This window comes from Adiantum capillus-veneris, chromosome 26 (genome assembly GCF_014529385.1).
Source record: "Adiantum capillus-veneris isolate H3 chromosome 26, ASM1452938v2, whole genome shotgun sequence".
NCBI classification, from domain to species: Eukaryota; Viridiplantae; Streptophyta; class Polypodiopsida; order Polypodiales; family Pteridaceae; genus Adiantum; species Adiantum capillus-veneris.
In genome coordinates this window covers 27,328,286-27,400,374 of record NC_140956.1, presented here as the reverse complement: position 1 = coordinate 27,400,374, position 72,089 = coordinate 27,328,286, and the positions used below count along the sequence as shown (strand labels likewise).

General features: G+C 44.0%; 1 protein-coding gene across 1 annotated transcript; it reads right to left on the bottom strand.

Moving 5' to 3' along the window:
* Window positions 1-14,727: 14,727 nt before the first annotated feature.
* Window positions 14,728-53,337, bottom strand: LOC147423168 (putative receptor-like serine/threonine-protein kinase At5g57670). Its single transcript, XM_086501035.1, has 11 exons — window positions 52,887-53,337; window positions 52,569-52,669; window positions 52,373-52,491; window positions 52,102-52,244; window positions 51,303-51,881; window positions 50,880-51,134; window positions 50,423-50,580; window positions 50,277-50,356; window positions 15,772-15,907; window positions 15,425-15,574; window positions 14,728-15,307 (listed from the first exon to the last, which is right to left on the bottom strand). Exons 1-11 carry the CDS (start codon window positions 53,095-53,097, stop codon window positions 15,158-15,160), a joined length of 2,082 nt encoding a protein of 693 aa, XP_086357161.1. The 5' UTR covers window positions 53,098-53,337; the 3' UTR covers window positions 14,728-15,157.
* Window positions 53,338-72,089: the final 18,752 nt, after the last annotated feature.

Below are 72,089 nucleotides of genomic sequence, written 5' to 3'. Positions count from 1 at the left end.
CTTTTGATGCAATGGAACACATAGATTTGGGGTTTGCTATATGAAATAGACCATAACTGTATGTAAGGAACTTCTGTTTCTCTTATTAATGTATTGAATGAATCCATGGTGTTTTTTGTTTGAATGTAAGTTGGTTGTGAAACGACAATCAAATTTTAGTTGAAAAGAGAGAGAGAGAGAGAGAGAGAGAGAGAGAGATGGGTAGATTGTCCCTTATTTTGGGAATCTGCTCGCCCAATTCTTAAAAAGCGCTCACCAAAAATTGCTCACCCAAAAATTGCGCCCGTAGACACCCATGATATCAGGGAGAGTTGTGTCACACTCACACCGGAGGAGATGGCATTGATAGTTGAAGGGGCCGACATACAATTAAAAAAGGAGAAAGATATTTTAACAACACAACTAACAGAGAAAGATGCAAAAATAACATGGCTATCAGTAGCAACCCAAACACCTCAAGCGTTCCAGGTCGGAATGGAAAAAAGTATTCATCGTAGCCAGCAATTTTGATGTGATGAAATATATTTTCAGTGCAAAACATATACACTAATCTTTATGCTCTACCTGCCAATAATCTGTTCCGAATAGTGTTATGAGCATACTCGTACATACTCCAATTTCTCTTCAACTTGAGTTTATTGCACATTGCGCTAGAACTTTCATTGCAAGGGGACGTAAGGTCGAGTAATTCTCTCCACCATTCATGATTTACAACTTTCATGCATTTATGAGCATACTTGTACATACTCCAATTTCTATCCGAACTTGAGTTTGTTGCACATTGCACTAGAACTTTCATTGCAAGGGGACGTAAGGTCGAGTAATGCTCTCCACCATTCATCATTTACCACTTTCATGTATGTTTCTCTTTTACCATTGACTATACAAATCATTTGCAAAAGGACCTTCTTTTAGTCTAAATGCTCTCATTTCTTTGATACAATTAATTCGGTCATGTACATTGGAGTAGAACGTATTGACTACATGATAGAAATCGTTGACTACCTCTGTATTGGACATCAGATCTAAATTCCAATACTCTGGATCTAGCATGTAAGCCACACTATGGAGTGCACTATGAGCACTCTTCCATCTTTCATGAAAATACTTGGCCAAAATTCTTTGTTGTTTTGCAGAGAATGGTAGTCGTCACTCATTCTCTACTACAGACTCTTTTAACTCCTCTGATTTTCAATTTGTTGGACTGACCACCATGTCATCCACACTTTGCTTATACTTGATGTCTTCTGATCAAGATTGCAAATCGCAAACATAATTGGTATCATTATATGGTATGCATTCATTACACTCCTCCACCAAGCAAGCTTGTTTATGTACCCATCTATACATGTAATTTACTGTTGTACTTTTTCAGTCTGCTCAAGCTGCCATTTCTCAAAGTCCGTGTAGTTGAAAAAGTCAATCTTAACGCACTTATTATGTAGGAGAGATTCCAATGTACAAAAGTGCGTACAAAATCGAGTTTCAACAAGTAGTTTTAATATAATTGACATACGTAATCTGTACAAATCAAGCACTATTTGTCGTTTCAAGATGAACTTCACAACTTGTCGTGCTATGTCAATTATTTTGGCGAACCATGTGGTTTTTTCACTAGTATATCAATCCTTTAGCACCAAATTTAAATTGTGCATATTGTAATCATTGGTAAAAATGTGTAAAAAGCACTTTTTTATTAACTTGCTAGCATTTTTATAGTTCTTTGCATTGTCCATGACTACTTGAACGACATGTTTAGCACAATTTTTTTTAATTATAATAATCAAGACCTCAGTGATATATTTGCCACTTTTAATTGCACCAAAACTATCAACCGCCTTCATGAATGTTTCTCCCCTTGGGCAAACCAGCATTAAATTGATCAGTGATCCTCTTTGAATATTAGACCAACCATGACTCACAATTGTGCATCCCGAAAGCGATATATTCTCAAGTATTATTTTGAAACACGCTCTTTGACTTCGATGTAACATTTGTCCAAGAGATCATTTCGTATCGTGTGTTACGAAGGGGCTGAAAATCCAGGGCCAAACTCATCAATTTTTCTTTCATAATGTTTCCAATGATTGCTGACTTCCATGACTAGAGCATTCCCAGTGAAAAAAATTGCTTTGGCAAGTGCAGTTTGTGCTTCTTCTAGCAACTGCATTTGAAAGCTTTGATGCAATGATTTTTGACGCATTTTCCCAAGTCCACCTTCATCGTGGCGCTTAAAAGGAACACTGCTTGGCATTTTCTCTCCCTGCGCAGGCTGTTCTGCAAGATTAGTTCATGTTACCACAGGATTAGGAGAGTTGATATTTGACTATTTCTGCTCTTGTATCCATAACAGATCTATGTACCCGCTGTCTCTTGCCACTCTTTTTGGTGAGCTCTTCTCTCAAACGCTCTGTAACTGCAGGTGCTTGAGGATGATCACATTTCTTACAATTCTTTGTAAGGCTACCCAAAAAATGGTCCCTAATACGTGGTGCATAGCTTAATTTTGTGGTAAAGCGAAATTTACATTGCCACTCCATGTATATTGACCGCATATGTTGTGAGCATAATCCCACGCTTTTTCAAAGGTTTTTTTATTCTTTGCCTTCTTCGTAACACTTGTGCCAATATTTTGCTCCATTGCTTTCAATTTAATAATGAAAGCATAAGAATTAAATGTTCAGTTTTAAAAATATTTTTCTTCTTTTCAATATATATAAAAAAAATCACTAAGAAAGCAATCAAAACTGCACAGTATGAGACTTGCAATGCACTATAGTCAATCCACATATCAGCCACATATGTTGTGTCTAATTGTTTGCGATTAGCAAACAACTAGACACATCTATTTTCACATGCTACAAAGAATAATCAACTTTTACATTGAAACGATGATAATATTTATAAAACATACAGGAAAGCAATAATATCTATGATTGGCCATCTCATGCACTAACAATCTTTCATAATATATAATGCACTCCCTATATAAATCAATGCATAAAACAAGGCAATGAAATCTTCAATACAATTACAAAATTGAAAACTACTTGCACCCAATCAAGGATTGTAGCCCCTTTATGCATCTAATTCAATACATAAAAGCTATTTTCACCCAATTAAAGATTATAGCTCTCATATTGTGCAATGAAAATGTATATCAATTCAAATCTATGATGGTGTAAAATGCAAGACTTCAAGGATCTTTATATACCCAGTACACTAGTACAAAGCATCCGACCCTTGACTATCAACTCGTTATTTAAATATATTCATCTTCTAAACCAACTTCGCCCATTTTATGGACCAATGGCTTCGTTGCAATGAGCACAACTCTCCAAGGCTTCAATTGTTTTGGCTTCATACCTTTGTTTTCGGTGAAAGACTTAAATATTTTTAGAAGTAGTTACCATATTAAGAATCACGCTCGGTCCAAAAAAAGGACCTATGACTCTGTAACCTTAGGTCAATTCATAAGGAGATAATTGCATCCGGCGCTTGGATACACTCCCTAGGGATTTTCCTAGTCAAAATGCCAAAGTTAGAAGAAGTTTACTATATACAATTAGGTCCAGCAAACTTTTTCATTTTTTCGACGAGCCCGTCGCGAAAACTATAAAGCTCGGTGGGCCAGTAGGGAAAAAGCCTGTCGGAAAAACTATAAAACCTAATGGGCTCGGTCTATTGGTTTTGCAGGTCATCATCAAGATCACGTTAATAATTAACGTGATTACGTCTTTTTTATGAATAATTACTTGCGTTATTAACGTGATCACACGATCATGATCACGTCAGTGAAATCCTTGGACTGGCAAATGGAGAGGTCTTACCACTTAAAGACTCTTCAAGGCCAATGTCTATCTCCTAACACAAGCACTATGTCATCTCCGTACATGAAATTTTGGGCATACATTGCAAAAGTTGTGCCTTGATACAAAATTTTAGCTTTGAATTACAAGAATTAAGAGAGGAAAAAAAAATCCTTGAAGGTTTCTTTGGATATACCTTGATGGCTTTAAACATCGTTGTTGAAAGATCGATTGTTCTTTTCAAGACTTTTGCTTCAATAGATATTCAAAACCTTTAATTTTTCCTTAATGCTTGTTGCTATGCTTGAAAATACCTTGATGCTCAAGAGAAGTCTCTTCTTGAATGCTTGATGTCGAGTTGCAAAGCTGTTGGGGAATCTTTTGAAGCCTTTGGTTTAAAATCTTCTCCAAAATCGAGCATCCCCCAACCATCTGCACCTATTCATAAGGAGATAATTGCATCCGGCGCTTGGATACACTCCCTAGGGATTTTCCTAGTCAAAATGCCAAAGTTAGAAGAAGTTTACTATATACAATTAGGTCCAGCAAGCTTTTTCATTTTTTCGGCGAGCCCGTCGCGAAAACTATAAAGCTCGGTGGGCCAGTAGGGAAAAAGCCTGTCGAAAAAACTATAAAACCTAATGGGCTCGGTCTATTGGTTTTGCAGGTCATCATCAAGATCACGTTAATAATTAACATGATTACGTCTTTTTTATGAATAATTACTTGCGTTATTAACGTGATCACACGATCATGATCACGTCAGTGAAATCCTTGGACTGGCAAATGGAGAGGTCTTACCACTTAAAGACTCTTCAAGGCCAATGTCTATCTCCTAACACAAGCACTATGTCATCTCCGTACATGAAATTTTGGGCATACATTGCAAAAGTTGTGCCTTGATACAAAATTTTAGCTTTGAATTACAAGAATTAAGAGAGGAAAAAAAAATCCTTGAAGGTTTCTTTGGATATACCTTGATGGCTTTAAACATCGTTGTTGAAAGATCGATTGTTCTTTTCAAGACTTTTGCTTCAATAGATATTCAAAACCTTTAATTTTTCCTTAATGCTTGTTGCTATGCTTGAAAATGCCTTGATGCTCAAGAGAAGTCTCTTCTTGAATGCTTGATGTCGAGTTGCAAAGCTGTCGGGGAATCTTTTGAAGCCTTTGGTTTAAAATCTTCTCCAAAATCGAGCATCCCCCAACCATCTGCACCTATTCATAAGGAGATAATTGCATCCGGCGCTTGGATACACTCCCTAGGGATTTTCTTAGTCAAAATGCCAAAGTTAGAAGAAGTTTACTATATACAATTAGGTCCAGCAAGCTTTTTCATTTTTTCGGCGAGCCCGTCGCGAAAACTATAAAGCTCGGTGGGCCAGTAGGGAAAAAGCCTGTCGGAAAAACTATAAAACCTAATGGGCTCGGTCTATTGGTTTTGCAGGTCATCATCAAGATCACGTTAATAATTAACGTGATTACGTCTTTTTTATGAATAATTACTTGTGTTATTAACGTGATCACACGATCATGATCACGTCAGTGAAATCCTTGGACTGGCAAATGGAGAGGTCTTACCACTTAAAGACTCTTCAAGGCCAATGTCTATCTCCTAACACAAGCACTATGTCATCTCCGTACATGAAATTTTGGGCATACATTGCAAAAGTTGTGCCTTGATACAAAATTTTAGCTTTGAATTACAAGAATTAAGAGAGGAAAAAAAAATCCTTGAAGGTTTCTTTGGATATACCTTGATGGCTTTAAACATCGTTGTTGAAAGATCGATTGTTCTTTTCAAGACTTTTGCTTCAATAGATATTCAAAACCTTTAATTTTTCCTTAATGCTTGTTGCTATGCTTGAAAATGCCTTGATGCTCAAGAGAAGTCTCTTCTTGAATGCTTGATGTCGAGTTGCAAAGCTGTTGGGGAATCTTTTGAAGCCTTTGGTTTAAAATCTTCTCCAAAATCGAGCATCCCCCAACCATCTGCACCTATTCATAAGGAGATAATTGCATCCGGCGCTTGGATACACTCCCTAGGGATTTTCCTAGTCAAAATGCCAAAGTTAAAAGTAGTTTACTATATACAATTAGGTCCAGCAAGCTTTTTCATTTTTTCGGCGAGCCCGTCGCGAAAACTATAAAGCTCGATGGGCCAGTAGGGAAAAAGCCTGTCGGAAAAACTATAAAACCTAATGGGCTCGGTCTATTGGTTTTGCAGGTCATCATCAAGATCACGTTAATAATTAACGTGATTACGTCTTCTTTATGAATAATTACTTGCGTTATTAACGTGATCACACGATCATGATCACGTCAGTGAAATCCTTGGACTGGCAAATGGAGAGGTCTTACCACTTAAAGACTCTTCAAGGCCAATGTCTATCTCCTAACACAAGCACTATGTCATCTCCGCACATGAAATTTTGGGCATACATTGCAAAAGTTGTGCCTTGATACAAAATTTTAGCTTTGAATTACAAGAATTAAGAGAGGAAAAAAAAATCCTTGAAGGTTTCTTTGGATATACCTTGATGGCTTTAAACATCGTTGTTGAAAGATCGATTGTTCTTTTCAAGACTTTTGCTTCAATAGATATTCAAAACCTTTAATTTTTCCTTAATGCTTGTTGCTATGCTTGAAAATGCCTTGATGCTCAAGAGAAGTCTCTTCTTGAATGCTTGATGTCGAGTTGCAAAGCTGTTGGGGAATCTTTTGAAGCCTTTGGTTTAAAATCTTCTCCAAAATCGAGCATCTCCCAACCATCTGCACCTTCTTGCCTTTGTGTGCCTCGTCACTATATGGCACGACTTCAGCCAGAAGGATATATGGTGGGAAAGAGAAGCAAAAATCGCAATGCAATCTCAGTCATCTGTCGACTCGGTGAACTAAGGGGGTTAACTAGGAGTGAACTCGGGGCGCTTGCCTCGCGGGGTGTAGGTCAAACCCGAGACGTAACCAAGGATGTCTCGGTTGTCACACGAATGCCCTACCACCACGCTAGCGTGTGTCGTTGCCCATGTTGGCATGGCACATGATCACACCCTAGTTTTACCGGTCCCTAGTTCACCCTTAGTTCACCCCCAGTTCACCCACCCCTAGTTCACCCTTAGTTCACCCCCATTTCACCTACCCCTAGTTCACCCCCAGTTCACTGCATGATACGACGGCTGAGATTAAAGCCGCCTTGCCCCCGCAAATTTGGGCCCTAGATCCCCTCTGAGCCAGAGCCGTGCCATATAGTGACGAGGCTTTGTGTGTGCACCATCATCTACGCCTCTCTTCGCATGGTGTGTGCGCGCATTTATGTCATGCTTGCCCCATGGCTATGCACGCCATCTACACTTCCCTCCCTGCCTCACCTCTTGCATGCACCCATGCCCAGCTATTCGGTTATTCCTCCCCTCCTACCTACTCATCTCTCTACACAGAGAGAGATCTCCACAAAGACCTATCGACATCTTCTCGTCACTCTCTTGACTCCTTCAAAGACTTGTAGGCATCCCATCTCTCCCTCTCTTGTCTCTTTCTTGACCCCTTTAGATACATGTAGGCATCAACATCTCTCTCTCTCTCTCTCTTTGCCTACAGGTATTTGCATCTCTCCCTCTCTCTCTCTCTATGCCTATAGGTATGTGCATCTCTCCCTGTAGGCATAGAGAGAGAGAGAGAGAAGAGTCTCTCCCTGTAAGCATAGAGAGAGAGAGAACTCCCTCTCTCTCTCTCTCTATGCCTACAGGTATGTGCATCTCTCCTTGTAGGCATAGAGAGAGAGAGAGAAGAGCATCTCTCCCTATAGGCATAGAGAGAGAGGGAGAGAATAGAGAGAAGAGGGAGAGATGAAAATACCTGTAGGGAGAGAGAGAGAGAGAGAGAGAGAGAGAAGATCATCTCTCCCTATAGGCATAGAGAGAGAGGGAGAGAAGAGAGAGAAGAGGGAGAGATGCAAATACCTGTAGGGAGAGAGGGAGAGAGAGAGAGAGAGAGAAGAGGGACTTGTAAGAGAGGGAGAGATGCACATACCTGTAGGCATAGAGAGAGAGAGAGAGAGAGAGAGAAGTTACGAGAGGGAGCGATGCACATACATGTAGGCATATATATATATATATATATATATATATATATATATATAGAGAGAGAGAGAGAGAGAGAGAGAGAAGAGGGACTTGTAAGAGAGGGAGAGATGCACATACCTGTAGGCATAGAGAGAGAGAGAGAGAGAGAGAGAGAGAGAGAAGAGAGAGAGATGCAAATACTTGTAGAGAGAGAGAGAGAGGCAAGTTGGTGCCATCTCCTTCTTAAGCCTCTAGAGAGAGAGAGCACAAAGCATCTAGACTTTTCCTAACTCAGGAGTTAACACACAAGGGGAGAGACAAACAGAGAGAGAACGGTAGCATGCAAGACACAAAAAGGCCACGCACATGCCATCAACAAACGATGGCTTTTGGTGCAATCAATTGCACATTCAACATGCGCACATACTGTGTGAATACCTCTGAATCATATCCAATTGGAGAGGGCGGGAAGTCAATCCCACAAAGGCTGGGAGATGTGCGGTGGGCTGCAAAGCTTGGAAGACTTTAACAAAAACGGCAAGCAACGAGTGTAGAAAGGCTACTCCAAGGACATGAAGTTTGATGATGTTAATAGACAACGGACTTTCGCAGAGTCTTGGTGGTGGGCTTGATATGCTTTTACAACGCACAAGACGTGGAGTGTGAGCTCCATTTTTTTTCAAGAAAGAATCTCATTGAGATTCTTATAAATTGCCTTTTTCAACCGACATATATCTACTAACATAATATGGCGGAAGGGGGAGCCCTTTACATGTGTCACAATCTGCGACCTAAAGGCTAAAGTCCCAAATAAAAACAATCCCCTTTGCATGCAATAAAGAGGGAGAGAGAGGGGGAGAGAGAGGCCGCCGAAGGCGGCCGGCCGTACTAGTGTGTGTGTGTGTGTGTGTGTGTGTGTGTGTGTGTATATATATATATATATATATATATATATATATATATATATATATATATATATATATATATATATATATATATATATATATATATATATATATATATATATATAGAGAGAGAGAGAGAGAGAGAGAGAGAGAGAGAGAGAAAGAGAGAGAGAGAGAGAGAGAGAGAGAGAGAGAGAGATTCCATCTTACGATCGAGGAGTGGTGAGGCTACAGAGAGTGAGAGAGGGGGAGAGAGATGCTGCTACCATACTGCTCTTTTTCGTCAAAAGCCCACAACAGAGAGACTGAGAGAGAGTGGGAGAGATATTCTTAAAGAGAGAGAGAGGACGTGCGCCCACCATTCTAGAATCCACCAGCAAAGGAAAACTTTCCCAACATAGAAAGTTAGAAACCCTGTTTACCTCAACACCTTTGGCACCTAGGGTACTTGGGAGCTTTGGTGATGGCATTCTCAGAACATATCTGATGATGGCAACATCCCATTGACCAGTACAATCATGACTTTGCGTCTCGATCAAAATCATCGTTCTCAATTTGGCGATTCACGGCGTGACTCTTTTCCACTCCTCTACCTCATTTTACAACCCCCTCTTGAGTGGACAGGGGACAGGTGGCGCACATGAGGGAGGCCTCGGTCAGGGCACCCGTGTATGGTTGGAGATACCCCAGCTAGCCCTCAAGACTAAGTAGCACGTAGTATTGAAGGATGTGGGAGCCGTGGGATCGACGCGCGAGAAGTGAAACACGAATATCAAAAAGGCGCTCAGCCGTTCGATGTTTTCGAGTTTACTTTTTATGTCTTAGCTTACTTTTCAACATTTTTGTTTACTTTATATATTTTTGTTTCTCCACCTATACACATGTGTCCGTGGTTAGGGCACCAGCCTCTCACGATGGCCGCTTGGGTTCAAGACCCACTATGTGCACTCGGCGCTTAATTTTTGCCTGCCGTCCGTCGCCCTCGAGATTCCCCCCTTCAACGCCATCCGTTGATCCCACTGCTCGGGGGTCATTAAAGACCCCATGCAACTTAGACATGTGGCCGGCCCTCTCCCCTTATGTTCGCACACATGCAAGCCCAAGTTGAACCTCCCTGAAGTCTCCGATATTCTGAGAGTTCAGCAGCAACATGTCAATCATGTATGCCCTCATGCATACTACTTGCTATTGTGGTAAGAAGTATGAGTGTGAATATGAGAAGACAGCTTTGATTTTAATGATCTGTGGCACTCGTCTCCCATAGAAATTTTGAGGTCGTAGTTTAGCTGTCTCAGGGCATAGATGTTCAGCCCGTCCAAGTTCTCCCCAAAAATTTCTATAACGTCCTTCTTAGAGATGAATCCATGGCCATAAAAGCTCAAGGAGTTGGCCAATGGATGTTTAAATATGCATCTCTTTGTCTATTTTGATGGACTAGTTCTTTCTTGCTTGGAAGGTAATAACCTGGCACTCTATCTGATGTGGATGGAACTTCCCCACCTCTCCTTTCAATACTACAACTTCCTTCGTATGATAGTATGATAGCTTTCTTCGTAGGCAAAGTTCTTGGCATCCGTCCACGCAGGGATTTCAATCCTCTCTAACATCCTCAAATCTTAGTTGAAATGGATCTTAGTAAGCCTCTGCTTGAGTATATTAACATTAACCTCGATAATGGCGAATCGTTTATCCAACCTTTGTCTTCAAACATCTCCCCGGACCTCCATCCACTATGGACTTATGTCTCACAAAATCAAAGATTTCCAGCTTAGAAACCTAGACCCACCACTCCTCATTTGACTATACACAAGAAGTTTTGGACAAATTCTCACTATAATTCCCACATTGTGACTTACCTCAACATCATTAGCTTTTGTGAGGGAGGCACTCCATACCTAGCTAGGTACAATTGGGGTCAGGGGACCGCCGGCCCCAAGCTTCTGTGAGGGAGGCACTCCATACCTAGCTAGATATGATTGGGGGCAGGGGATCGCCGGCCCGATGAGGGGGTCAGCGGTCCCTTGACCCCAATCGTACCTAGCTAGGTATGCGGTGCCTCTCGAGCAGAAGCTCATGATGTTATGTATTGTATGAAAAACACTGAAAAAGACTTCGTTTCCCTACATGAAAAAATGTTTAAATTTTCTTGTGATACTTGTCCCATCAAGTTCGTCACCTTCTCTCTCCGCACCCCGCATTGGTCCCTGGTGATCCATCTAAGTCCTCCTCCTCTTAAAACCCTTCCTCCTTGCAAGCTACTTCTTATGTTGAGTCTAAACTTCTCAAACAAGTGCTAGTTGTGGATTAAATGCCTGAGGAGCCTGACCAATAGACCACCGTCTCTCATGAAAAATCTCTAAATATGTTGGAGAAGAAACGAGCCCAATGGTCCAAGACCGTTAGAAGGGCAAATAAATTATCCCCATGGAGATACACAAAGACAACAAACGCAATCACACCCAGTTTACATAGTCACCCGAGAAAGCCAAGGATCATCTTGGAGAAAAACATAATAAACCTCAAAAATGAAAGGCATTTCTTGGAATGTTAAGGGGCTTACTGACTTTAAAAAGACTCTTAATCAAGGACTGGCTCAAATCCAACCCTGTGGATTCATAGCCCTCCAAGAGATTAAAGTTGCTACCTGCAAAACTTGGACAGTAGGCTGAAGAAGATGGTTTCAAATTTGCTAGCGCCTAAAATTTTGCTTCTATGGGACGAGTTGCTACGCTAGGAGGCTCTTCCCAGATTTATCAACACAAGTGTAATTAAATTGATTCACAAAAAAGGGGAATGGGATTTTATTAGTAATTGGAGACCCATTACTCTCCTCTCCTATGCCTACAAGATCATGGCTAAAGTTATAGCTCTTGGACTTCAATTTCATCTGCATAAGTAGATCAGTCCTGTCCGAAAAGGTTTTATCAAGGGGAGGTTCATTTTAGACGGTATTATCACACTTTGGGAGGGCATAGAACATGCTAAAGAAACCAACTAGGACTTCCTTTTTGTTAGAATAGATTTTGATAAAGCCTACGATCTCATCGAATGGGACTTCATCATTCACTCTTTAAGAGATATGGTGCTAGGACAAGGTTTGATAAGATCCATCCTCACTCTCCTTAGAAATGATCTCATATATGTGTGAATGGGGAGCTCTCTCTAGCTATGAACCTTGTCTGATCCATTAGACAAGGTTGTCCATTGGCTGCACTGCTATTTGCTATCGCCATAGAAGGCCTCACCAGCTTGGTCCAGGATGTAATCACTCAAGGCAAGATCAAAGGAATAATGCTACCTGACAAGGAGTAGCTCTTCGTACAATTGTTTGCTAATAATACAACAGGTCTTGTCCACAACAATGATTAGTCCATTTCAAAGTTTTGGAAGTGCCTAGAGTTATTCTGAACAGCTTCACGGTCATTCATCAACCACACAAAAATAGGTATATAGTCTTCCACAAAGACATACTCCATAGCATTAAAGTCATATGGCTGCCAAATCATTGAGGAGGGTATACCCTTCTGGGTGTTGAGTATCCTCATGGGATGCTTTACAGCAGTCACAAGCAAAAATGGGACTAGGTGATTAATAGGTTTCTGTCTAATCTAAAAACGTTGGGATGGATTCTTGTCCAATATTCCCACTTGAATACTAGTGATAAACCAATTTATCATTGCTTTCTTACTCTTTTATGTCTCTTGTTGGTGACCTCTAGAATTAGCTCTTCAAAAGGTTCACAATATTTGCAGTAACTTCCTCTAGAAAGGAGACCCTTTCAAATAAGGCATTGCTAAAGTCAGTTGGGAAATTTGCATCCACCTAAAGACAAGGGTGGACTTGGGATCATTGACATTTTGGCAGCAGCAAATAAGTTGATGGCTAAATGGATCATCAGTTCTCTTTTTAACCCGTCCAAGGATTGGGCATAGTTAATACATAGACATATCAATCACTTTTTACTGTGATCCTTCATGGTGCCACCTCCCTCCCTTAACTATTTTTTCACCCTTTCTAATCAAAAGTAGAAGGTCCAAAATTGGTCAGAGTATGTGGCAAGCATGGAGCAGGTACAAAGCACACCTCATCTTGGATATCCACAACAAGTCCCAAAAGGATAGTGTTGAATTTGATTGTTCATGGTGGTCATCCCTAAGCATCCCTCCTTTGGCCCATCGTGACAATCCGAAAGCCCATTAACTAATCAAAAAAGGATATTGTACTTAATTTATGGAATAAGGACAAAGGCAAGTTCTGGACAGCTAAAGAGCTAGCATCTCAATTAAAGACGCCCTATTCTTAAGCCAACGCTCCTCCCAATTTTCGAAAGGTCATAGCTAGAAAATTGGTTTTAGATGCTCACTTGACTTGAGGAAATTACACTGGCAAGGCTGGCATCCTCTCCATAAAATTCCTCATCTCCATCAACCTACTTTGACACCTCTACACAATAAACTCAACAAAAGGTAGGCAGTTTTTAAAGATGCATGCCAATGGTGCTGGCTCTTATCTCAGCTATGGGTAAAGTCCCTCACTCCAAAAAAATCAACACTACTTTGGCTTATTCTTCACAAAAGTGTGTGAACAAAAGTAGAGGCTCATAAATGTGGACTAGGGAACAACAACTATCCCAGATGCCACTCAACACCAAGGAATATGTTTCACCTCTTTATAACTACAAAGAAAACAAAACAAAAATCTTCATTCTAACTCAATTTTGTAATATTAAATTCTCTAACTTGTCCTGGCAACAAATTTTACTAGGAGATTTCATGGGCTTTCCCTTTGTCATATGGAACGATATTCGAGCAGAATAATTGTGGTATATTTGGATTAAAAGATGTAATATTATATTTTAACTCACAGCCAGCTGGTAATGATTGGATTGATAATGCTATTTTGCAAGCCTGTGAAGGTAAAAGTCACCTGCACAGCTAGACCCTAGTTCGTTCATGCCATCTCAAAAGATGTGGCAACAAAAGAAAGGAAATGCAAAGATACCGCTACTGAGCACGTGGATGCTTTTTTCAAGCTAGTACTGGAGTGGAAAGGACAGTTGGTTGATGTTCTGGAGGCTCTATTAATTGAGATGGATGTTGTCCAAGAACATCTTACCAAAGCCTCTAATATGTATGCCCACCTTTTTGAAGGTGTTAAAGCCAACCAATGAATGTATTCCAACATGTTTTGGATCGCATATGTACCCTTTTTATGGCACTCTTGTCTTGCGATAAATGTATTTTTGACTCCTTTCGAATATAACTCGCATATTTCCACACACACAAAAAGTTTGAATTCAATTGAAAGGGAGAAATTATCGCCTACTTTCTAAAAAGAAAATCAAATATGATGATGTGGGTGCCTATTTCATATGTATACCCAACACTAGTGTGTTTTTAACCGGCTTAAATTGCAATATCCCGGCTAGATTCTAAGATTGCCTTAAAGAATGTTGATAGAATTTTACAAATTTTGGCTTAAATACCCACAAAATGTTTAAAATTTCAACCTAAAACCGGGAAAGTTTTAAGTATGCCCTTTTTTCTTTGGTTATCAATAATGTTTTTTGGCAAGCACTACACAGAGGATTCACATATGGTTGTATCTTGTAATCTAGCTTCAACAGCTGTGCTTTCTTAATGGGCAACTATTCCTTTTCCCTAATATGAAGGGAGCTCAACCTTTTGTGAAGGAGAGAGAGAGAGAGAGAGAGAGAGAGATTTTATTATTGTCCTCGGAGGTCAAATATGACTGTGGGACCAAAAATACATGTGATGTACTATGTATGGGGCTGATAAGTGATTCTCGATGCTCTAGGACTGTGGTGATGAGAATCACAATCGAGAGCGCACATTGTGGCTCGGAGAGGAAAGTGTGGATCTAAGTCATGGCCGCTTTAGGGTACAGTCTTGAGGGAGAACATTGAAAAAAACGAAGTCATCGACTAATCAGTTTAAAAATAAAAAGGGTTAACTTCTTTGCACATAAGTTGAAAATCCTTGGCATACAACAATATTGGACAAGCAACAACAATAGTTAGTTGTTGGTTGTAGGAACGACTAAAAAGACATCATCTAAACATATGTCCTCTCACCATACCTGTTACGGGTGTGCTTGGGACACTTTTCGGTGAAGGTTCCACCTTGAGTGTCACAGGCACACCTGTAACCTTGAGTGTCCCAGGCACACCCGTGACAATACCAGCACTCTCGCCCATCTCTTTGCAAGTGATCAATTTAATTGCTCATGTGGATCATTTTAAAGCTGGGACGGTTTGTTAAAAAAATATTAAAATAAATAAACAATAAGAGCATGGGGTTAGGCATGAGGATGAAAATCTATAATATAATATGATATGGTACCCCACATTCAAGTTGTCGCTCTAGAATTGTAGAGCAATTTCTCGGTGGCGGTTCAAATCGCTGCGGTAAATGGTAGAATAGTATTCTTCACTAGAATCATAGTGAAGGTCCGATTGTGACAATGAGGTGCTGAAGGACACAGAATGCGAGCTGATTAGCGACTCCAAAACCTATAAAAGCATCAGAGAATAGTTCAAAATAAAGCTTTCTTAATTTCCACATGAATGTGTGTGTATGTATATATTTAACCATTTATGAGTATAATAGGTTTTTGGCTCATAGCTTACCTGGCCCATAAAAGGCCTACAAATAGCAGAGGATTGCACACACAGACCAGCTGCCATGATTAGGGTTTGCATCTCCTGCAGATCATATGCTCCTTCAAGCCTTGGGTCTGCAAGTTCCTCTATCCTAGATGACTCCAGCAGAGGTTTTGCCTGGCAAAGGAAATAGACCCATCCTCTGGTATGAGATGACATTGATTGTGAGAAAGATGACATCTTTGCACTTCAGATCCATCCTTTGGCATGGTAAGAGATGGCTTCTGATGAAGATGTTGAAACACATAACATCTTTCCAGTACAGGTCTTGAAGCATTAAGAGTAACAGTTACAAACACCTTTGTAAGACTTACCCACATCACAAGGCTCTGTTGTGCATCATCAATGGGCATTCTCCCGGTTATAAGTTCCAGTAGAAGAACCCCAAAAGCAAAGACATCAGTTTTTCCATGTACGATACCATGCCTGAAATACTCTGGGGCAAGGTGCCTGCCAAGACAAGAGGCCAATCAAGTCAGTTTAGCTTTTTTCATGTTGAAATGTTCACTGTATAGACAAAGGCATGTGCAAGGAACAAAGAAGGAATCCTCTCTCTCTCTCTCTCTCTCTCTCTCTCTCTCTGGAAAATGGAGCTATATGCTGTGTACGAGAGACCTCTGGGGATGCTCAATGGGCCTATCTCCTGGAGGAAGTATAAACTGGAGGGTTAGCTACGCATCACGGTGGCATATAGGAAGAATGTAGTTATGTGAACCACCGAGAAGGTGCATAATGACATGTGATGTGTCCCCTGAGCCAGACTGAAAAATGTGGAAGACCGCTCCCATAGCCACAGAACAGAGTATCTACGCCACTCCACTACCTTGGAGAAGCTTGTTGATGAATCCCACTGGCTGCGAAGAGTATCCAACAACTTTGACCCCATAGCTACCAAGGTGGTAGATGTCAGCACAGGCTGGAACCATAAAATGAGAGCACAACGAACCTTCCACATGATCCATAATGTAATGCAGTAAATCGTGGTCCAAGAATGGAGATCAAACTGATGCACCATGGGTGGAAGCATATCAAGGTTGGAATAGCGGCCAAAATTTCACATATTGAGGATCCTTGCAGTACTGAAGCATCTGCTGGGCACAAGCGTCAACCTGTTGTTGCCGCTGCATCTCCATCCTTTCGTACTCAAGTCTCACTGGGTGGGGACGGCCCGTACTGTTCCGAATCTTGAGAAGATGGACGATGTCCGTTGGATTCTTCATTGTTCTCGCCTGAGCCGGAATGGTCAGGTGCCACAATTTCCTGCTAGCAAGATTCGTCAATAGAATCCATGTGTGTTGTGAGTAAAGGGATCACATCCTTCGTAGGAGAAGAATCATTGAGCACTGTAACAGACTTGGACACTCCAAGCGTAGAATCTACCACAACACACGAGAGCAAACTGAAAGAGCTGAACAAAACTGAGAGAGACGACACGGCACGGTGTAGTTCCGTGCCTAGAGAGATTCGCCCCAAAGACTAGCGCCCCTTTCGGTATTTCTTTATTATTATTGCTTCACAAAGTACAATGTCCGAGGGTCCTCGTCTCAACAGTGCTCTGTCACGAGGCTGTGGCAACCACTAACCTTAGTTGTTGGTTTCTTTCCCTTGATTTTTCTTTGATTTTTGGGACCCTCTTTTTGAAGTCACAAAAAGACAGACATTGTGTGACTAGTGTGGAATGTTCGACGGCCGAGAGTTTCACCCCCAGTCGGGAAGGACAAGTCTCCACTAGATGGTCGGGCCAGTCAACTCTGAAACCCGAGCAGTAAACGGGTGTCTAGGCTCAGTTAAAAGTCATTTAGGCCCCTCGCTACACATTATAAGTAGGTGGGTACTAGGAATTTAACTCAAAAGAGGCAAACTGGACACATGGCGGCTCCCGGTCAATTTTCCAGGTTGTGGAGGCTGATTTTTGCTTCACAAGTGAACACAAGTGTGTATGAGTAGTGGGTGCAGGTGATCACAGCTTTTATGGAAAGCTTGCCTTCTCCCTTGTCTTATGTAGCACGATGGTTCCGCTCTCGTGCATCTCTCTCCCCCTTTGAATACAGATTCGCGATGCCCCGCTCGAGGACTTTTCATCTGTATGTACAATTGTGGGTTCATGCCAGATTGCCGAGGCAAGAGCCTCTTGCACAGGTACTGAATTAGCTAATTGCTAGTCCCCCGCACGTACTAGTGAATTCGGAGAGATTTCACGCAAGAAATCTCGTCCGACTTAAAGGGCAAGTAGCCCTACAGGTGCGGGAGCTCGAGGGTGCTGGGTTTCCAAGCCCAAGAGGTATCTAGCTCGTGGGAACACTGCTTATCACATGCAGGCAGGTTCAGTTGGAGTTTTAGTTTGCATGGCAAGAAGCATTGCTTTATATGTAAGGTTTTTTTTTTTTACACAAAACAAGAATCAAGCATAGCGTGTCCTCTTTTGTTTTTGCTGTACCAAACTCTCTCTCGCTCTCGTTTCTCTGCAAGCCGAGCTCCTCACCATGGCTCTTCTTCCCCATCGACTGCATCCTCCATAGACCTACAAACTATCAGAGGGCTTACTAGGGATGCGACCAGCACGTGAAACGGAGCCCGAAACAGGAAATTACAGCCTGCTGTGTATTTTTACAGGTTTAGGGTTTCGACCCTAATTGATCCCTATTACCCCCAAGAGCTTCGGGGAAGCGAGGGGATCGCTATACACGTGTTTTGGTGCATTTTCGCGGCAGAAAACAGAGAATTCGGCATGACAATATGGCTAATAGGACGAATGATGCCAAGGAGGAGGGTTCCTCTTCACAGGACAGACAGACTGTTCCTCCTCCAGTGTTTGAGAGTGGCGAGAGTTCACGGCCACCCCTATCTGTACCTTTTGTTGATTTGAATGCTCCACTAGGCATAGTTACATGGGACGACGGACCGGGGTAATAGTCAGGAAACAGGGACGGGGTCGGAAAGGCAAAAAAAAAAAAACAATTTTTTTGGCATTTTTTGACCTACACACGTGCCACACACATAGAGCATCACTTTGACCACAAATTTACACTAAATAGACCAAAGAGCATGAGTCATATAGGCGCAAATGTGCTAATAAAACATCGATGGATACAAAATGAAAAGTGCATGCCACAAGGGCTCAAAAAGGACAAGCCTCAAGGATAACAAAAAGTACAAAGGGTTAGGTAGACTCTAGAGGAGTAGACTCTAGACTCTAGAGTGATCAATGATCATCAAACTCCGGAAGTGCTCGCCTGCTGAATTTCCATATCATCGCCGTAGTCGAGGTCGTCAACGACATATGAGGCCTCACGAGGCTCGCATTGAGACTCGCAATCCTCCTCTAGCTCCTCCAAAAGTGTCTCGGCCATAGATGGATTCTCTTGTGCCATTTCCCACTCAGTGAAGGGATCTACCTTGTGTGTGACGCTCTTGGCAAGCATGCGCAAGTTAGCGCTCACAAACACCAAATCATTGGCCCTCTGGACCCCAAGGCGATTCCTCTTCTTAGAGGCAATGTGGCTGTACAAACTCCATAGTTGCTCCAAGAAACTAGTGGTACATGCTTGGCTAAGGACACGAACAGCCAAGCGCTGCAAATGTGGGACATCTCCTCCATGGTCCTCCCACCACAAAACCGAGCCAATCTTGCTATGATCAACCTGTGCATCTACACATCCATAGGAGCCCTTCTTTTGCCTGTAGTTGAGTAGCTCATCTCTAATCTTGCGCCTAATGTCACTGCTAGGCTCAAGGCTCTCCAATGCAAGCCGCCATCCTTTGCTCACCTCCTTGTCGGTCTCTTGACGCCTTCCCTGAAACTCCGGGTCAAGCACATAAGCTAACCATGAAGTGGAGAGTATTATCTATTCGACCTCGACTCACACAAGCCACGAATCTCCACATACTAAATAGGGTCAGGCACAAGCTTCTCAAGTGTCTCTATCATCCGATCCATGGCTTCATAGACTTTGCCGATGCATGGCTGCAAGCTATCCACAACTTGAAGTAGGTGTAGAATAGGCTTGACCATGGCGTCAAGAGTCTTCACCTCCTCCCACCAAGCGGCATCGTCGGCCCATTCTCGGCATTTCAATCTTGTTGTTGATGTAGACTCCAGCATGGCCTGGAACTCATCACTGAGAAAGAGGCTCCTTAAGGCTCCACCACATGTAGACAAGCGGCTTAGCATAAGCCAATTGAATGCAAATCTTGTCTCTGAATATTTGAGCAAGGACAAGTGCCTCCTCTTTGAGAACTCATGGCGCACTTTTTGATGGTTGAGCACAAAGGAGACAATTTGAGAGGCGTCACTAATGGTGGGTGAAATCCATGACAAGCTCCCTATGTCCTTGAGGAGGTTGTTGAGGCAATGCGCCATGCAAAATGTGACTGGATGCTGGGATACATGCCCTCAATAATAGCCCCGGCTGCCCTACTTGACGCCTCTCCATCTGCAACCATACAAAGGACATTCTCCGGGCCGATGATTTCTAAGGTTCTTGTCCACTCCGCAACAAGCATCTCCGGGCCTTGCCGCTGACGGATGCATCATGTGACTCCACAAAGTACATCCCCCCACGAGAGTAGGCCACCACTCCGTGGATGGACTGCTTGCGGGTGTCGCTCCATCCATCTACAAGGAGAGAGACGCCATTGGTCTCTCACAAATTCTTTGTTGCTTGGGCCGCTTGCTCCACAGCAAGCTTCTCTTTGTCAAGGAGGGTGGTGCGAAGCCTCTCCGATGAAGATGGCACATAAGAGGGGCCATATTCCCCTATTATCGTAACCATGGTTCGAAAGTATGGAGACCTATCCACACAAAATAGAGCATGTTGTTAGTATGGAGAGTCGAGACCCCATAATGAAATACAAAATGGGAGATTGCAATGTGCACATGCCATAAGTCACAATGGAAACTCACCGCGAAGCATGGAAGGCAATGTGGTCGTGGAAGAAGAATCGGGCAACCCATCTATCCACCTCTTTCTTTAATTTAGGATTTCAATTTTCGTTGGGGGTGCTTTGGCGATGCGCAATGGAAGCCCCCGATGTAGATGCATTTGTCTTGCACGCTTGAGAGGTGGAGCCAAGGTTGGCTTGCCTTTGCTCTCGCGGTGTCGCCATGGGTTAGATGAAGAAAGACAATTGGCTGTGCAAAATGCACTTGTGGAGAAAGATAGGAGAAAGAAATGGTTTTGGCCGTCATTTAAAAGAACAAGGATATCAAGGTTGGGGATAAAGTCCTTATGTATGGAGTATGGAGTATGTAACAAAAAGAAAAAGTTGAAATATGCGAGAAAAGGACCATATAGAGTATGCGAAATCACCCCACAAGGTACCATTCGTGTGGAAACTCTTGATGGAGTTGAAACCATTGGATTCCTCAATGGGAGTAAATTTTTAAGATACTATGATCCTTTAAGCCAAGAGGAGCTACGTGCCATCCATCAAAAAAAGATAGCCAAGGCACAAGCAGAATTGAAAAAGATACAAGCTCAAGCTAAGGCTAAGGAGCGACAACAACGTATTAGACACCGACAAGAGGGAGGGATCAACGGCAACAAAACGGCACCTCTTGGCCGCTTCCGCGACTTCATACACCGCGAGCTTCTCAAGAAGCTCCAACCTCTTCTCGGGAGTAATGTGTGGGCAAAACTTCACCTCGTGACCAGGTTCATGAAGAAGATGGGCTCGCACTTTATTTGCACCACTCGTTCTCTTGTACGGATATAGCTTGCATGTCCATGGTCTTACACCGCCACCTTGACCACGTGCGATAGAATCAACTTCATCCCACCGCGACCATGTTTGCACGGCGGGCCTCCGTCGAGAAGAGCCGGCTTGAGAAGTGGAGTTAGCTTGAGATGACATGATGGTGGAGAGAGAGTAGAGGAGAGCTTGTGTGGAGAGAGAGTAGAGAAGAGCTTCAAAGTTGAGAGGGTAGAGAAGAGAGAGTGTCACGAGGACGTGGCAGTTATTAACCATGTCACAGAGATGTGGCAACTGTAACCTTGGTTGTTGGTTTCTTTCCAATGGGGTTTATTTTATTTGTTTAAGACCCTCTTCTTGAAGTAGCAAACGGTCGGACATTGTATGGCCAATGTGAACGGTAGATTCACCCGCAGACGGGAAGTGGTCGGCACTGGAATTCGTATGGTAAGAGGATGTCTAGGCTCAGATCAAGATCATATAGGTCCCCCCGTCGCACTTAGCAAGTTGGTGGATACTAGGAAGTGAACTCAATTAAGGCGTAAAGTCAAGGTGGGACTTCCAACAAAAAGTATCCGACAGTTGGGCCACATTGCATTTTTGGATGCGGTCCCAATGAGGATAGATGGTCAGAAGACCAGTGGGAGCCCAACGGAAGCATCTCCTAAAATTTAGGGAACTGCTATTTTGGGCCACGAAATGTGTTCGCGTCATTACCTTCGGTATGACTAGGGGAACACTTTACAACTCTGCCGCGAAGTCAACTGACGCACCAATTGAGATATTTTTAGCAGGGAAAGCCCAAACTCGGAAACTGAGCGACGTGTCAGCTTGTGAGCGATTCTGCCACTCTGGGAGGCAAAAACGAGCTGCATATCATCAAAGGGGGCGCCATTTTCAGCCACAGGCGGATTGCAACAGGTACAGAAGCTATGGAATGCTTACCTTGCCCTCTATGTACAGTATGGTGACGGGAGTGATGCCCCGCACGCTACATACTGCTCTCTTTCTCCCCTACGTGCAGTTATGTGATGCCCCACAAGAGGGCTACTCATTTGACTGATGTACAGTTGTGTGGGTTCATGCTTTTGTGCTGAGGCAAGAGCCTCCTTGAGCAGGAACAGGGGTAGCTAACTGCTGCTCCAAAGCAGGCACTGGTGAGGGTCATAACCTCACCGTACAGGTGCAAAATCAGTGCTGTGTATGCGCTGTAAATTCACTGTTTTTCAGCCATACGGACGCCAGGATCATTGGGAATCGTGCCCCACTGGCAAAGGACAGTTAGGGGACTGTTTGGGGCTGAAAACAGGGCAAAAATCAGTAAATACAGCGTGCTGAATTTACTGTTTTTGGACCGGAATCAGAGGGTATACGACAGTGCAAGCGAGTTCCAGCAGGGGAATTGGTTTCGCGCAAGTTTTGGGGCTGTTATGCTGCCGAAATTTGGCCAAATCAAATGGTATCTAGGTGGATACACGTGAAGGATTCCCAGGACCTTACCTTGTAATTTACCCTCCTAAAGAATAAAGAAATACCGAAAGGGGCGCCAATTTTGGGGCCTACAGGTTGTCGGCGTCTGCTCGGAGCATTCTAGCTTCCGAGCCGTGTGTGTGATGAAGTGTTAACTCCCGTTACAGGTTCTCTTTGCAAAGTGCTCTGTGTGTGTGTCTAAAGTAAAGAATTTCGGGTGAAAGCCAACGCCTACCGCCCCACCACGGGCCGGTTTCATGGTTCCATTGCCGGGACATCAATCACTTTTTCCTCAAAGAGTGAGCCTGGATTGTTCAAGGTAAAGACACACAGTGCAAGAACGCGGGGATTACACTATGGCCGACAAGGGGAAGGGAATTATGGAAGAGGGTTCCTCTCCAAAGGACAGGCAGGAGATTCCTATGGCTTTTGAGATTGGCGAGAGCTCACGGCCACGTCAGTCTGTACCTCCTGTCAACATGAATGTCCCTCCAGTAGTACAGGGCTTTATGACAGGGCAACTTGAGGATGATGCGTTAAAGACTCAGTTAGTTGCCGCGGTGAATGTCTTTTCGCAGCTGGTGCAGAATCCGAGGTTTATGGAATTCTTACAAGCGCCACCAGTGCAACAGCAAAATAGGCAACCGACGCCGCGTACAGAGCTTGTTGAAGCTCAAGCCCAGGTACTTCATGAGGCGCAGGAGGAAAGGGAACACTCGCATGTTGCGGAGTCGGGGGCTCCAAAGCAGGTTCCTCCCGTGCTTGAACAGGTGGCTAGAACGCCTATTCCACAGGTTATGCCAGTTCAGCCCGCCACCTTTCAGAGCCAACATGCTGTCTTGAATGGACAGGGAGCTGGATACCAGGCTATGCAATCAGTTTTTCCACCACCCACGGTACATCCTGGGTATTTCGGGGGTGGATCAGTGTTCCAAAGTATGGCTGGTTATGCGTCTGGAAGTCAGCCGTACATGCCAGGAACAGTGTTCGGGGGTATGCAAGGCATCATGCCAAACCCCATGTATGGTACTATCGGCATGCAGCAAGGTTTCCACGGCAACCAGGGCCAGTTTGGGGTGCCACAGGGTCATTTTGGCATGGCTGGTTTTTCTGGACAGCAGCCAGATATCGCACCTCTGACGCAAAATGTGAATGGCCAACACGTGCCAATCATGCCTAGTACAGTGCCCATGTTGCAGACCATTCCGTATGACAATTTGGGGGCACTAGAGAAGCCGAAGGCTTACAAAGAAGGTGGTGCAGCGGTAAAGTTCAGTACCTTCAGTGGTTTCGAGGACAAGACAAAGGCACTCACTTTCCTCCAGCAGTTTGATACAGCTTATGCGGGAGGGAATTTTATAGAGGCCTCGAAGGTTAGGAAAGCTGCCACTTTCTTAAAGGACAATGCGCTGACATGGTGGACGACATTGTTAATGCAAGGACAGGCACCCGCCACTTGGGTTTACTTCAAGCAAATGTTTGCATTTGCTTGGCTATCAAATGAATTTGAAGCCGATGTCTTGACAGATTGGCACCAGCTTACGGCAGCTTCGTGCAAGAGCTTGCTGGAGTACAATAGGAGGTTTTGTAAAGCATTACTCTCAGTGACCTCCTACAGATTTGTGCCACTGACAGAGCAGATAGAGAAGTATTGTTGTGGGCTGCCTAAAGGGCTTCGCGATTACTGTACAAAGAATAGAGTGGCTACCCTTACTCAGCTTATGGAAGTTGCGAACACTGGTCTTGCCCTGTTGAAAGGAGAGGACAGTGGATTTCCGAGCAATGATAAAGGAGGGCAGCAAAAGAAAAATTCAGCGAAGAAGCCCTTTGTGAAAACGGCTCCTGATGCGTCACAGGGGTCAGAACAGGCCACCAAAGACAAGGATTCAGCTGGGACTTCTGGAGCGCAGGCAAAGAAACAGAAAAGGAAGCCTTTTGTGCGCAAGTCGCTCGAGGAAAAGAAGGTCCTAATGGCTGAGAACAAATGCTTTATATGCGAGCAGCCTGGTCACTTTTCTATCAATTGTCCACAAAGGAAAAGGCCAGCTGACTCAGAGGATAAAGAAGACCAGAAAGGCAAGAAGCCTAAACCCACGGCAGGTTTAGTGCCAGACATGGTGGGTGACAGACCCAGCACAGATGCCAGTGAGTTATGCAGGGCATGGGGTAAAGTTAGGGATCAGACGGCACTCATCTTCTTTGATCCAGGTGCCAAAGCCAACTTTATCTCACCAGAGTTAGCTATGAAGCTCGGCATCAAAGCTGAAGAGATGGGGTACACCGCAGAGGCAGGGTTGGCATGTCCTGGCCAATCAGAGTGTGTTACTCCCATCATTGGAAAACTGCGTCTGCATATTCAGTCGTATGTGGACACTGAAGAGTTTTACATCATGCCGCTGGAAGGTTGTGACGCCTTGTTGGGGATCCCGTGGATGTTCCGAGTGCATGGAGTCTTGGATGCCTACAACAAAAAGATCACTGTACAGCATAGGGGCAAAACTCACATCTTGGATGTAAAGCTTAAAGGAGAGTCAGTCCCTATTGTATCTGCTTCTGCTATCACTTCTGTAATAAAGAATCATCTTTCTGTGTACTTGATTTTTGCACGTGATGTCTCAGATAGTGATCAGTCAAATTTATCTGTGTTAGATAAAGAAAGGTCAGCATTTTTGCAAAAGTTTAGTGACTGTTTTTCTGATTCATTACCGTCGCAATTGCCGCCAAAGAGACCTGAGGACCATCGGATAGATTTGGTGCCAGGGTGTAGCCCACCAAATAGACCTCCCTACAGGGTTAGTGCGGCGCAGCAGAAAGAGATTATGGGCCAGGTTGAGGAGTTATTAGAGAAGGGGCTGATTCAGCCTAGTTCTTCACCCTTTTGCTCCCCAGTGCTCCTAGTGCAGAAGAAGGATGGCTCATGGCGCATGTGTATTGATTACCGTGCGTTGAATAAGAATACCATCAAGAATAGGTTTCCTATTCCTCGCATTGATGATATTCTCGATCGTTTAGAGGGTGCTGCAATTTTCAGCAGGATAGACCTGAAGAGTGGGTACCATCAGATTCGTATAAGCCCAGAGGATGTGCACAAGACTGCGTTTAGAACGACATTTGGTCTTTATGAGTTTCTAGTGATGCCGTTTGGGCTAACAAATGCTCCTGCCACGTTCAACAGAATGATGGACCGGATTTTCCGCTCGCATCAACAGTTTGTTGGAACATTCTTCGATGACATGATTGTGTATTCGAAGAATGAAGAGGAGCATAGGCGTCACTTGACCATTGTGTTCGAAGAGCTGCGCAGTCACAGGTTACTTGTCAATCCTAAGAAAAGTGAATTCTTCCTTGAAGAGATCCACTTTCTGGGCCACATAGTCTCAAAGGATGGTGTAAGAATGGATCCCGCAAAGGTCGAAGCTATCAAGACATGGCCAGACTTGAAGACTGTGCACGATGTCAGAAGCTTCTTGGGATTGTGTTCCTACTATAGAAGGTTTATCAGAAATTTTGCAGAGATAGCATCGCCTCTTCACGCATTGCAAAAGAAAGAGGTCACTTTCAGATGGACCCAAAAAGAGATTTCAGCTTTTAGTCTCTTAAAGGAAAAGTTGACTTCAGATCCAGTTATTGTTTTGCCAGATCTCAGGAAGTCATTTGTGGTCCAGTGTGACGCGTGTGGCAGTAGCATCGGAGCAGTGCTAATGCAAGATGGACGGGTAGTAGCCTATGAAAGCCGAATTTTGCAAGGGCCAGAGAGGACTATGCAAGTCTATGAGAAAGAACTCTTGGCCGTTATTCATGCGCTTTCTAGTTGGAAGCACTACCTCTTAGGTGCTGATTTTGTTGTCCAAACAGATCATCAGACCTTGCGATACTTCTTGACACAGTCTAAGTTATCCAAAAAGCATATGCGATGGGCAAACATTCTTTCCATGTTCCACTTCCAGATTATGCATGTGGAAGGCAAGAAGAATGTTGTGGCTGATGCGTTATCAAGAAAGCCACAAATTTCAGCTGTGTCAATTCCTTATCATCATGAGTTAGATGACATGAAGGAACAGTATACTGCTGATGAAGATTTTGCAAGGATCTTTGAACAGTTACAAGAGGGGCAACATCACGAGCACTACCTCCTCAGAGATGGTTTTATCATGATGCATGGCAGACTTTGTGTCACGAGGCCACTGCGACATAAGGTCATGGAAGAGAGTCATGTCCCACCGTATGCAGGGCATCGTGGCATTGATGCAACAGTTAAAGCGGTAGAGACGTTCTTCTATTGGCCTACCTTGAGGAGAGATGTGGATGCCTTTGTGCGAGCATGCATAGTTTGCCAAAAGGTCAAGTTTGACAGGCAAAAGGCACCAGGGTTGTTACAACCACTGCCGATTCCGGATAAGCCATGGGAAAGCATTGCTATGGACTTTATCTTTGATCTTCCAAGGACGCCAACAGGGAATGATGGTATATGGACCATTATCTGCAGGTTCAGCAAGCAGGCCCATTTTATCCCTGTCAGGAAGAAGATAAAATCTGATCAGATGGCACGCTTGTTCATGTACAATGTGTTTAAGTACCATGGTATGCCCCAATCGATTATCAGTGATCGTGATCCTCGCATGACCAGTTTGTTCTGGAGAGGATTGTTTGAGAACATGGGTACTACGCTCAAGTTCTCGTCTTCGTTTCATCCACAAACTGATGGACAGTCAGAAGAGGCCAATTCTACTGTCTTAGATCTGCTGAAATGCTATGTGTCAGATAATAAGGGCAAGTGGGAACAGTATTTGCCTATGCTTGAGTATGCGTACAATAATACAGTGCATTCGTCTACTGGCAAAGCACCTTTTGAAATTGTTGAAGGCGGCAAAAAGGTTCCTCCCATTTTGCACACAAAGGACAAGATCTTTGAGGCAGATCGATATGTTGAGAACATGGATGAGATGTATAAGAAGATTAAAGTTGCCTTGGAGAAGACTCAGGCAAAACAGAAAAAGGCTGCTGATCGTCACCGTCGTGAATTGCTACTATCACCTGGTGATTGGATTCTCTTAAGGTTCGAAAAGGCAAGATTAAAGAAGATGAAGGGCAAGGAACGGCTGTTTCCTAAGCTCAGCATGCGTTACTATGGGCCTTTTCAAGTGCTTGACAAGATCAGCGATGTGGCTTACAGGCTGAAATTGCCTGATGCGCGGAAGATTCATAATGCGTTTCACGTGAGTCTTCTAAGACCCTTCGTGGGTGATGTGCCAGAAGATATGCCAGTTGAGGATCAGCCAGAAGTTGAAGAACTTGATGAGATCCTGGTACCTGAGCAAGTTTTGGCACATAAGGACAGAAAAGTTAAAGGACAAGTTGCAAGACGTTATTTGGTGAAGTTCAAGAACTATCCGCCTATGGATGCAAAGTGGATGGAAGAGCATGAACTGTCAGAGTCACCAAATGTATTGCAGCTTTACCTTGAAGCCTTTGGGTTACAGCCTACTTATGCCCCAACCCAACATGTGCAAAGGAGGGGTAATGATAGAGCTAGTACATCAAATGTACATATGAATTCAGTGCCATAGATGGAAATGGCAAAAGTATGAAGGCCTCATTAAGTCATTTGTATCTATGTATGTTACGACCTTTCTTGCGGATACATGCGATGATAAAAGAGTGTTAATAGCACAAGATCATCAGTGGCGTGTATTTATGGTATGCAATCGAGGACGTTTGCGATTTCAAGAGGGGGGTATGTCACGAGGACGTGGCAGTTATTAACCATGTCACAGAGATGTGGCAACTGCTAACCTTGGTTGTTGGTTTCTTTCCAATGGGGTTTATTTTATTTGTTTAAGACCCTCTTCTTGAAGTAGCAAACGGTCGGACATTGTATGGCCAATGTGAACGGTAGATTCACCCGCAGACGGGAAGTGGTCGGCACTGGAATTCGTATGGTAAGAGGATGTCTAGGCTCAGATCAAGATCATATAGGTCCCCCCGTCGCACTTAGCAAGTTGGTGGATACTAGGAAGTGAACTCAATTAAGGCGTAAAGTCAAGGTGGGACTTCCAACAAAAAGTATCCGACAGTTGGGCCACATTGCATTTTTGGATGCGGTCCCAATGAGGATAGATGGTCAGAAGACCAGTGGGAGCCCAACGGAAGCATCTCCTAAAATTTAGGGAACTGCTATTTTGGGCCACGAAATGTGTTCGCGTCATTACCTTCGGTATGACTAGGGGAACACTTTACAACTCTGCCGCGAAGTCAACTGACGCACCAATTGAGATATTTTTAGCAGGGAAAGCCCAAACTCGGAAACTGAGCGACGTGTCAGCTTGTGAGCGATTCTGCCACTCTGGGAGGCAAAAACGAGCTGCATATCATCAAAGGGGGCGCCATTTTCAGCCACAGGCGGATTGCAACAGGTACAGAAGCTATGGAATGCTTACCTTGCCCTCTATGTACAGTATGGTGACGGGAGTGATGCCCCGCACGCTACATACTGCTCTCTTTCTCCCCTACGTGCAGTTATGTGATGCCCCACAAGAGGGCTACTCATTTGACTGATGTACAGTTGTGTGGGTTCATGCTTTTGTGCTGAGGCAAGAGCCTCCTTGAGCAGGAACAGGGGTAGCTAACTGCTGCTCCAAAGCAGGCACTGGTGAGGGTCATAACCTCACCGTACAGGTGCAAAATCAGTGCTGTGTATGCGCTGTAAATTCACTGTTTTTCAGCCATACGGACGCCAGGATCATTGGGAATCGTGCCCCACTGGCAAAGGACAGTTAGGGGACTGTTTGGGGCTGAAAACAGGGCAAAAACCAGTAAATACAGCGTGCTGAATTTACTGTTTTTGGACCGGAATCAGAGGGTATACGACAGTGCAAGCGAGTTCCAGCAGGGGAATTGGTTTCTCGCAAGTTTTGGGGCTGTTATGCTGCCGAAATTTGGCCAAATCAAATGGTATCTAGGTGGATACACGTGAAGGATTCCCAGGACCTTACCTTATAATTTACCCTCCTAAAGAATAAAGAAATACCGAAAGGGGCGCCAATTTTGGGGCCTACAGGTTGTCGGCGTTTGCTCGGAGCATTCTAGCTTCCGAGCCGTGTGTGTGATGAAGTGTTAACTCCCGTTACAGGTTCTCTTTGCAAAGTGCTCTGTGTGTGTGTCTAAAGTAAAGAATTTCGGGTGAAAGCCAACGCCTACCGCCCCACCACGGGCCGGTTTCAGAGAGAGTGGGTAGAGAGACTCAAGGGTAGAGCTTGAGCATAGAGAGACTCAAGGGTAGAGCTTGCTGAAGGTAGACCGTAGAGAGGAGAGGCTTGAGCCTTGAGCAATTGCCAATGAGAGCTTGAGCCTTGAGAGGCCCAAAGGGTGCTTTTATAGCCTCCCCCAAAAATAGACTTTGGGCTGCCCTGCTGACCATTTCAAACGGCTAAAAATTTGAATTGAAAAAAAAAAATCCGTTCCTTGCCGGTCGTTTTCCGTCCGTCCCTGGCTGTCCCATCCGTTCCCGGTCCGCAGTCCCCGTCCGTCCCCGGGACGGCAGCATGCGTTCCCGCCTGGCATGCGCCTAGCCGGCCATTCCTAGCCGTCCAGCCCCGTCTCCAACCCGGTTATGGCCGTTCTTGTAACAAACCGCTGATGTGTCAAAGCCCTAAAGAAGGGGGCCAACTTGCAGATGTCGGTCGAGGGGCCTAAACCCTAAGAAGAACAAGTAACAGAAGAAGAAGTCCTACCGACTTATGGGGACACCGTTCAATGGGACCCAAGTGACATAAAGGATTAAAATAAAGCAGGACCCACACACACACAAAAACTGATGACGTGGCAGATTTTCGAAAATCACGTTGGTTGATGACGTGGCATGATGTACGGATTTTCGCATTTTGCACTGGCTGATGACGTGGCAGGCTGTATGGATTTCCATGATTTACGCTGGCAGCTTTTGGCATTGCTTTTTGGACCAGAAGCTTTTGAGTTTTGAAGGCTTTTCACTGTAACTGCTTTTCAGGCCAATGGCCTTTAAATATGAGGTTAGGGCTCATTCTCTGGCATGCTTCCTAGAGAAGGTGCAAAGTCTGGAGTACCGGCTTGTACTGTGTTGATGCAATATAAAGAAATATCAAAAGGGGCGCCAAGGTTTGGGGCCAATACTCTCTGGGGTGGAATTCCGCCACTCCGTGTCGCGTGTTCTCTCTCTCTTACAGTTCGGTTGTTATTTGAAGTCCTTAAGGTTGCAATCTATTCTTTTCTATTGGCATGTGGTGCCCGTCTTGTGACAGTGGTATCAGAGCATCAGGCATGTGCTTGTTTGAAAGCATACCGGTCCTATAAACGAGCAGACAGAGCTATTGGATTTTTTTATCTGAGGTAGCTTCGTGCTCCGACCCCGGACTCATTAGCCACTCCACCCTTACTTCATCGCGCATCGGGCGCGCTCCCATCTTCATCGCTCTGTCTTACAGGGCAAAAGCCATAAAGAACCCAAGACTTGGAATTCATGGATTCAGTAGAATATTTGCAGTTTTTGCTCAACAAACTCCACGACATTCTTTCGCGGCATCCTCAGCAGAATCTTCCGATGCTACAAAGTTTTCAACAATTTTTGAACTACATGTTACCCCCTCTGATGCCCCAGGTGGTACCTCCTCCTCCGGCACCAGAAAGTACGAGAGCTTCCAACCGGCAACCTTCTCAGCCGCCTGACCCGATCTGGGGAGTCTTCATGAATATGGTGCAGCCATCTGACACTGATCCAGTGCAACCGCCTTTGCCATCGCCATTGTCCCCACCTCCACCACCACCGCCACCAAGCTACAATGGTTGGAGCCCATATGGATACCCTTATTATCCATACCCAGTATAAGCACCTAACCAACCCAAAGATTTCAAAGATGGTGGCACGACAGTCAAATTTTTCACTTTTTCTGGGGTGAAAGATACAGCAATTCGACAACATCTATGCTTTAGGGAACTATACAGAAGAGTCCAAGATTTCTCGAGCAGCGGGATTTCTTAAAGAAAATGCTATGCAATGGTGGAGTTCAATCGCGACACAACCGCATGCTCCAAGGACCTGGCAAGCTCAAGACAGTTTTTGCACGTAGTTACATGACTTCCATGTTTGAAGTCCGGATTTTGGCAGAGTGGGGCAACTTGAAAATGCTTGCCACTAAAACCATGGACGAATATAACCAAAGGTTTCTCGACGTGTACCTTCCGGTGTCCTTTAGATCTGTTCCCTTGGAGCCCCAATGCGAGCGATACACCATTGGACTATCATCATCATTGCAGGAATATTGTCTATCCAAGCAAGTCTCTACCATGCAAGAACTTATGGACCATGCCGCGGTCGGCTACAAACTGATGAAGGAAAAGCTAGAGTTTACCACAGAAGAATCTCCCGCCACTAACCACAACTCTCGGCAACAACGAACAAATTCTTGAGAGTCTCGTGAAAATCAACCGCAAAGGCCTCATTTGAGGCCTCAACAATGAGACACCTTACTACAAGAAGGCCAATGCTTTGGATGCTTTCAAACAGGGCATAATCATTCTAATTGTCCCAAACGCATTGATAGACCAGAGGAGCCGACGCCCGCGCCAACGGTCGACAGAACCCCAGTGCCACCTCCTGCGAAGAGAGCTAGACCCGCTATTGGACTAGTTCCTGATATAAGAATACCATCAAGAACAGGTTTCCTATTCCAAGGATTAATGATATTCTTGACCGACTAGAGGGTGCTTTCAACAGGATAGACCTTAAAGAGTGGGAACCATCACATTCGTATCAGGCCAGAGGATGTGCACAAGACTACGTTTAGGACGACATTTGGTCTGTATGAATTCTTAGTGATGCCATTCGGTCTTACAAATGCTCCTACCACGTTCAACAGAATGATGGATCGGATTTTCATCCCACATCAAAAGTTTTTCGGCACATTCTTTGATGACATGAAAGAATGAGGAGCATAGGCGTCACTTAACCATTGTCTTCGAAGAGCTACGCAGTAACAGGTTGCTTGTTAATCCTAAGAAAAGTGAGTTCTTCTTGGAAGAGATTCACTTTCTTGCCCGCATAGTGTCAAAGCACGGTGTCCGAATGGATCTTGCCAAGGTTGAAGCAATTAGGACATGGCCTGATTTGAGGACTAATCATGATGTCCGTAGCTTCTTGGGCTTATGCTCTTACTACAGAAAATTTATAAGGAACTTTGCCGAGATTGCTTCACCCCTTCATGCTCTATAAAAGAAAGAGGTCACGTTCAAGTGGACACAAAAAGAGATTTCAGCTTTTAATCTCTAAAGGAAAAGATGACTTCGGATCCAGTAATTGTTTTATGTAATTTCAGGAAGTCATTTATGGTCTAGTGTGATGCGTGTGGCAATAGTATTGGAGCAGTGTTAATGCAAGATGGTCGGGTAGTAGCTTACGAGAGCAGAATCTTGCAAGGGCCAGAAAAGACTATGCAAATCTATGAGAAAGAGCTACTCGCCATGATTCATGCGCTTTCTAGTTGGAAGCACCACCTGTTAGGTGTTGATTTTGTTGTCCAGACAGATCATTAAACCTTGCGATACTTCTTGACACACTCGAAGTTATCTGAAAAGCATATGCGATGGGAAAACATTCTCTCTATGTTCCACTTTCAAAGTTTGCATGTGAAAGGCAAGAAGAATGTTGTGCTGATACATTATCAAGAAAGCCATAAATTTCAGCTGTGTCAATTCCTTATCATCATGAGCTTGATGACATGAAGGAACAGTATGCTATTGATGAAGATTTTGCAAGGATCTTTGAACAATTGCAAGAAGGGCAACGTCACGAACACTACCTCCTCAAGTATGGTTGTATGATGATGCATGGCAGACTATGTGTCACTAGGCCATTGCGACATAAAGTTATGGTAGAAAGCCATGTCCCACCATATGCAGGGCATCGTGGTATAGATGCGATACTGAAAGCGGTCAAGACATTCTTTATTGGCCTATTTTGAGGAGAAATGTGGATGCCTTTGTGCGAGCATGCGTGATTTGCCAAAAATTCAAGTTTGACAAGCAAAGGACACCAGGGTTGTTACAGCTACTGCCAATTCCAGATAAGCTATGGGAAAGTATTGCTATGGTTTTTCTCTTTGATCTTCCAAGAGCACCGACACGGAATGATGATATATGGACCATTACTTGCAAGTTCAGCAAGCAGGCCCATTTTATTCCTGTTAGGAAGAAGATAAAATCTGACTAGATGGCACGGTTGTTTATGTACAATGTGTTCAAGTACATGGTATGCCACAGTCTATTGTCAGTGATCGTTATCCTCATATGACCATCCTATTTTGAAGAGGCTTCTTTGAAAACATGGGCACCACGCTCAAGTTTTCCTCCTCATTTCAACCTTAAACCGATGGACAATCAGAAGAGGCTAAATCTATTGTCTTAGATCTGCTGAAATGTTATGTGTCAAATAATAAGGGAAAGTGGGAACAGTATCTAACCATGCTTGAGTATGCATACAACAATACGGTGCATTCGTCAACAGGCAAGGCACCTTTTGAGATTTTTGAGGGTGGCAAAAAGGTTCCTCCTATTTTGCACACAAAGGACACGATTTTTGAGGCAGATCGATATGTTGAGAACATGGATGAAATGTATAAAAAGATCAAGCTTGCCTTGGAGAAGACTCAAGCAAAGCAGAAAAGGGCTATTGATCGTCATTGTCGTGAATTGTTGTTTTCACCAGGTGATTGGGTACTCTTACGGTTTAAAAAGGCAAGGTTAAAGAAGATGAAGGGCAAGGAAAGGTTATTTCCCAAGCTCAAGATGCGTTACTATGGGCCTTTTCAAGTACTTGACAAGATCAACGATGTTGCTTATAGGCTGAAATTGCCTCATACTTGGAAGATTCATAATGCATTTCACATGAGTCATCTAAGACCCTTCCTGGGAGATGTACCAGAAGATATGTCAGATGAGGATCAACTAGAAGTTGAGGAACTTGATGAGATCTTGGTACCGGAGCAGATTTTGGCACATAAGGAAAGAAAAGTTAAGGGAAAAGTTGCACGACAGTATTGGGTGAAGTTCAAGTACTATCCACTTATGGATGCAAAATGGATAGAAGAGTGTGAACTGCTAAAGTCACCAAATATATTGCAGCTTTCTTGCGGATAGATGTGATGATAAAAGGGTGCTAATCGCACTAAATCATCTATGGCATGTATATGCAATCAAGGACGTTTGCGATTTCAAGAGGGAGGTATATCACGAGGCTGTGGCAATCACTAACCTTAGTTGTTGGTTTCTTTCCCTTGATTTTTCTTTAATTTTTGGGACCCTCTTTTTGAAGTCACAAATGGCCGGACATTGTGTGACCACTGTGAAACGATCGACGGCCAAAAGTTTCACCCACAGTCCGGAAGGGCAGGTGCCCACGAGATGGTCGGGCCAATTGGCGCTGAAATCCAAGCAATAAAAGGGTGTCTAGGCTCAGTTCAAAGCCATTTAGGCCCCTCGCTACACTTTATAAGTAGGAATTTAACTCAAAAGAGGCAGACTTGACACATGGCGGCTCCCCGTCAATTTTCACGTTTGCATGAAGAGGGGGTGCCCAATTTGAGAGTGGAGGCTGATTTTTGCTTCACAAGTGTGTGTGTGAGTAGTGGGTGCAGGTGATCATAGCTTTAATGGAAAGCTAGCCTTCTCCCTTGTCATCTGTAGCACGATGATTCCGCTCTCATGCATCTCTCTCCCCCTTCGAATACAAAATCGTGATGCCCCGCTCGAGGGTTTTTCATCTGTATGTACAGTTGTGTGGGTTCATGCGCGATTGCCGAAGCAAGAGCCTCTTGCACAGGTACTGGATTAACTAATTGCTAATCCCATGCAGGTACGAGTGAATACGGAGAGATTTCACGCAAGAAATCTTGTCCGATTCAAAGGGCAAGTATCCCTAAAGGTGCGGGAGCTCGAGGGCTTGCTATGGATGCGACCGGCACGCGGAACAGAGCCCGAAATAGGAAATTATAGCCTGCTGTGTATTTTTGCAGGTTTAAGGTTTTGACCCTAATTGATCCCTAATATCCTCAGGAGCTTCAGGGAAGCGAGGGGATTGATGTACAGGTGTTTTGGTGCATTTTTGGGGTAGAAAACAGAGAATTTAGCGTGCTGCAATATGTCTATCTGGAGTGGGAGACGCTCGCTGCTGCTCGCTGCCCACCCTGCGCACTTCTATCGCAATCACTGCCCCCCTTCCCCCTCCTCGCCCTTCGCAATGCTTTCCTCCTAGCGCCCGCCCGCTCCCGCTCGCCCCCCCTTCGGCCCGCTAGCCCTGCCCGCGCGCTGCCCCTCCCGCTAGCAGAGGCGAGGTGCGACATCTCCTCCAGGCCAACCTTTTAGTAGAGATGGGCTCATCGACTTTCAGCTTCTTAGGCGCGGCTACTATTAGATAGAGTTTGAGTCTTCCGAGATGGTGTCCAAGGTCATTGCGATGAGCCCCCTATCCATCCGAGCAGCTAGAGCTCATTTCGACAGTGGCGCCATGGATTTGATCCAGCTACCGATGTTCTCGTTGAGCAAGCAGACCTTTCCATCTCAATGTGCTTCTCCATCTCAATGTGCTTCCTAGGCCTGAGGAGGGAGTACCTACCGCTCCTTTCCAGGATTGGTTCAGAGATTGGGAGTGTCCTGGAGACACCTCGCACAGCAGCCTCTGTAGTTGCCAAGGTAGCTGGCATACCTACAATACGCATTCTAGTTTGTGACACCCACACCCTCCCGAAGGTCGTTCTACTACCTCGGATGAATGGTGGTTGGCTTCCTTAGACTGTGGAGTACTCAGGCCTCCCGAACCAATGCTTTATTTGTCGAGAGATGGGCCATCTAGCAAAGGCATGTTCACGAAGGAAACCCAGACCTTCGGCACAGACCCAAACCTAGCCTTCTAAGGCTGGCCAGACACAGCAGACAGATACAGGGAGCATAGAAACAAGAAACGGGCGGAACGGGACCCTTCCGTTCCTGGAATGCATTCCCAAGCCCGACGCCTCCTCGAAACGGAAACGGGAACGTGGCCCGGAACGGCTGGAACGGCATTCAGAACTCGGATCGGCAGAATCCGGAACGCCAAAGTTAAAAAAATGACAATTTGGGACAGGTCTTTTGAACTTTTGGGGGGGTATATTAAAAAGGGCTTTAAACCCTCTCTCTCAAGCTCTCTACCTCACCCTCTCCCTCAAGGCTCTCTCGCCCTCTCCCTCTCCCTTTCCCTCAAGGCTACGTTCCAGCCTCCGTTCCCGTTCCCCCACCCCAAGGGGCCCCTGTTCCGGAAACGTCCCGGAGCCCCCCGTTCTCGTTCCGTGTAACTATGACAGGGAGCTCAGGCAGGTTCCTCCTCCAAGCCTGATGCCCAAGCAGAGGAGGGATGGCAGCAGGTCCGTGGTCATCACCATCAGGGACCACCACGCCAGTTCGGTCCCCCCCTTGTGGTCGTCCTACACCAGGCCAGCAGTAGTGGGTTCCCACAGGGAGCCGTTTTGACCCCTTCAAGTAGGATGAGGCCACAGTTCCACCCTCCACCTCACCTTCACCACCGGCAGCCCCTCTCAATGACTCCATGAGGATTGTCTCATGGAATGTGCAGGGATAAGGAGGGCCCCAGTTTCAACGCCAACGGGGTCGGTTGTGTCACGAGCTTTAACGATGCCTTGTGGGTGGTGAGATTGATATTCTTATGCTTCAAGAGCATCATCTCTTTGAGACCCGCGTTAGACGATGTGGTCAAATTTTGTGTGGTCACTGTGAGACATTTTGGTCAGCCGCATTTGGACCTGGTGGTATCAAGGGAGGGGTATGTATGACTATTGCGGACTCATGGCAGTAGGCCATTGTGGACAAAGGTATTATTGTGCCAGGCAGTACTCAGTGGATTACTATGCGGATTTAGGGTTGCCTCATGGGCTTCTTGAACATATATGCGCCCAATGTGGCAAGTGCACGAGCAGAGTTTTGGTTTCATATTGTAGAGTCTTTGCCACATGCAAAGCAGTAGTGTGTTGGGGGAGACTTCAACATGTTGGAGGACCCCTCTGACAAGATTGAAGGTAGCCATGCTACTATACACAGGGCTGTGTTGGCAGCTTCGGAATGACTTTGAGAGTTTCTGATGTTTGGCTGTGAGGCCCCCAGACAGCTTGTCTTTCTCGCTTGGACAACAGAGTAGGAGGAGTGAATCTATCTCGCATAGATCGCTTCTATGCCACTGACCACATCTGTGATATGGGTGGATTTGTTTGCATTCTGACAAGGACTACTTTTTCCGACCATGCACCAGTGATTCTCACTGTGACAGACAGACAGAGAGAGGGAGTACGATGTTGCGCATCCCTGAGAGGATCTTGATGGATCCAGAGCTTAGAGAGCAAGTGGTGGCACTTTTTGTTACCATATACATGTGGTAGTGATGTGTGTGAACACACTAGGACCGCCGGGGCATTTTTTCCCTCTTTAGGAGGTTTTTTCCCCCGTGCATTGTATATACGCCCATCGCTCTAGGGCTATCTATCTTTCCATTGCACACTAAGTAACACACTCTCTATTGTGTGTCTTGAGCTTCCTTCGTCTTCTCCAAGCTGTGCGTTTCTCTGCAACCCTAATTCCAACAATTGGTATCAGAGCAGGTCACGTCCTCCCGGGCTTAGTTGCCAGCTGCTCCAGCACACGCCTGCTCACTCTCTCCGATTTCAGTGAGCTTTGGCGAGCGTTCGCAGGTCGACAAATATTTTGGGAAATGCTCGAAGAGCTTGGTCTGCTCAGAATTTTGATTCGGACTCATTTCAGCCTCCGTTTCCACTACAGACAGTACTGCACAAGCTATTTCGTCATTTTGTGCAGAATTTCTGTCAGTGCCGTTTTTTGCATAGCAGGTGCCTTACAATCTTCTACGGTTTGTGCTATATAGCACAGGTTGTTCCCGCTCCGTTTCTCCTATTTTCGGGCAGTTTTCACATCAGGTGCAACATTTACCATGGCTGACAGCAACAACACAGATGTGTTCAAGATGTTTGTTGCTGAGGACAGGTTGGATGGGGACAACTACCCTATGTGGGCTTATATGATGCAACATGTTCTTGTGTCAAAGGGTGTCTGGAACATTGTGCAGGGCATTGATGTACGTCCTGGTTCTGAGGATGTAGGCGATGTTGAGGATGTTGCAGTTATTGCTGCAAGGATTGCAGCTATTAGAGTTGTTTTGCCTACGGCAGAACAAGCTCGTTGGGATGTTAAGGATGAGCAGGCTCATGCATTGATTGCGTTGTCTGTGAAGCGCACCATTGTTCCTCACATCCATTCAGCAAAATCTGCAAAACAGACTTGGGATATTCTAGCAGGTCTTTATGCAAGCCGCAATGAGGCTAAAATTGCTTTGCTGCGTAAAGAGCTGGAGTCGAAGATTATGCATGAGGAAGATGATATGGACACTTTCCTTACTAGTGTCAAGGATATCAATGAGCAACTTATTTCTGCAGGTGAAGTCATTTCAGACAGTTCCCTTGTGCAGACTGTTCTTGATGCCTTACCAGATTCCTACCAGACTTTTGCCAGTACTTGGAGACTTATGACCCAAGGAAATCCAGAAGTTGTCAAGTTTGATGCATTATGCACATTGCTGTTGCAAGAGTCACTGTCCAGAAAAAACAGGACTAGACAGCGTGCAGTTGAACAGGCTTTTATTGCTTCTCAAAGAAAGGGTGGTAACAGCAATGCAGCCACTTCTTATGGTTCTGTTACGAGTGGCAAAAATTCTGTTCCTAATGCTTATGCTGGCAGTACTTCGTCTGGCAATTCTGGTGATAAGGACAAAAAGAAGATGCGTTGCCATTATTGTAAAGCCAATGATCACTTTATCAAGTCGTGTCCTAAGTTGAAGGCCAAAGAGGCTAAGAAGAAAGAGGGTGGTTCCACTGCAAATACTGGTTCCACTACAAATGCAGCCATTGTTGAGTCTTCTGTGAAAGGAGACTGTGTTGCTGATATTGATGCAGAATGGGCTTTTAGCGCAGAGTGCACTTACAATCCTGCTATCCATGATGCATGCTTGTCAGTTGCTGCAGATTCACATGTGTGGTATTTCGACAGTGATGCTACAAAGCACATTACGTCACATCGTGAATTGTTTACCTCTCTCGAGTCTGTTCCTCATGGGAATTCAGTCACTTGTGCCAACAACGTCTCTTATCCAGTTCAGGGAGTTGGAAAGATTGTGCTCACTGCTGCTAACGGCAGTTCCTTCACACTTGTTGATGCACTTTATGTACCTGGGATCAAGAAGAATCTCTTGTCTGTATCCGCACTTGCTAGACTTGGACTTATAGTCAAATTTGTGGATGACAGATGTACAGTTCATGATCTCAGTTTTGGTGATAAAATTGTTGCATCTGGGCTTTTGTGCCGTGGGCTGTATAAGCTCACTTTGTATGACAAGTGTGGACAAAATTTTGCAAATGATGTTGCAGATTCAAGGGCTATTTCAGATGCAAAACTTTGGCATGCACGTTTTGGTCATCTGAATTTTGCCAGTTTGCTGCGTTTGCAGAAATCTGATATGGTTGCTTCTTTGCCGCCTCTTGAAGCACCTGTCAAACATGTTTGTGAAGGCTGTATTTTGGGTAAGATGCAGCGTTCTAAGTTTCCAAAGGATGGTTCAGTTCGGGCCACATGCAGGTTGCAGCTTGTGCATAGTGATGTTTGTGGGCCCATGCAAACTCCGTCCTTGGGCAATTACCTGTACTTCGTGACTTTCATTGATGATTACTCCAAGCATGCATGGGTATTTCCGCTTAAAGCGAAGTCCGAAGTTTTTATGTGCTTCAAACAATTTCTGGCTATGGCTGAAAATGTCTCGAAATGTGCTATGGGCACCCTCCGTTCCAATCGAGGGGGGGAGTATATGTCTCATGAATTTAATGCATTTCTGGCTAGTCGTGGGATAAAACACCAATGTACAGTGCCTTATACACCTCAGCAAAATGGTGTTGCTGAGAGGAAACACAGGTCACTGACGAAAATGGCACGATGTATGGTCAAAAGTCAAGCTTTACTGCATTCTTTTTGGCTTGAGGCCATCATGTGTGCCACTTATGTACTTAACAGGTGTCCTACGAAAGCTTTGCAGTCTATTACTCCATATGAAGCATGGCATGATAGAAAGCCTTCTATTGAGCACATGCGTGTTTTTGGTTGTTTGGCATATGCTTTGGTGCCACAAGTGCAGCGCAGAAAATTGGATGATAAGGCTGTCAAATGTATTTTTGTTGGTTATAGTGCTGAAAGCAAAGGTTACAGGTTGTATCATCCGCAAACAAAACGTATTCTGGTTTCACGGGATGTAGTGTTTGTGGAAGATTCTGTTCAACCCTTGCTGTCATGTACTAGAGACAGTAATGTAAGCTCACAGGACATTTATGACACTTTGTTACCTCTTTTCAGTGGTGGAAATACGAATGTAAGTTCCAATGAGGCAAATGTAGAGCCTATAGGGGTTTCTGAAAATGTTTTAGATCAGCCTATTACTGATGCAGATGTACATGATGTACTTGATGAGGAAAGGGTTGAAAATGAGCAAGCTAGAGGTATGCCAAAATGGCTGGTGCACACTTTGAGTGACAGTAAATTGGATGCACCTTTGTCTAGTCGTACTCGTTCAGGCTCTCGCCATGCATCTTATGCATCAGATTGTTATGCTTTGGCTGTGTCTAGTTTACATGATGTTGAGGAGCCTCTGTCTTTTGATGAAGCACAGAATTCAGAAAATTGGATGGCTGCCATGCAATCAGAATATGATGCACTTATAGAAAATGACACATGGACTTTATGTGATTTGCCTCCTGGCAAAAAGGCCATTGGTACGAAGTGGGTTTACAAGTTGAAACGCAAGCCGGATGGTGAGATCGATCGCCATAAGGCTCGACTTGTTGCAAAAGGTTATGCACAGCAAAAAGGCATAGATTATGAAGAGACTTTTGCTCCCACTTGCCGTATGACTACTGTGCGTTTTCTATGTGCATTGGCAGCTCATTTTGGTTGGGATGTACATCAATCAGACATTGTTACTGCTTTCTTGAATGCTGACATATTTGAGGAAGTTTATGTAACGCAGCCTCGCGGTTTTGTCATAAAAGGACAAGAGGACAAAGTGTGCAAATGTAACAAGGCTTTGTATGGGTTGAAGCAATCTCCTCGTGCTTGGTATGAGAAAGCTGACACTCATTTGGTCAAACAAGGCTTTCGTAACAGTCCAACAGAAAGCACATTGTATGTAAAGCTTGAGGGTGATGTATTTCTCATCGTGGTTCTTTATGTTGATGATTTGCTGATCACTGGACCAAATGAGAGACATATTGCTGAATTTAAGGCTGATTTGAATGCTACTTTCAAGATGAAAGATTTGGGGTTGTTGCATCATTATTTGGGTATACAGTTTAAGCAATGTGATAATGGTATTGCCTTGTGTTAGAAAAGTTACATAGAGACATTGCTATGTAAGTTTGGACTTGAGGATTGCAAACCTATTGCCACTCCCATGGAAACAGGTTTGAAGTTGAGTCTACATGATGCTGGCGATCTTGCTGATGTCACTCTTTACCAAACTGCTGTTGGCTGCCTCATTTATGTATGCAACACGAGGCCAGATATTCAGTTTGCAGTCTCACAGGTCAGCAGATTTATGCATAGCCCAGGGTCTAAGCATTGGTAGGCTGTCAAGAGGATTTTCCGCTACCTTAGTGGCACTTTACATCTTGGCTTGTTTTATCCCAAGGGGGGATCATTGCCGCCAAACTTACATGCTTTTTCGGACTCAGATTGGGCTGGTTGTTTTGACACTCGAGTGTCCACAAGTGGTTTTTGTTTCATGCTTGGCAATTCATGTATATCATGGTTGAGCAAGAAGCAACCTACTGTGGCCACTTCGAGTTGTGAGGTTGAGTATAGGGCAGTCTTCACAGCTACGGTTGAGTGTGTATGGCTCAGACGCCTTATGGCTGATTTGGGTGTTGGACAGGACACTGCCAACACTATCTACACTGACAATCAGAGCACATTGGCAGTTGCGAGGAACCCAGTTTTTCATGCTCGCACAAAGCACATTGAGGTGCATTATCACCATGTCAGGGAGAGGCTCTCGGCAGGAGAGATCAGCTTGGCTTATGTGCCAACACAGGACAACCTTGCAGATCTTTTCACAAAGGCATTGTCTCGTGAGAAGCTTGAAGCTTTCCGCAAAGCTTTGGGCTTACTCCCCTTTGTGGACTAATCCTGTCCTCAGGGCATGGCACTTCCCTTTACTCATGTGCCAGCTCTCGTTCACCGCATCACTCCAGGGGGGATTTGTTACCATATACATGTGGTAGTGATGTGTGTGAACACACTAGGACCGCCAGGGCATTTTTTCCCTCTTTAGAAGGTTTTTTCCCCGTGCATTGTATATACGCCCATCACTCTAGGGCTATCTATCTTTCCATTGCACACTAAGTAACACACTCTCTATTGTGTGTCTTGAGCTTCCTTCGTCTTCTCCAAGCTGTGTACGTTTCTCTGCAACCCTAATTCCAACACTTTCGACAAAGTGCTTTGAAACACAGGACACCCGTGCTCGTAGAGTGGCCTCTAGACTGGTTGAGCTTAGTCGCTTCTTCCTCCAGGAGTCTGCAGGTCGCTTGGCTATAGCAAGGGAGGAGGAGAAGCGTCTCCGACAGGGCATGGTTTCCTTGCAGGCGATGCACGGGCATCATCCGAACAGTCCTTGGTTGGAGGAGCAGATGCAGTAGGCTTGACAGGAGCTTGCTAGCATTGAGGAGCGGTGTCATGAGTTTGCCTTCCATCAGCAGGCATCTCAGTGGACCCAGGTGGGTGATAGAGTTACTGGGGAGTTCTTTGAGACAATGGGGCTCCGCCATGCACACACCAGTGTCAACCAGTTGAGGAGACCTGACGGATCAATTGCTTCACTGCCTGAGGACATGCGTGCAATTGCTACTACTAACTTTTACCGTGATCTATTGTCAGTCGAGCCTCAATCAGAGCACCAAGATGCATGCAGAGAACAGGTTTGGACACAGATGCCTTGCCTTGTTAATGAGGAGATGCGTCAGAGACTAGAGCTTCCCCTCTAGCTAGAGAAGCTCCATGAGGCCCTCAGAGCACTCCCCCGAGGTAGTTGTCCAGGGGAGGATGATTTGACTCCAAGCTTCTCCTTGGAGTACTAGAACTTGCTCGGTTCATATCTTTGCGGCGCATTCCAGTACATCTCTTGCACACTGGAGTGATGCCTAACAGCATGAGTGAGGGCTTGATTTACCTTATTTCCAAGGAGGGAGGCTCCTTAAATGAGATTTGACAGTGGCAACCCATCACCATCCTCGACTCAGCCTACAAAATTATAGCAAAGGCTCTGAGCTTGAGGATTCATTCACTATTAGAGAGTATTATACATGGGACCCAGACAGCTTTTGTCAAGGAGCGTAGTATCCTTGACAACATCTTCACTTTTTGGGAGGCATCTGCCCTCCCGCATCTCCGAGGAGAGAATCTGGTGATACTCCTCGATTTTAAGGAGGCCTAGATAGAGTTGACTGGGACTTCTTGGAGGGCACTCTACGCAGGATGGGCTTCTCAGATGCTTGGATTAGAGGTGTGTCAACTCTTTACAGGCGTATGCACAGTCAGGTGCTCTTGGCAGGGACGCTTCATGCTCACTTGTTCGGTCAGACAGGATTGCCCTCTAGGCCCCTTCCTCTTTTTGTTCTATGATGAGGCAATGAGAAGATTTTTGACTTCACAGCAGTTTGGCTTGCGTGGCCTAGAGCTCCCTATTAGGGGAGAAGAGCTACTTGACACTGAGTTTGCCGACGACTCAGCCTTGTACTTGGAAGGCCAGGAGGTCAATCTGCACAGGTGTGAGCGGGCTCTTGAAGTTTTTTGTTGTGTATCAAGAGCACTAATCAACTGGAGGAAGACAGTAGCTTTCTAGGTTGGCAATGCTCCTACGCCTGATTGGTCGTCAGGTGAGGGTTTCAGATGGATTCCCCCAAGGACTCCAGTTCGGTATCTGGGTTGTCAGGTTGGCCTCGACTTGTCCCCTAAGCAGCAATCTGCTTCCCTCCTCTTGTCCATTAGGAGGAAGTTGCTGCATTGGAGCTCGGCACGGGTCTCTTTGGCAGGCAGAGATGTAGTGGCCAACCAGGTGTTGTTGGCTACTATGTGGTACATCACGTCTTGCTGGATCTTCTCGAGCTCCCGTATCAACTAGGAACTTTGATCTGCGGGACACCCAATTAGCCCGGGCCAAAGTAGCCTAGCAGGTCATCACCTTACTATGTTCTCGGGGGGCGAGAGGGGGGGGCGGAGGGGGGCGGCTAGGGATCATATACCCAACACAACAGAGCAGAGCCCTTCTTGGGAAGTTTGTGGTCAGAGGACTGCTTCCAAGGGAGGAGCCTTGGAAGGAGTTGTTGCTTCACCAACTTCAAGCTGGAGTCCCTCATGCAGGAGGCCTTCGGAGCCCTTTCATCAGGTGAATCTTTCCAGAGATGCGCAGAGTTGGTCTGAGAGGAGGTTGGAGGATCGGTTTGTTGCTAGCTTGCTTAGGTCTTGGGAGCTGTTGAGGAGTGGCCTGGAGCAGCATCAGCCCACTTGCACGGAGGAGCGCGTGAGACAACCCCTTGTTTGGAACCCCATGGTTAGCACTCAGAGAGGCCACCTGGTTGGTGGTAGGCCTCATGTTTCTTGGGGTCCCATGGCAGAGGGTCCAGCCCGCACTCTTAGTGAGTGGCTTCAGTTTTCAGGTTTGTCTGAGGAGACTCAGAGCATCCAGCTACAAGGCATGAGACGGTGCAGAGAATGTGTCGGGATATTACAGAGGTTTTACCAGCCGATTGGCTCACCCCTCTAGAGACAGTAGCTCCCAAATGGATGGGGCCTTCACGCGATGGGAGATCTTCATTGCAGTTCATGCTTGCTCGGCTCGGGGTCCATACCCCCCATGTTTTTTGAGGTTCAGGGAGAGGGTCGCCTACATAGAGTCTCAGTAGAGGCTCCACAAGTAGCAGAGTGTTGTTTTCAAAGGATACGAGTAGTGGGCATCTATGGGAGGACTTGTGCCATAGATCCTCACCCACAACCGCTCCCAAAAACTTGACAAGGACTCAGCTGTGAGACCCTCCTCCAATGGCTAGTTGCACACAGAGCTACAATAGTTGGTAGCTGGCTAGTACACAATGGCTTTTCGGCAGCCTGTGCAGCATAGTTACAAGGAACAGCCATTTTGAGATCTCCGTTCCCCGTTCTATTCCTACTTGCCATTTTGAATCCCCGTTTCGTGTTTCAAACATGAGTATCCGTAACAGGGAATGGCATTTCATACCCATTGCCGTTTCCCGTTCCAATTTGCCGTTTCGGGTAACTATGTTGTGTAGCTTGTGACCATTCTCTGGAGAGCCAGCGCCACTCTCTGTGGGATTGCCCATGGCACAACAGGTTTGGCTTCGGGGGGGGGGGGCGGCAGCGGCTAGGGATCATATACCCAACACAACAGAGCAGAGCCCTTCTTGGGAAGTTTGTGGTCAGAGGACTGCTTCCAAGGGAGGAGCCCTGGAAGGAGTTGTTGCTTCACCAACTTCGAGCTGGAGTCCATCATGCAGGAGGCCTTCGGAGCCCTTTCATCAGGTGGATCTTTCCAGAGATGCGCAGAGTTGGTCTGAGAGGAGGTTGGAGGATCGGTTTGCTGCTAGCTTGCTTAGGTCTTGGGAGCTGTTGAGGAGTGGCCTGGAGCAGCATCAGCCCACTTGCACGGAGGAGCGCGTGAGACAGCCCCTTGTTTGGAACCCCATGGTTAGCACTCAGAGAGGCCACCTGGTTGGTGGTAGGCCTCATGTTTCTTGGGGTCCCATGGCAGAGGGTCCAGCCCGCACTCTTAGTGAGTGGCTTCAGTTTTCAGGTTTGTCTGAGGAGACTCAGAGCATCCAGCTACAAGGCATGAGACGGTGCAGAGAATGTGTCGGGATATTACAGAGGTTTTACCAGCCGATTGGCTCACCCCTCTAGAGACAGTAGCTCCCAAATGGATGGGGGCCTTCACGCGATGGGAGATCTTCATTGCAGTTCATGCTTGCTCGGCTCGGCGTCCATACCCCCCATGTTTTTTGAGGTTCAGGGAGAGGGTCGCCTACATAGAGTCTCAGTAGAGGCTCCACAAGTAGCAGAGTGTTGTTTTCAAAGGATACGAGTAGTGGGCATCTATGGGAGGACTTGTGCCATAGATCCTCACCCACAACTGCTCCCAAAAACTTGACAAGGACTCAGCTGTGAGACCCTCCTCCAATGGCTAGTTGCACACAGAGCTACAATAGTTGGTAGCTGGCTAGTACACAATGGCTTTTCGGCAGCCTGTGCAGCATAGTTACAGGGAACAACCATTTTGAGATCTCCGTTCCCCGTTCTATTCCTACTTGCCATTTTGAATCCCCGTTTCGTGTTTCAAACGTGAGTATCCGTAACAGGGAATGGCATTTCATACCCATTGCCGTTTCCCGTTCCAATTTGCCGTTTCGGGTAAATATGTTGTGTAGCTTGTGACCATTCTCTGGAGAGCCAGCGCCACTCTCTGTGGGATTTCCCATGGCACAACAGGTTTGGCTTCGAGCTTTTCGGCTGATGCCAGCTCTTTCCTTAGCGCGACAGTACACTTGGGGTGCTACAGCCTCGCTACCCTCATGGGCCCTGCGCTCCATTTTGAGCTAGCCTCCACCAACAGGATGATAGTGATCAGGGGGGTCGATCTACACTTCAGCCTACCACAGAGCTTACCCCCAAGAGTGGTGCAGTGAGAGAGGTGTGTTGGGAGCTCGTCTGTGGCCTGACACTCTAGTTCATTTGGCGGGCCTACTGTTTTTGCATCTTCGAGGCTCACCCTATCCCACCGGTAGAGACTGCTCGTGACTTTTGGTTGGAGCTAATTCAAACTCTCAGGGGTCAATTCGAGAGACTTCAGGCCAACTCCGACCGCATGCGGGAGCACAGAGAGGCTTTCCTACGACTCTGGTGCCCAGGGCACTTCTTCACCATGGTCCAGGGTGCACGCGGATGACACTACCGTCCACCTGTGCGGCTCTTTTCTCCTCCCATTTTATGATTTAGCCCTCATTGTACATATTTTGTTTAGTCACTGGGAAAGTCTTCTCATGCTTTTGATATAGCCCTCTCTAGTAGAGGTGGTTTGTAGCCCTATGGACAATTTTATTAACTAATGGAAGGATCTTTTTCTCGGGTTAAAAAAAATTTATCGTGCTGCAGATTCTTGCCAGGTTTAGGAAAGTGCTCGTATGCTCCGGGAAAGTCACCTTTTGCATAAGGATTTTGTTTGTGAAGCCTCCCACTGCGGTTATGCTACCGAAATTGGGCTAGAACATGCCAATTTCAGCCCGGTAAAAGTGGGACAGCTCGTAGGAACTTGCAGGTTTTCTCCCAAGTTTTTATAAGAATAAAAAAATGTTGAAAGGGGTGCCAGTCTTTGGGGCCTACAAAGTGTTGTTGTCTCCTTGAAAGCATTCCAGCTGCCAAGCCGTGGTTTGTTTGAAGTGTTAATTCCACTTACAGGTTTATTTGTGAAGTGTCTCTATGTCGTAAGTTTTTTAAGTAAAGATTCAGGTGAAAGCTAAAGTCTACCGCCCCACAGGCCGGTTTCATGCTCCCCAGTGTATGAGGCCTTGGCACTTTATTTATAGCCCCTGGGCCTTCCACAAGCAGTGTACATGAAAAGCTTCAAGTCTAAAAGCATCTGGGTCCCAGAAGCTAGCGCTAATGTTACTAGCGCAAATCGCGGAAATCCTTACAAGTGCCACGTCAACAGCCAACACAAATCGTGGAACGTCCGTACGACTCACTTTGCCACGTCAGTATCTCCATGCGATTTGGGGATTATTATTTATTTTAATCTCTAGTGTCCATTTAGGCCCTGTCGGACGGAGGCCCAAAGTTGGAACAACTTTAGAATCCTTGGTCTTTATTTTCAAGTCTCTCGGCTAGGCTCTGCAAGTTGGTAGCACTTCTCTGTAACTATCAACAGGGCTCTGATCTCTTTCTGTTTGGAGTTTGTCCTATAGATAATGCCATGTCATCACTTTGTGACACGATATGCACCGACCTTCACATATGATCAGTAGACAGTTGAGTATACAAACGCATGCAGTAACCTGGGAGTGATCTTCAATGGTCCAATGTTCTCCTTGAGGAGAGCAACAGAGACCAGACTCATGAGAGTAAATGCAGCTTTGGGGAGGATGGAGAGGATGTGTTCGCGAATTCAGTTTCACGAACCTCGAAGAAAGCTCTAGCTATTTGACACATTGATTAGTTCAGCCATGCTTTATGGGATGCAAATATGGGGACCATCCATAGTCCATCATATCCGAGCTGGCAGTACTTATGGATGAAGATGTATGGAGAGGCCTCTAGTCTCTACGATTTCCCGGATAATTAGGGCCAAGGCCTCTATAGCACATGAGATTATTCGTGCAGAGCTTGCTGCTTCACCGCTGGTCATAGAGGCACTTACAAATCCGTCTCTTCTATGCACAGTATCCGGGATCTCCCCAAAGGTAGATATGCTTGCCTAGCTTGGGAGTCTTCTCGACAGCTTGCCTCACAAGGAGACACATCTTGTTGGTATGCACATTTGACACCTACATGGTTTTAGTATGGACAGACTACCCCCCTTCTAGTACTCGCTGAATGCACCCTCCTTGTCTCTCACACGGACCAAGATTACTAGGAGGACATGGACAGAGCCGACATGAGAGCTTGGCACGAAGATGGCTTTCTACAGAGAGCATCTTCTCTAGCTCATAGAGAATGGATTTACGATCAGACCTGCTTATATGGACACTCATTTGTCCCATGGGATACGATGGGCTATTGGTCAAATGCACGCATCATCGCACCAGCAAGAGATTGAGACTGGTAGATTGAGGAGAGTATGAGCAAAGGCCAGGATTTGCCAGTTGTGTCATATAGAGCTAGAGACAGAGACATTCACAGAAAGAAATCACTGATTTTAGATAGTGGGAGACATTCACAGAGGGAAATCACTGATTTCTGTAGAGCAGAGACTCAGCAGTCAGATAAGCAAGCTTCACAACAGACTTTAAAGTCCACCTAAAGGTATATTGACTGATAGAGCCATTGAGCTTGGGAGAGCTAGATGCCCACATCTACGAGGGCGGCGGGCCACCACAACATCAACGGAGGCTCCATCAAAGGATCAGGACTATTCTAGCACGGCATGGGAGACGTCCAATACGACTATTACAGCGTAGACATTGACGATATTCTTCAATGACCGATGCAGTACATCCTCGGACAGCACCCAATGCCGGACATCCTTGGACACTAATGTTCATTTTAGCTTTTAGCTTTTAGCTTTTATTTTACTTCATTTCATTTCATTTTATTTTGTACCCAGACATTGTATTAGATCCACCAAGATTGTATCAGTTTGGTCTCATAGGTCATTTTGTCCTTTTGAAGGCGTTTGATATGACAGTCTCTCTCTCTCTCTCTCTCTCTCTCTCTCTCTCTCTCTCACACACACACACACACACACAATGGGACTAACCCAAAAGTTCCTTCTATCGAGGATATGCTCAATTGAGACCAATGCTCAGGAAGCCATTTGGCGAGACCAAAATCCGAAATCTGCGCCAAGAAATCTACCTTTTAACAAGAGACTCTGCATAGCATATGGATTAAATTTTTTGGTACCTGTGGCTCCAATTCAGGACCCAGCAAGATATTGGATGCTTTGATGTCCCTATGTATGATACGCCGCGGACACACAGTGTGCAGATAGTGCAGGCCTCGAGCTATACCAACAGCTATCTTGTATCGGACAGACCAATCTAATAAAGGAGTGTTTACACCTGATAATATCATCATTCACTGAAGTGTAAATTATTAACGTGGCACACATGGAGTTGTTTTTAAATGGTGATATGTTGTCAGAAATCATGTGTGCGCAATTTCCAAAACATATGGAGCTTTTACCCTGAGCGACGTGGGAGCACAATATTTCAATGCAACATGTCCAACAGTACTAGCATGCAATAAGATTACAGTTTGTAAGTTCAATTGTGCATAATTCCTATACACCGTATGATACACCAAACCAGACCAAACATATGACTAAAACAACCAATTTGAGAGGTGTGTGGTTGCATACCATGTAGCCATGTGGCTAGACTCCCATTAGGTGAGAAGTCGAATATAAGGTGTAAGCCCTCTTCCACACAAAATCCAACCAGAGGAGTGGTGTTGGGATGATCCTCATGACCAATGATGCCAAGCTCAGTGAGAAAATCGCACTCCTTAATCTCTTCGGATCGACCTTCCCTCAACCTCTTGATCGCAACAGTCCGGCCATCAAGTAGTGTCCCCTTATAAACCTCGGCATGACCACCTTTCCCAACTAAGTTAGCTGTCCAAACACAAACCATGTCAAAAGTCCCATGCTTCCCTTCAATTCTCATAACCCAAGCAAGAAGCAAGCCCTTCTTGACTAGCGTTTTGAGTTAATAGTGTAGCTTCCATTAGCCACATTAGAGGCAAAGCCTGTTCTGAATCAGCATTAGGTAGAAAGGATCACCTGGATTGAAGTCGGTCGTTGCAAAAGCAATCTCTTCATAGAGGAAGGACCTCCATTTCTGCTTGCCATAAGCTGAAATGGGGGGGTCATGTCTCATGCTCTCTATTCCCCATAGCGTATTAACATATGATTTGAAAGAGTTCCTCACGGATGTGTAGTCTAGAGGACCAGGAATCCTTTTAAAGCAGCGAGATGGAGAAATGGCTAATGTTCGACAACTGGATCCATTCCTCCATAGACCCAAGCAGTGGTGGGTCTTCTCTTGATCCACATCTTGCTGTAGTGGTATACAGGACAAAAAGCCTTTCAACGATACTGATGAAGACAAGTTGCCGTATGAGCTTGTAGAAGGTGAGCTTGAGGCAGACTCAAACAAGTCAAAAACCCCTCTCGGAGAGCCACCCCCCATGTGTGTAGTCCATGCTTTGTTGACCACTTTATTATTGTGGTCATCTGAGGTTTCATCATCAATATGTCTGCTCCACAAAGGGCTTGATGTACGGGAGAACTGCCTTTGGTGTGAACCAGGTGGTGAACGAAGATCAGCGATTCTCCGGTAAGGGACGCAAAGATGAGGATCTGTATATATCCATTCAAAATCACTACACACCTTTTGTGTCATTTTCAATTAACGTAAATGCTTATTTCCTATTAAAATATTGTAAAGCTATTTGCACGGGTTCTCTCCATGTATGTGCATGGGCCATAGCATTTGTTAAAGCATATATGCCAGTTTTGTACATGATTGAAGTGCCTCCACAAGCATGCGATATGTTGAGCAGACACATTGGCAACACACCTTCACAAATTGTAGAGTCACTAGCCTTGGATTCTTTGATTCTGCTCTCTTTGAAGAAGAGCACATTGTAGCTTTTCACAATTATGATAGAGCACCCCAAGGGAGCCTTCTGTGCGAGTGAGTTACCCTTTCTTTGGGGATTCCTATAAAAACACAAAGGTTGACACAGCACCAGGAGCATTCAATTTTCAGAGCTAAGAGAACAGAAGTGATACAATAAATTAAAAAAGCACGGCAGTCGTTACTACCACAATCTTTTTTTCAGCTTTACCACAGCACTTGGTTACTTGGAGGACTTATCACAAGCATTGTAGCAAGCACCGCAGCAGCCTCATGGACAAGCTCAAGCTCTTCATTTCCACTTAATGCAAAGTCAAATTCCAGATGTATCTGCCAGTAAAACAGATACGTCCCATAAGAATGGGATAATACTAGCCCAATTTCAGAGCAGTAAGACTGCATTTTACCTGCTTGACTTCACAGAGCTCTTTCAATGCCTTTTGATGAGAGGACCAGGCTTCGTAGTCCTCCGCTTGGAGCTTTCCTGTCATATTTTCGAGCTTGGAGCCTGGCAGTTGGGAATCATACACAACTGTGCTTCAATTGCCAGCCATGCCCTTTTAAAAGAAAACGTGGTAAAAGACTATGTAGCATCACAACAGGTGAAGCGTTGAAACACTCGCATTTCCGAATTTATGTGGGATAGCAAAGTGCAGATGACAGAACCCGCATAACGACTATAACATGTGCCAGTAGCAATGCGGCAAGGACAAGGAGGGACTCACCTGAACGATTGAGCTGGAAGGCAATGATAGTGTCCCCAGATGCTGCTGCCACATTAATCGCCCATGCGAGAAGCTCCAGATCGTCTTCATGGCAGCGCAACCCCACAAGTATAGTTTCCTGCATCGACAGGTTCTTGTGCCTCTCTTGCACTTGCAAAAACCTGTTCTCATTCTTCCAATGCTGCACTTTCTTGTGTGAAGAAAGCTGCATTTTGGAGCTCCAACAGTATGTGCCCTGACCATGCCTCAGGCTGCTTTTCCCATTGACAGTTTCATGCTTTCATGATCGGCATCTCTTACCCACTATGGCAGAGAGAGAGAGAGAGAGAGAGAGAGAGAGTACATTCTCCTGCTTCGGCGAGCCTTGGTTCAGCGAGAGTTCATCAGTACAAGCTCCAATCAGCTCTCACGTAAAAGTTTATAAATCGAAAAAGCTCCAAAGCGCCGCATGTGCCAGCGTACTTTGGCATGTGCATCCAATTCATAAACCGCCAACAAGTCCTCCCATTACAGTTTTACCCCATGCTACTTTATTAGAGGACTCAAGCCAAATACCACAATGCATTAAAGAAGCGTCGACGAAGGAGCTCCACAAAGTGGCATGCCAAATGGGGCACAAGTTCAAATCATGACACACGAAGGGCAGTCACATGTGTCGTTTAACATCTAAGGTGAAAAGGCATCTAAGGTAGGTAAAGTCCTTCCAGAGGAAGTATCAATTCCAAATGGGACCCTGTGCTTCTCATGGAGGTTGATTTGAAACAGGAGTCAAATATATAGTCCCAATGAAGGATTGCAAGGATAATCTCCTCCATAAGCAAAAATTGTCTATTGAAACTTGCACAATGCATGTTTCAACTGCATGGAGCTAGGACATGTCATCAAAAACTGCCCTCACCTAAGGAAAACGGTTCCTCCTGCTGATAATAGTAAAGGAGGGGATTCTACCCAACCCTTCTAGGATGTCCTCATGAAAAATTCCTGCAAAAACCCTAAACCCCTCAAGGGTTCTTCCTCTTAAGAGAATCACTAAATTCAATGCCCTCTTAGAAGAGATTTTCGGCCTTTTTAGTTATGATCTTAATGAAGAAGAGGTAGCTCCTTCAGATATCCACCATATAGAAAACCCTCCCCCATGCTCGAGTCCTCCATCTGCCAACTAGGACAATGGGTGTCACAAACATGACCCTTTCGACAAGGTTAACGCGGTCAATAGGCAATTGTCTCCAATCCCCAATAAACAGGCCAAAGGCATGTGATCAGGCTCCAGCTCTTCAAATAGTGAAGGGGAAACACCCAATAAGCATCACCTTTCATGCAAAGCCTCATCTTTTCAGACCTTAAAGAGAATGACTCCATTATGAAGAAGCAATCGGTTGCTTCTTTTGAGAATACTTATGACCCAAGCTGAGAAAGAAACTTTCCCCATTTAGAGTACCACCAAATCCAAGAGGCAAAAGCAAAGTTCCTTCATTGAATCTCAAAATTTGGTAGATATTTCTGAAGACTCTAGCTTCACCTAGTGCAATAAGCAACTGGCTCCCACTTTAGAGCTCCTTTAGAGTTGCAAGGCTGGACTGAGCCTACATGTCAGTAAATTTGCTACAGGAACATTGGCAGGTAACCAATATAAAGTAGACTAATCTTTGTTGATGTCAAACCACTCTCCCTTTGTTTAAGAGCTTCATAGAAGTGAATGCATGTACAAGTTAAGATGGACACATCTAGATCAGTCATTACTTAAGATTCACTCAATTACAAATAAAATTCACTTTGTGTCTTCCAAAATTCTTTCAAATCGTGCCATTCTACATTTAAAGCTTGCAGCATGTTAAAGAAACTACGAGTGATGATTGAACTTAAGAAAAAATCTAGAGATATCAAGGCATATAGAAGGATGAAGATAAAAGAGAAGATTCTTCTCCTTGAAGAAAATTTGCCCCAGCCAACTCCTCCCCTTAGTGAGTTATTAAAATTCAAAGAGAAACTTAGACAAGAAGAGCTTCTAGATGCTAATTATGCCCTTTGCTTGGACTAGGGAATTCTAGACAAGGAAAGATAGACAGACCCAACAAGCACATAATGAACTACTCAAAAAGACAAAAGCCAAAGACTTCATGTAGGCTAGAGAATGGCAAGGTTGTCACCACCCATAATGAGAATATGGAAATAACTTATGAATTTTATAGCAATGTTCTCTCAACTCTCCCTCAAACAAATTGAGTTAACATTGATGCTAAGGCAAGAATTTCCAAGGTCAGAAGGAAGGTTGTGGCTTCTATAGGACCTAACGCTTCTCCTTGACCAACCTTTCTATGAGGGGGCGTTAAAGGAAACTATCAGCAAGGTGAAAGAGGGGAAAACACCTAGTTTAGATAATCTTCCCAATGAGTTCTTCAAAGTTTATTAGGAATTTCTCATACTCTACATTCTATAGTCTAGCAAGAATCATATAGAGTAGAAGCTCCTTCCACTAAAGTTAATTTAGAGTCATTAAAAAGATGTATAAAAAGGGGACTAAAGAGGAGTTGGCCAATTAGACACCCATTATTGTTGGAATTAGGGTTGCAGAGAAACGCACACAGCTTGGAGAAGACGAAGTAAGCTCAAGGCACACAATAGAGAGTGTGTTACTTAGTGTGCAATGGAAAGATAGATAGCCCTAGAGTGATGGGCGTATATACAATGCACGGGGGAAAAAAACTCCTAAAGAGGGAAAAGATGCCCTGGCGGTCCTAGTGTGTTCACACACATCACTACCACATGTATATGGTAAAAAATCCCCCCTGGAGGGATGCGGTGAACGAGAGATGGCACATGAGTAAAGGGAAGTGCCATGCCCTGAGGACAGGATCAATCCACAAAGGGGAGTAAGCCCAAAGCTTTGCAGAAAGCTTCAAGCTTCTCACGAGACAATGCCTTTCTGAAAAGATCTGCAAGGTTGTCCTGTGTTGGCACATAAGCCAAGCTGATCTCTCCTACTGAGAGCCTCTCCCTGACATAGTGGTAATGCACCTCAATGTGCTTTGTGCGAGCATGAAAAACTAGGTTCCTCGCAACTGCCAATGCGCTCTGACTGTCAGTGTAGATAGTGTTGGCAGTGTCCTGTCCAACACCCAAATCAGCCATAAGGCGTCTGAGCCATACACACTCAATCGTAGTTGTGAAGACTGCCCTGTACTCAGCCTCACAACTCGAAGTGGCCACAGTAGGTTGCTTCTTGCTCAACCATGATATACATGAACTGCCAAGCATGAAACAAAAACCACTTGTGGACACTCAAGTGTCAAAACAACCAGCCCAATCTGAGTCCGAAAAAGCATGTAAGTCTGGCGGCAATGATCCCCCCTTGGGATAAAACAAGCCAAGATGTAAAGTGCCACTAAGGTAGCGGAAAATCCTCTTGACAGCCTGCCAATGCTTAGACCCTGGGCTATGCATAAATCTGCTGACCTGTGAGACTGCAAACTGAATATCTGGCCTCGTGTTGCATACATAAATGAGGCAGCCAACAGCAGTTTGGTAAAGAGTGACATCAGCAAGATCGCCAGCATCATGTAGACTCAACTTCAAACCTGTTTCCATGGGAGTGGCAATAGGTTTGCAATCCTCAAGTCCAAACTTACATAGCAATGTCTCTATGTAACTTTTCTGACACAAGGCAATACCACCATCACACTGCTTAAACTGTATACCCAAGTAATGATGCAACAGCCCCAAATCTTTCATCTTGAAAGTAGCATTCAAATCAGCCTTAAATTCAGCAATATGTCTCTCATTTGGTCCAGTGATCAGCAAATCATCAACATAAAGAACCACGATGAGAAATACATCACCCTCACGCTTTACATACAATGTGCTTTCTGTTGGACTGTTACGAAAGCCTTGTTTGACCAAATGAGTGTCAGCTTTCTCATACCAAGCACGAGGAGATTGCTTCAACCCATACAAAGCCTTGTTACATTTGCACACTTTGTCCTCTTGTCCTTTTATGACAAAACCGCGAGGCTGCATTACATAAACTTCCTCAAATATGTCACCATTCAAGAAAGCAGTAACAATGTCTGATTGATGTACATCCCAACCAAAATGAGCTGCCAATGCACATAGAAAACGCACAGTAGTCATACGACAAGTGGGAGCAAAAGTCTCTTCATAATCTATGCCTTTTTGCTGTGCATAACCCTTTGCAACAAGTCGAGCCTTATGGCGATCGATCTCACCATGCGGCTTGCGTTTCAACTTGTAAACCCACTTCGTACCAATGGCCTTTTTGCCAGGAGGCAAATCACATAAAGTCCATGTGTCATTTTCTATAAGTGCATCATATTCTGATTGCATGGCAGCCATCCAATTTTTTGAATTTTGTGCTTCATCAAAAGTCAAAGGCTCCTCAATATCATGTAAGCTAGACACAGCCAAAGCATAACAATCTGATGCATAAGATGCATGGTGAGAGCCTGAACGAGTACAACTAGACAAAGGTGCATCCAATTTACTGTCACGCAAAGTGTGCACCAGCCATTTTGGCATACCTCTAGCCTGCTCATTTTCAGCCCTTTCCTCATCAAGTACATCATGTACATCTGCATCAGTAATAGGCTGATCTAAAACATTTTCAGAAACCCCCATAGGCTGTACATTTGCCTCATTGGAACTTACATTCATATTTCCACCACTGAAAAGAGGCAACAAAGTGTCATAAATGTCCTGTGAGCTTACATTACTATCTCTAGTACATGACACCAAGGGCTGAACAGAATCTTCCACAAACACTACATCCCGAGAAACCAGAATACGTTTTTTTTGCGGATGATACAACCTGTAACCTTTGCTTTCAGCACTATAACCAACAAAAATACATTTGACAACCTTATCATCCAATTTTCTGCGCTGTACTTGTGGCACCAAAGCATATGCCAAACAGCCAAAAACACGCATGTGCTCAATAAAAGGCTTTCTATCATGCCATGCTTCATATGGAGTAATAGACTGCAAAGCTTTCGTAGGACACCTGTTAAGTACATAAGTGGCACACATGATGGCCTCAAGCCAAAAAGAATGCAGCAAAGCTTGACTTTTGACCATACATCGTGCCATTTCCGTCAGTGACCTGTTTTTCCTCTCAGCAACACCATTTTGCTGAGGTGTATAAGGCACTGTACATTGGTGTTTCATCCCACGACTAGCCAGAACTGCATTAAAATCATGAGACATATACTCCCCCCCTCGATCGGAACGGAGGGTGCCCATAGTACATTTCGAGACATTTTCAGCCATAGCCAGAAATTGTTTGAAGCACATAAAAACTTCGGACTTCGCTTTAAGCGGAAATACCCGTGCATGCCTGGAGTAATCATCAATGAAAGTCACGAAGTACAGGTAATTGCCCAAGGACAGAGTTTGCATGGGCCCACAAACATCACTATGCACAAGCTGCAACCTGCATGTGGCCCGAACTGAACCATCCTTTGGAAATTTAGAACGCTGCATCTTACCCAAAATACAGCCTTCACAAACATGTTTGACAGGTGCTTCAAGAGGCGGCAAAGAAGCAACCATATCAGATTTCTGCAAACACAGCAAACTGGCAAAATTCAGATGACCAAAACGTGCATGCCAAAGTTTTGCATCTGAAATAGCCCTTGAATCTGCAACATCATTTGCAAAATTTTGTCCACACTTGTCATACAAAGTGTACTTATACAGCCCACGACACAAAAGCCCAGATGCAACAATTTCATCACCAAAACTGAGATCATGAACTGTACATCTGTCATCCACAAATTTGACTACAAGTCCAAGTCTAGCAAGTGCGGATACCGACAAGAGATTCTTCTTGATCCCAGGTACATAAAGTGCATCAACGAGTGTGAAAGAACTACCATTAGCAGCAGTAAGCACAATCTTTCCAACTCCCTGAACTGGATAAGAGGCGTTGTTGGCACAAGTGACTGAATTCCCATGAGGGACAGACTCGAGAGAGGTAAACAATTCACGATGTGAGGTAATGTGCTTTGTAGCACCACTGTCGAAATACCACACATGTGAATCTGCAGCAACTGACAAGCATGCATCATGGACAGCAGGATTGTAAGTGCACTTTGCGCTAAAAGCCCATTCTGCATCAACATCAACAACACAGTCTCCTTTCACAGAAGACTCAACAATGGCTTCATATGTAGTGGAACCAGCATTTGCAGTGGAACCACCCTCTTTCTTCTTAGCCTCTTTGGCCTTCAACTTAGGACACGACTTGATCAAGTGATCATTGGCTTTACAATAATGGCAGCGCATCTTCTTTTTGCCCTTATCATCAGAATTGCCAGATGAATTACTGCCAGCAGAAGCATTAGGAACAGAATTTTTGCCACTCGCAACAGAACCATAAGAAGTGGCTGCATTACTGTTACCACCCTTTCTTTGAGAAGCAATAAAAGCCTGTTCAACTGCACGCTGCCTAGTCCTGTTTTTTCTAGAAAGTGACTCTTGCAACAGCAATGTGCATAATGCATCAAACTTGACAACTTCAGGATTTCCTTGGGTCATCAGTCTCCAAGTACTAGCAAAAGTCTGGTAGGAATCTGGTAAGGTATCAAGAATAGTCTGCACAAGGGAACTGTCTGAAATGACTTCACCTGCAGAAATAAGCTGCTCATTGATATCCTTGACACTAGCAAGGAAAGTGTCCATATCATCTTCCTCATGCATAATCTTCGACTCCAACTCTTTACGCAGCAAAGCAATTTTAGCCTCATTGCGGCTTGCATAAAGACCTGCTAAAATATCCCAAGCCTGTTTTGCTGATTTTGCTGAACGGATGTGAGGAACAATGGTGCGCTTCACAGACAACGCAATCAATGCATGAGCCTGCGCATCCTTAACATCTCAACGAGCTGGTTTTGCCGTAGGCGAAAAAACTCTAACAGCTGCAATCCTTGCAGCAAGACCTGCAACATCCTCAACATCGCCTACATCCTCAGAACCAGGACGTACGTCAATGCCCTACACAATGTTCCAGACACCTTTTGACACAAGAACATGTTGCATCATATAAGCCCACATAGGGTAGTTTTCCCCATCCAACCTGTCCTCAGTAGCAAACATCTTGAACACATCTGTGTTGTTGTTGTCAGCCATGGTAAATGCTGCACCTGATGTGAAAACTGCCCGAAAATAGGAGAAACGGAGCGGGAACAACCTGTGCTATATAGCACAAACTGTAGAAGACTATAAGGCACCTGTTATGCAAAAAACGGCACTGACAGAAATTCTGCACAAAATGACGGAATAGCCTGTGCAGTACTGCCTGTAGTCGAAACGGAGGCCGAAATGAGCCCAAATCAAAATTCTGAGCAGACCTAGCTCTTCGAGCTACCCCAAAATATTTTTCGACCTACGAACGCTTGCCAAAGCTCACTGAAATCGGAGAAAGTGAGGAGGCGTGTGCTGGAGCAGCTGGCGACTAAGCCGGGGAGGACGTGGCCTGCTCTGATACCAATTGTTGAAATTAGGGTTGTAGAGAAACGCACACAGCTTGGAGAAGACGAAGTAAGCTCAAGGCACACAATAGAGAGTGTGTTACTTAGTGTGCAATGGAAAGATAGATAGCCCTAGAGTGATGGGCGTATATACAATGCACGGGGGAAAAAACCTCCTAAACAGGGAAAAAATGCCCCGGCGGTCCTAGTGTGTTCACACTACCACATGTATATGGTAACAATTATATGTTGAGATTTTTTCCCTAACCCTAGCTAGGAGGATTAGCCCCCTCATGGAATAGTTTATCCTTAAAGAGAATAAGGGATTCATTAAAGGTAGAACTATTGTTGATACAATCGTTGCCTTGTGGGGAGGTATGGAACATGCCTAGGAGTCAAGCCAAGATTTTATATTCTTCAAGATAGATTTTGACAAGGCATATGACAGAATGGAGTGGGAGTTTTCACACACATCACTACCACATGTATATGGTAACAATTATATGTTGAGATTTTTTCCCTAACCCTAGCTAGGAGGATTAGCCCCCTCATGGAATAGTTTATCCTTAAAGAGAATAAGGGATTCATTAAAGGTAGAACTATTGTTGATACAATCGTTGCCTTGTGGGGAGGTATGGAACATGCCTAGGAGTCAAGCCAAGATTTTATATTCTTCAAGATAGATTTTGACAAGGCATATGACAGAATGGAGTGGGAGTTTTTTCTTTAATCTTTGCAATATATTGGACAGGGTAAACTGTTTATTAAATTTTTCCACATTTTTTTTGGAAATGATTTTGCTAAAATCTTTATCTATGGGCTTATTACTAATGCGATTGCTCTCAACACATATTAAGGTAAGGATGCCATTTGGATCCTCTTTTGTACACAATTGTCTTTGATGCTTTGGGTTGGCTAATCAAAGATTGTATTCAAAAGGACTTGTACTACATGCCATTGAAATTCCACGCTCTTCTTATGTTCTTTGCTTGCAACAATTTACAGATGATACTAATGCCATTATCACGAACGAGGAAGAATTTGTGGGTGCCCTTTTTGGGAATTCTGGAATGTTTCTTGTGTTGCTAGTGGTTTTTTCATAAACCACCACAAAACTAGATACAAGGTTTTTGTAGGTACGGTCCTCAAAGTGGTAATTGATGCAAAAACGTCAAAGTACCCTTGAGGATCAGATATTCATGTCACTTGGAGTTTGTATCGGTTTCAATGTTAGTTTCTCATGAAGATGGGAATAAGTAGTTGACATAAGGAAAGTGTTTTCTTGGCATTCAATGTAGCCTCATTTGTCCTCAAGGATTTTTGTTCTTAATAATTATATTTTATCATCATTCATGTATTTTCTATCTTGTTGGAAATCCTCTACAATTGAAATGAATGAAGTTTTATCTCTATCAAGAAGATTCTTATGGGGAGTGGACAACCTTCATAACAAGATTCCAAAGGTCTCCTCACAAATCCGATTGTCAACCATAAGCGAGTGGAGGGCTAGGTGTCTTCAATCTACAAAGAATGGTTGATAGCTAGCAGCAAAATAGATATTCAAAGCCATAAAATCTGATCAGTTTTGGTCATCTTTAATAAAAAGAAAAACTCACCTTATTTTATGGAGGAGTACAAAGCATGGAAAGTGTTATCTTTGAGGGTGATTGTTCTCTCCACAAAAAAAGTTTAAGCCAATTAGCTCAACTTTGACTTGCAGAATGTTGGAAGCCTAGAATGCCATAAGCTTCCCAAGGACATCACTTTTGGTTATCACTATCGACTACATGATTCCATTTGATTGGGCTCCTTTGCTATTAGGCATAAGTTTAAGCTTGAATGAAAGTCCCATATGTGCTTCAAGAAAGGCATAAGATCTTGGAAAGATGTCTATAGAGACAACGGTTGGCTTGATAGTACTAAATTGGCTAACGTGTTTGAACTGTCAAGAACTTCGTCAACTCTGGGGAAAATATGAACCCTTTAGGGGCCCTTTGGGATTAAACTTAATTAGAGGCCAACCAATAGAAAGAGGGTGGTGGACACACTCTATACCCTCAAAAAGTTGGGGGGACAAAAGTATCTTACACATCTTAATGGCCTCAAGTACTTGGGAGGGGAGGTGGGGAACCACTTTTTGACTTCTTTCCCCCCTTTTCTTGGCCAGATTGGAAAATAAACTAAAATATTGAATTTTGAAAAATCTTCCAAAGTCATATCTTCCCTCCTTAAAATTGTTCCAATTTTATTTTATGGTCATATTTTTGAACCTCTATAAAAGTAAAAAAACATGTACTCACACGTTCATTTTTTTTTTAATCTTTTAAAACGTCATTTTCTACTCTCAAAAGTTCCCCCAAACCTATCTCATATCCAAAAAGTGATTTTCTCTATTTAGTATTCATTTCCCAAGCCCTCCATTGCTACTACAATCACACTCATTCTCTATTCCAACATTGTCTCTCTACTAATCTTCTTTCACTTCCATTATTGAGCACCAAGCAGGCTCCTCCTGTCGGGCCTAAGGTATGACTGGGTAGGCCAAGGTCGGGATGTTCATGTAGTTTAAGGGGCTGTAATTAGTAGGCCAAGGTTCTATATATAACATGGATTGTTGAGAGATACATGCCTCAGTTCCTAGTCTCTTAGACTGGTATCAAAGCTCAAGGGAGCAGGGCATCCATGGAGGAGGGGAGAAGTCATGGAGAGTCTTCTCTCTCTCTCTCTCTCTCTCTCTCTCTCTCTCTCTCTCTCTCTCTCTCTCTCTCTCTCTCTCTCTCTCTCTCTCTCTCTCTCTCTCTCTCTCTCGTCGAGGTTCCATGGTAGTAGAGGATGCAAGAAATGACCATATGTTGGGTTGGGTCTATAATTGACCTCCATCAAATCAGTTGGGAGCAGTACCAAAGAGGGTCACCCCAAGGCAGGCAAGCGACATTTTTTGTTTTTGCATGTGGAGCTGAAACAAACCTCAAAAGCCAATGTGAGAACTTCTTGTTTTCCCACGTTGCTACATGAGGAGAACACCACGAATCTTCAAATTTGATTCACATTAAAGTTAAAGGTGCGCCCTAAATTGGGCACCTACTGAGGTCAAGGCTGAAGCCCACGATAGAAGTTGGCAAGTTTGGAATATGCAAGGGAAGATTTGGTATTCAAGGGAAGCCATGAAACCCATGTTGAATCATATCTCCCCATGCAAGGCATGGTGTTGGCAAAGAATCATGAGGCATGTTTGGAGGTTGATCTTGTCACCTTGCACCCGAGACAAAGGTATCTAAGCTAAACCAACACATACTAGAGCTCATGACCTCAAATCTTTGCAAAATTCCTTCTACGTAATCCCATGGGACTTGCAAGGGAAAGAAATTTTCCATGGGTGACATGACCAAGAAAATCCCTAGATCTATGATTGACTATCAAGTTTGCATGCATCATGCATGCATAGATAGACTTCTACCACATATTCTATGGTGGCGGCTAAAGTTTGCCATCAAATTTAGCATATACTAGGGTTCAAGATTGGAAAAATGAACCTTATTAGAAAATTTGTACAAGCCAATGGTTGGAAAAGTGCAACTTATTGGCAAATTTGTACAAGCCAAAGATCTACAACAATTGGACTTTTTTGCAACGAGAAGTAAGTATTACAGTAGGGTTTTAAATTTTGCATTTGGCTCAATTTTCCAGGAGGAATGAGCATGAATGCCTGACAATGATGCTAGTTGTAATGGAAATGGCCTATGAACTTTGAGGATAGAGAAATTAAGAGAATAGAGTGAGCATTTTTGTGAGATTACTTTGAGAACATAGAGGGTGAACTTAATTGATGGTAGCAACTTAAACATAGTACTTAATTAACTTGGCATGAACAATACTTTTGCAAGAGAGAGTATTAGAGAACATGACAATAGTTGAGGACCGGATTTACTTGGAGCTGGTCCCCCCTCCAAAAGGCGTTTGTAGTATAGATTCTCCCATCAAGAAAGACTTGGTACAATACAATCTTTGTGTTCCTTGTGAGCTAGGTGATGCAATGAAGATGGAAAGCTTAATGCATCACGAGCATAACATAAACTTTGCAAAAAGCATTAACTATCCCAAGCCTCAGACCCAAGGCCTCAAACACCTTCAAAGGTGGAGAGAGCTAGCTGGGAATGAGGGTAGGGAAGAGGAAGAAAAATCATTCATAGAAGAAAGAAATAGTTCCTCACTTTTCATCACTCTTCTTGCTTAGCATAGCATAATAGCATAGTAATGAAGATGAAGAAGATGGCAAGCTTATTCTCCCACATTAAATGATCATTTTAATATGAGAAAATCATTTGGGTTGGTTAGATATTAGATTGTATGACATTATCTCTTTCTTGAAATCATAGTCGTCCTTGACTATGAGGTAGAAGAGATAAAGTCTTAGTCATTAGTCTACGTTTCTTAGCAGGTAGAGGATCCCTTTTCACCCTACGACATCATGCCAAAATGGATGACTAGTCCATTTGGTGCTTAGGAGATGTAGATGCCATAAGCATGTCTACTCTTTAGTCCATATTATACTCCCAAGGTAGAATTCTACTTGGTGTTTGAATGACGTCGTCGTCACAAACATGATTCTAAGCATGCATACTAAATTTGTGCACAAAAGAGAATTTGTCTTATAAGACAAAAACATTGTTCATTTAGAAAGCATTTACATTTTCTTACTCTAGTGTAGCATTGTAAGCATTGACAAGGTTCATACTATCCTTAAGCTATATTCCTTGCATCCATCTAGCATCTTCAAAAGGATAATTTTTGAACTTAACAAGATATCGTCAGATAATCTTACTATGTTGTTGTACCTTGTCTTCATGCGAAAGGATAGATTCGGGTTGTAGCACCTCTTCTTGGTCTTTGATTTTTGGAGGGTCTTCAATAATTGGTTCTCTTAGTGGCTCTCCTTTGTAGGGCTTAAGTAGGCTCACATGAAAAGCATTGTGAATGAGCCAATCGTTGGGCAACTTGAGTTGATAAGCCATGTCATTGATTGGCTTCAAGATTTGAAAAGGACCATAGTATCTTTTTGCTAGTTTAGCATAATACTTTTGATGGCCCGTAAGTTTTTTGCCCGTCATTTGCCCTCAATCGAGCCTTGAGAAACTTAAGTAAAACCCAATCATTTTGTTTGAACGTTAAGGCCCTTTTGTGCTTGTCAGAAGCAGATTTTTTCCTTTCTTGAGAGATGGATATAACATCTTTAACCTTTTCAAAAGATTCTTGTAGGTCACGGCTATACTCATCAACAGCGAAGATCTTCCTATGTACTTTAAGTAGCAAGGGACTTTTAGGTCTTCCCTCTATGATCTCAAAAGATTCTTTTCCCGTAGTAGTATGGACAATATTATTGTACGCATACTCTATAAGGGGTAAGTACTTCTCCTATTGTGAGCGTTGATCTACTTCCGTAACATAAGTCTTTAGTAAATCGAGTATCATAAGATTGGCTATCTCACTTTGGCCATCCCTTTGTGGGTGATAGGCTGAAGAGAATTTCAATCTTGTACCTAGATTTTTAAAGAGACCTTTCCAAAAATTACTGGTCATTCTAGGATCTCTATCTAACACGATGGATGTTGGTAATCCATGGTGTTTGAAAATCTAAGATATGAAGAGGGTTGCCATTTGGTGTTTTTTTTTGACAGGAAGAAAGTGTGCTTGCTTGCTAAGCCTGTCGACTATTGTCCATATTCTCATATCCCCATGGATAGACTTGGGTAATCCAAAGACAAAATCCATGGATATACTCTCCCACGGTGCATTAGGGATTGGCAATGGTTGGAGTAACCTCTATCATACTTAGTCTTTTGGCATACCACACATTTTGAAACATACTCTTGTATGCCCACTTTCATGGTAGGACAATAGAAGTACGTCTCTACTCCTTGAAGAGTAGGTTGAATGCCTCTATGCCCCGCATAGGGAGGATCATGGGATTCATACATGACTTTCTCATGAAGGGAGTGGGTAACACATAGACTATTGCCATGGAGAAGATAAACATCCTTCAAGGTGATTAGATCCTCTTTCTTCCCCAAAGCAAGAGCTGACATTGCATCTTTAAAGTCAGGGTCAGTAGCATACTCATCTATCTAGAAGATAGATCATTGTGAGTTGCTATAGACACCGCATTAACTTTTGGTCGTCGTGAAAGTGCATTGGCCACTTGATTGTGCTTACCAGCAATGTGAGCAATATGAAAATAAAATTGAGAAAGTAAATTTGTCCACCTCATTTTTTTTCCAGAAAGCTTGGTTTGTGTCATGAAGTACTTGAGACTTTGGTGGTCTGTTTGTAAATCGAATGGAGTTCCCAATAAATAGTGCTTCCATGTGTCTAGGACATGTAGAACAATTAAAAGCTCTTTCCCATAAATGCCCAAGACCCATTCATCCGTATTGAGCCTTCGGATCTCATATGCTATGGCATGCCCTTCTTGAAGCAAGACTGCTCCAAGGCAATCACCACAACAATCACATTGGACCTCAAATGGCTTTGAGAGGTCCGGAAGAATGAGGATTGGTTGAGAGGTAAGCTTATCTTTGAGCTTGTCAAAAGCATTTTCTCCTTAGCAGTTCATGAATACTTAACGTTCTTCTTTGTTAAGTCATGTAATGGTCCTGCTATTTGAGAAAATTTTGCTATGAAGCGTCTATAGTATGCACACATACCAATAAAGCTTCTTAGCTCATGTAGATTCCTTGGAGTAGGGCATGCTTTTATTACCTCTAACTTTGATGGATCCATACGGATACCATCTTGAGAGATAATATGACTTAAGTATTGAATCTCTTGATGGAAAATTTTGCTTTTTATTTGGTTGAGAAAAAGCTTGTTCTTCCTCAATGCTTGAAAAATCACTTGGAGATGTTGCTTGTGTTCCTCCAAGGACTTGGAGTAAATGATGATATCATCAAAGAACACTCCAGTGAACTTGCGGTAGGGTCTAAATATTTCTTCCATCAAATGATTGAATGTGGCTGGTGCATTGGTCAAGCCAAAAGGCATGACTAGATATTCATAAAGACCAAACGTTGTACGAAACACGGTCTTCAGGATATCTTCATCCACTATCCTTATTTGATGGATGGCAGGTCAATTCTACTGAAGTAGGTAAAACCTTGTAGCTTATCAAACATATCTTCTACTTGAGGCACGGGATTTTTTTTTTTGATAATGATATGGTTTAGTGCTTGATAGTCCACACACATAAGGTATGTACCATCTTTCTTTTGCACTAAAAGGACTAGAGAACAAAAGGGAGAAAAGCTAGGTTTCACTATCCCTTTATCTATCAATTCTTGTACTTGTCTCATGATCTCCTCTTGTTGAGCTTGGGAAACTCAATAAGGAGGCTTGTTAGGTGGTGAGCTTGCTGATAAGAGCTCAATTCGATGGTCATCATCCCCTCGTTTTGCAGGTGAGTCCATAGGGATATCATTGATAAAAACATCTTGGAATTAGAAAAGTAGACAAGTTTAACTCTTCTTGATTCCTACCATTTTTATTTGATAAATCATTAGCATCATTAGTGAATTCTTTGAAAAAAAGCATGTACGCAAAAACCAAGCTTTTCATTGGCTTATCAAAAGCTGGTGAATTTACAAGTGGTATAGTACGACCAAACTCATTAGCATATAGATACATGCTCTTTCCCCTATAGGTGAAGTAGATTCTCCTTTCAGGGAACTTCATGTTGGTAGCCATGCGGTTCAAAACCATGGCGCCCCTAGGATAGCATCCTCATGTTGGAGAGGAGAGATGGAAAATTCTTCTTTGTCGACATAGCTTTGGACATGAAGCCTCAACTTCCCAATCAAGGGAGTAACAGAGGCTTGTTGTCCCTTGAAATGTGTTTTAGCAGTTACAATATCTCCCATCTCAAAAGCTTGAATGCCCAACTTGGTGGCCAACTCCGTTGATATGAAGTTTTGAGTAGAGTCAGGGTCAAACAAGATGAAGGCATCATGTTCCCTTACCTTTCCCCAAGCATAGGAGAGAGGTGATCCTTTGCTCCTCTTTTGGAGCTTCGATGGTGGAAGCTCTAGGAGTCTCACTGCGGACATTTCTCTTGGGGCAAGAATGATAGCCATGTCCTTGCTCCCCATATCTAAAACACTTATGGTCCTTTTGCAAAAAGCTTTGAGATCTTCAGGAGAGAGTTTGTTTTTACCTTTGTAAACTCCCTTCTCCTTGGACCGATTGCTGTTGTTGTTGTTATTGGAATTGCCTTGGGAAGAACTTTGGGCATTGGTATTTCTCTTTGCATCACTTTTGTCTTTGTTTTCCATGGTGACATTCCGTCTAGCCCCTTGTTCGAAATTTTTGCAGGAAGCCACCATGGTGGGGTGGATTACTTCGGTGATAGAACCAGGCCTTTGGGAGTTGACATACTCGGCCATTTCTTCAGGTAATCCCGCACAAAATTATTGCTATTGCTCGGCAAAGTCTATATTTTGGAAGACAGTAACCTTGAGATGTAATACCCAAAACTTGTCCACATATTTGTGAATAGACTGATGGGAGAGAAGCTTCAAACTGCACCATTAGGTAAGTACTTTGTCCTTTGTGCACCGCTTGCAAGGAATTTCTTCATGATGGAAACTCGTAGAGTTTTCCATGTCTTTGGGGCTTCACCGTTGCCATGAAGGCTATCCCACCATTGACGAGCCGATTTCTTGAATTGCATAGCTACATGACGTAGCTTGGAAGACTCCGTGAAGCCCTCATCTCCAAAGGCCACTTTAGATTGCTGGATGAAGGCCAACACTTTGTCGGTGGCACCAAAGGTGCCATCATAGGTGAGAAAAGAGATACTCTTTCCTCCCTCTTTGAACTTTCTGAGCTTTTGTGACCTTTGCCATGTAGGGTATGATTTGCAATGTCCTCCCCTCTTGTATTCTCTAGGAGAATAGCCATAGATTTCGCCGGAAGAGGAGGAAGGTGAAGAAGAAGGAGAAGAGGATGACCTCTTTCTTGACCGTGTCTTCCTTTGTTTCCTCTCTTCTCTTTTGGAGTGACGAGGAGAAGGACTGTGTGTTGACCGTTTCCTCTTGGGAGGAGTTGGCAATCATCTAGACCGTCGTCTTCATGGAGCCACATCTTCAGAGGAACTTAGGGATTCATTAGTTTCTTGTTCTTTGTATTCCTCCTCTCGTATATGGGAGAGAATCTTCTTTTGGAGGTCTCATCAAGAGGCCTCCTAAGATCTCTCTCCTCTTGGAGAGGAAGGGAAATCCCATAAGCACGAAGTTGTTAACTTCGGCTTGCAAAGTAGGGTTGCCCATAGCTTACTGCAACCTAGTAACAAGATAATCAACAAACATGGGGGAATTATCATTAGCACCTTCATGTGCAAAATCAAAGTTATCAATGTGCATTATACTCGCTTGGTTATTGTCATCCATGCTAATTATGTGTTTACTTAGTGTATTCTTTGGCAATTCAAAACCTTAGTTACTAGTCCTCTTAGCGTTTGAAAATCAGCACTTAAGTATCTACACCCACGACTCAAATTGATTAATTATAGAGAGTAGTGGATTGGGTCTAATATTACAAAATTGCCAAGGGCTAGCTCCTTTTGGACTTCTTATGGCTCAATAATGGTAAATTCGTAGGCAAGTCTAAAAATATCCCATTATTAAGACCAAAGCTCCCGAGGTGTGCACCATATCCCACATAGTGGGCTTACCCTGATATAATTAACAAACTCAACCATTAATAGGCTACTTAAGGACCTCTCTTCTTAAGCAAGAAAAGAGAAACCAAATGCTCTGATACCAATGTAATGGAAATGGCCTATGAACTTTGAGAATAGCAGAATTAAGAGAATTAGAGTGAGAATTTTTGTGAAATTACTTTGAGAACATAGAGAGTGAACTTAATTGATGGTAGCAACGTAAACATAGTACTTAATTAACTTGGCATGAACAATAATTTTGCAAGAGAGAATATTAGAGAACATGATAATAGTTGAGGATCAAATTTACTTGGAGTTGGTCCCCCCTCCAAAAGGCATTTGTATTCTTGATTCTCCCATTAAGAGAGACTTGGTACAATACAATCTTTGTGTTCCTTGTGACCTAGGTGATGCAATGAAGATGGAAACCTTCATGCATCACGAGCATAACATAAAATTTGCAAAAAGCATTAACTATCACAAGCCTCAGACCCAGGGCCTCAAACACCTTCGAAGGCGGAGAGAGCTAGCGAGGAATGAGGGTAGGGAAGAGGAAGAAGAACCATTCATAGAAGAAAGAAATAGTTCCTCACTTATCATCACTCTTCTTGATTAGCATAGCATGATAGCATAGTAATGAAGATGAAGAAGATGGAAAGCTTAAGTATTGAAGCATGGCTCTTGGTTGGATTTTCATTCCATAGCCAAGAGTGTTGGTGTAGGCTCTCAACTTCTCAACAAGCTTGGAGAAGGAGATGGAGCTCTTGCACTTTGCACTTCACACAATGAGAGAGAGAGTGTGTGTGTGTGGGAGAGTATAACCCCTCTCATGCTTGGTCCACCTCTCTCTCTCTCTCTCTCTCTCTCTCTCTCTCTTTTGTATTATCTAATTATATCATTTGGACATGTATCCTCTTTTTCCTCTTTGAGAGAAAGAACTTAATTATTTATTTTTATGCATCTAAATTTTCATTGGACCCCTTTAAAGCCTATCCAATAGGATTCAAGCACATCATGAGGGCCAAATGGGGAGGATCTTGACATGTGTCTTTTATGCTTCTTAAGATATCATGTTTGAATTGAACACTTCAAGCACCTTAGTCATTTAAGCATGAAAATCGTTTATGCCTCTTGAGAGATCATGTTTGAATTGAACACTTCAAGAGGCCTTAGTCATTTAAGCATGAGAAGCACCTCAAGCTTGGGCAAGGTTCCCAGAAACACCTTAAGCACCTTAGTTAGCAAGCTCGACAAGCACCTCCTGCTTGGGTAGGATTCCCACCTCAAGGTCAGCCCTAGCTGACATAAGGTCAAAGGATTTTTTAACACTAACTTTGGAGGTCTTTAATGAAGCTAACCCTAATGTCTTTAAGCTCCATTAGGTAGCATATCTCTTTAACAGACCATCTCTCATTTGGACCCCTTAAACCTTGGCCCTGTGTTGAGACAGATCCATAAGCACATGTCCATATTCTAACCATTGTTCACGTTTATTCTCCCACATTAAATGATCAGTTTAATATGAGAAAATCATTTGGGTTGGTTAGATATTAGATTTTATGACAATAGTACCTAAAGCTAGGCCACAAAGTTAGAGCTTATTATGAACTATGACATGTGAAGGCAAGGACAACGGGCATGGTTGCAAATTTCAAGCAAAAGATCTTGCTCCAAAGCGATCAAGAAGTATCGACAAAAATTGGTAAGTCAATTGTAGTGAGGCAAGTATAAGCAAGGCCTGTGGCATGTAAGGTAAAGGTATTTGATAGGGCCCACCAATTATTGCAATTCAAGAAGTTGGCAAGTATCTTTCTCAGAGTTTTGGATTTGCTGAGGCATGACTCCTAGGAAAGTTTTTTGAATTTGATGCAGTAAAAAATAGTCATGATCAGACCATTGTTGGCACACGAAATCCAATGGGTTTTCTAGGGTAATTGGCAACGAGTTCATGCAAGTAGTATTGTGCAATTTAGGTACACTTTGTCCGTGCAATTATTGTAGGTATTTTATGCT

Coding starts and splice junctions, on each gene's coding strand:
- LOC147423168 (XM_086501035.1), bottom strand. CDS start 53,097: ATGCAGCTTTCTTCACACAAGAAAGTGCAGCATTGGAAGAATGAGAAC. Junction 52,492..52,568: donor AGCTCTGTGAAGTCAAGCAG/GTAAAATGCAGT, acceptor TTTTACTGGCAG/ATACATCTGGAATTTGACTT. Junction 52,245..52,372: donor CCAAGTAACCAAGTGCTGTG/GTAAAGCTGAAA, acceptor GTGTTTTTATAG/GAATCCCCAAAGAAAGGGTA.